The sequence below is a fragment of the Coregonus clupeaformis genome, chromosome 33 (assembly GCF_020615455.1).
Source record: "Coregonus clupeaformis isolate EN_2021a chromosome 33, ASM2061545v1, whole genome shotgun sequence".
Lineage (NCBI taxonomy): Eukaryota > Metazoa > Chordata > Actinopteri > Salmoniformes > Salmonidae > Coregonus > Coregonus clupeaformis.
Window position 1 is genome coordinate 44,374 of NC_059224.1, and position 72,089 is coordinate 116,462.

The 72,089-nt window shown below is 42.2% G+C and overlaps 1 pseudogene; it reads left to right on the top strand.

Moving 5' to 3' along the window:
* Positions 1 to 34,306: 34,306 nt before the first annotated feature.
* LOC123482433 lies at positions 34,307 to 60,233 on the top strand (annotated as a pseudogene).
* Positions 60,234 to 72,089: the final 11,856 nt, after the last annotated feature.

A 72,089-nucleotide genomic window follows, 5' to 3' on the forward strand; every position in this document is an offset into this window, starting at 1 on the left:
ACTCCATACCGGACCGCACCTGCTTACTTTCTCCCCTGGTAAAAACATGAATTTGTGCATGAGGCAGAAATAATGCGGTACAACTCGAATTTCGCCATTAGCTGGAAGACAGTGTCCCTTTTTGGTCAGTGTCAGTTGAGGAAATGTAGAGCGGAGGGAGGTTGAGAGGTGGACACTCAGTCTGCTACTCTCCGCCGCTGAGACTGACCATCAGATGCAGACACCATCAGCCCAGTAAAATAAAAATAAAAAGCAAATTATTTAAATGTATGCTCACTCAGCTGTTTCTCACAAGTAATGCAACAACGGATCTATTACCGTTGTGATCATATAGCCTACCTATAATTTTAAACAATTACTCGAACAACAATGCATTAGCAGGGCAATATAAGCAAAGACAATATGCGGTGGTAATGTATTGGGCCTATAGCTTACTGCAGAAACCTCATTGATACAGTACTATTTATAATTGGTTAATGTTGCATAGGCTTATGTTTTTTAAGTCATGTAAAAGAAAAAATCTGAGTGGTAGATCTGCTTGCATTTAGACTCAGAAAGTGATTTTGACTCAGAAAAGGTCGGTGACCACTGTTCTAGAGCTTTCCCTGTTAACACTATCAACGTTTCCCTTTACTGTGGTAATTGGGATCGAATCAACGCAATATTAGTCACTTTCAATGCAACATACCAAAAAAAAAAAGAACTATGCAAGAGATTTTGTTGTAGGCAGAACGCATCGGAGTGGGATATTATTGCATTGACAAGCACAACTCAGCCCATACTCTACACAGACCATTGCGGCATAAAAAATCTGAGCTGCAGTAGGCCTATATGCAAATAGACCATTGCCATATATGGATCTGTGCCATTTACTTTGAACTGGATTGTGTTTACTGCATGAGTGGTCGTGACTAGATGTGCTTGTTTTGAGATCAAAGCGAGAGCTGCATGTAGCCACATATGCACATTTTATTAATATCCTTTGCTATCTGGTGAGTTATTAGCCCAGTTATAGATTATTTGTAGTCAGCAATTGCTTCCTACAAGAGCACAAAATGTGCACATTTCTAAAAATCTTTGAAAAGCGAGTCAGGTAAAGAGCTTTTTTTTGTCTTAAAGGGGCAGTGTTGTATTTTGAGACAGGCTTGAATAAGCTAAGTAGCCAATAGGCAGATGGTAGCAAATTTGTCTGATTCTCTGTAATAATGGTATTGGAATAATAATGCATTTTATTTTGTAAGCTATCTTTGTTGCAGGTGCATGGTAACAATTGAATAACATGAGAGAAAAAAGAAGAAACCTGCACACTGCTCTTGCTAGTATCACTGCTCTTTATTAACATTTTTTATTTTAGCTTTATTAAGCTTTATGTATTGGCCTCAAGGCCTTCGTCAGAGCTTTTGTGAGTGTTTTGAATTTCCACCTTTATGTAGACATTGCTCCACCCACATCCGTTCAATGCATCGAACGGGGTTGGAGTCGAGGGAAAATAAACGTGTTACCAAATATAACAATGTGCATTTCATAGGTATTCTAAAAAAGTGTGTACATGAAATGTATTAAACACATCTGAAAAACAACAATGAGGACATCGACCTATCAAGTACGTTTTCATAAATCATTGGCTACAGTGCAAGAAAAAATGTCAGAGTAGGCTGAAATGGTGGCACTAGTTCATGTTCACATTTACAATATAACATGCATGGGTATTTCATCATTAAGACCTTTTGGGAATAATGTCTGGAGGGTGAAAATCCAAAAACATTTTGCTCAGAGTATTATTTATGTCACCTCCCCTGTCTGATATCTTGACTTTCTCTATGCCACAAAATCTAAAGGTAGAAATGTCATGTTTTTGGTCTTTAAAATGTACTGCGAATGGATAACCCCTGTCATTTCTCCTGATTGAACTTTAATGTTCATATGGAAAACACAGCCAACTGTATATTATTCGTGTCTTGGTTCAGCCACGACTCAGCGAAACAAAATATATTACAGTTTTTAATGTCCCGTTGGTAGGATAGTCTCGAACGGAGCTCATCCAGTTTATTCTCTAGTGATTGCACGTTGGCCAATAGAACGGATGGTAGAGGCGGGTTACCCACTCCTGTCCTGGAGCAACATTATTATCAATCTTTGTCCAGTTCGAGGTGAGTAATCGCTGTTCTGATATCCAGAAGCTCTTTTCGGTCATAAAACAGTAGCAGCAACATTATGTACAAAATAAGTTACAACAATGCGAAAAAACACAGAAAATAGCACAATTGGTTAGGAGCCTGCAATCCCCTCTGGCGACATTATAATCCCTATAATTGAATACCACACATTAGCTGCTACTGTAGGCTGAATGATAGAACCGCCATTTCCATGTTAAAATGTTATGGGATGCATTTTCTCCATTGTTTTTGATGGTAGGCCACTGTGGTAGGCCTACATTGTGATCAAATAGCCACAGTAGCCTACTTGGCCATTGTTAAAACTGTAACTTAAAGCAGGTACAGCCTCAGTGTTTACAGTAAACGCGCACTGGAAGTTGCACAGAATTTTTACAATGTTCAAGTTTGAGATCAGCAGACCTGAAATTTGCCGAAAAAGATTAGAGGGAACATTGAGTAAGGCTCAATACCAACTACTGAGAAGTGCGTAGGAAAGGCGTATATAGGAGAGGTGAGCATTTCCTAAGTTGGAATTGGCCCCCAAGACACTTAATAGCCATATTTTGTTGCTGTTCGCTTTCTCAGTCAAATGTAACATTAAACTGTTCTTGTGCCTCTGTAATAACACTGTAATTACTTATGGAGCAACATTTTATTAGCATGTTGTTACATAGTACTTTGGTAATTGCTTTTTAGTTGCATTTAGTTTTTGTAACTATTGTACTATTGACTGTTCCTTATCCCACTTGTGTTATAACTCCATTATTATGCTATAATAAATATGTTTCTATACTCCAATGTAACAACATTGTTGCTATTGTATTAATCAAAAAGTGACTACATATGTTTAAGAACTTGATGTCAAGTGTTACAGTATTACCTTACGTCTCACTCATTGTGAAAATGTATTTTTAAGTCATTTTGAAGTGTTCTACTCTAATGTTGAGATGAGTCCATGTCCCTAACAAACTGTTGCCTAGATCTAGCTAAACGCCTGAAAGTGACAGTTCACTCAAATGATTTAACGCATAATGTAAAGAATTTAGAAAAATCAATGTACAACAGTAAAACAAAATCTAAGGGCTCTATTCAATCCGTTTCGCAGTAGTTCAGTTAGTGATTGAAATTTAAATGCAATGTTCCCCCATTAGCAGATACTGCATTCAATGTAAATTCAGCATATGTTGTACACTGTGTATTAATACTAATTAAACTAACTGTAGTAGTTTTTAGTTTGTCATCAAATATTTGGCCAAACTGGTGTGCGTGGCCAAAGAGCTCTATTTTCATGTTATCCAACAAATGTAAACGCCTGGAGTTTGCAAAACAGCATTGGCATTTGGATTGAAACTGGTGCTATGGTCAGATGACATGAAAATAGAGATCTTTGGCCACGCACATAATGAAAGTTACTGTAAGGTGTTCCCTAAAACATGGAAACATTAGCAATTACAGCAGCAATTAACAATGAGTTTACATATCCACACACATGAATGTCTCAGTTAAAACCACATCTACCAGAAGTCTATATTAGCTCAAATGATCTCTTCCGCCTTACGGCATGGGGAGGAGGTAGGTATGCTATGCATTCAGATAACATTTGTGATCACGCTACCCATCAAACCATGGGCCACACCAAGACAAAGACCATGTTGAATGCCTTGGTTGGTATCATCATCCTATTAGGAAACCAAATTCAAGGTAAACATTTTAGTCTTTCATTGTATCCCAATTGTATATAATGTTCAAATTTTACATATGTATTTTTTATGTATTATAAGTAACGAATACACGAACGGCACCATTTTTATATTATTGTTAGGAAATAATATTGTTGTTTATGTAGGCCTTCATGTTTACTGTTAAAAATATTAGATTTGTTTCTTTCTATCTTATAAACTACATACTACATACTTAAACACTACATATGCACACATAAAACACACACACATTCCGACTCAACACAAACACACATACACACACACGTACACACACTTTTACAGTCATAATTTGCTGCTCTGTTCTTTATTTTACTCTTATTATTATCTATACTGATGCCTAGTCACTTTACCCTGACTTCATGTACATACCTACCTCAAATACCTCATACCCCTGCACATTGATCTGGTACTGGTACTCCCTGTATATATACAGCGCATTCAGAAAGTATTCAAACCTCTTGACTTTTTCCACATTTTAAATTGATTAAATTGAGATTTGTCAGTGATCTACACACAATAACCCCATAACTTCGTCAACCATTTTGAAAAGAAGGTTGACGACATCCGATCCTCGTTTGTTAAGTCAAATGACACTGCTGGTCCTGCTCACACTGCCCTACCCTATGCTTTGACTTCTTTCTCCCCTCTCTCTCCAGATAAAATCTTGCGACTTGTGACGGCCGGCCGCCCAACAACCTGCCCGCTTGACCCTATCCCCTCCTCTCTTCTCCAGACGATCTCCGGTGACCTTCTCCCTTACCTCACCTCGCTGATCAACTCATCCTTGACCGCTGGCTATGTCCCTTCCGTCTTCAAGAGAGCGAGAGTTGCACCCCTTCTCAAAAAACCAACACTGATGTCAACAACTACAGACCAGTATCCCTTCTTTCTTTTCTCTCCAAAACTATTGAGCGTGCCGTCTTTAGCCAACACTCTTGCTATCTCTCTCAGAATGACCTTCTTGATCCAAACCAGTCAGGTTTCAAGACTGGTCATTCAACTGAGACTGCTCTTCTCTGTGTCACGGAGGCTCTCCGCACTGCTAAAGCTAACTCTCTCTCCCTCTGCTCTTGTCCTTCTAGACCTGTCTGCTGTCTTTGATACTGTGAACCATCAGATCCTCCTCTCCACCCTCTCCGAGCTGGGCATCTCCGGCGCGGCTCACTCTTGGATTGCGTCCTACCTGACCGGTCGCTCCTAGCAAGTGGCGTGGCGAGAAGCTGTCTCCGCACCACGTGCTCTCACCACTGGTGTCCCCCAGGGCTCAGTTCTAGGCCCTCTCCTATTCTCGCTATACACCAAGTCACTTGGCTCTGTCATATCCTCACATGGCCTCTCCTATCATTGCTACGCAGACAACACACATCTAATCTTCTCTTTTCCCCCTTCTGATAACCAGGTGGCGAATCGCATCTCTGCATGTCTGGCAGACATATCAGTATGGATGACGGATCACCACCTCAAGCTGAACCTTGGGAAGACGGAGCTGCTCTTCCTCCCGGGAAGGACTGCCCGTTCCATGATCTCGCCATCACGGTTGACAACTCCGTTGTGTCCTCCTCCCAGAGTGCGAAGAGCCTTGGCGTGACCCTGGACAACACCCTGTCTTTCTCCGCTAACATCAAGGCAGTGACCCGATCCTGTAGGTTCATGCTCTACAACATTCGGAGAGTACGACCCTGCCTTACACAGGAAGCGGCACAGGTCCTAATCCAGGCACTTGTCATCTCCCGTCTGGATTACTGCAACTCGCTGTTGGTTGGGCTCCCTGCCTGTGCCATTAAACCCCCTACAACTCATCCAGAATGCCGCAGCCCGTCTGGTGTTCAACCTTCCCAAGTTCTCTCACGTCACCCCGCTCCTCCGCACACTACACTGGCTTCCAGTTGAAGCTCGCATCTGCTACAAGACCATGGTGCTTGCCTACGGAGCTGTGAGGGGAACGGCACCTCCGTACCTTCAGGCTCTGATCAGTCCCTACACCCAAACGAGGGCATTGCGGTCATCCACCTCTGGCCTGCTGGCTCCCCTACCTCTGCCAAAGCACAGTTCCCGCTCAGCCCAGTCAAAACTGTTCGCTGCTCTGGCACCCCAATGGTGGAACAAGCTCCCTCACGACGCCAGGACAGCGGAATCACTCACCACCTTCCGGAGACATTTGAAACCCCACATCTTTAAGGAACACCTGGGATAGGATAAAGTAATCCTTCTACCACTGCCCTTACCCCACCCCACCACCCAAAAAAAAAAAAAAATGGTAAAGTGGTTATCCCACTGGCTATAAGGTGAATGCACCAATTTGTAAGTCGCTCTGGATAAGAGCGTCTGCTAAATGACGTAAATGTAAATGTAATAATGTGAAAGTGGAATTTTGTTTGTAGAAATGTTTTATAGTTCATACAAAATGCAAAGCTAAAATGTCTTGAGTCAATAAGTATTCAACCCCTTTGTTATGGCAAGCCCAAATAAGTAAAAATGTGCTTTATTTAACACATCACATAATATGTTGCATGGACTCATTCTGTGTTTAATAACAGTGGTTAACATGATTTTTGAATGACTACCCAATCTCTGTACCCCACACATACAATCTGCATTGTTGGGAAGAGCTCGTAAGCAAGCATTTCACGGAAAAGTCTACACCTGTTGTTTTCGGCGCATGTGACAAATACAATTTGATTTGATTTTCCCTTATCAAAATGTAGCTGATGGTAATGTAAAACGAAGTCTAATGCTTTCGGTAATTTCCTTTGGATTGTTTTATATAAGCAAGAACTAAATCAAATCAAACTTTTAATGAAAGTGCTTGTAGAAAAAACAAGGAAGGGAAGCGCTGCTAAGGTACACAGTTGTAGGTTTTTGTAGACAGAAGGTGCTCTTTAGTAAAAGGGGTAAATTGATCATCAAAACAAAAGGAGGACAAAGGCACTCTTCATATAATTAATTAAAATGCCTTTATTTGTATGGCATGTTTAATGGACACAAATATTAACAACTTTGAAGCATTTTGCCTGCATGGCCTTCATCAGGGAGTACAAAGACATAAAAAAACAATGCCCTCTTTCCAACAGCATTTCCCAATCAACCCTGATTTGAAGAGGGGGTAGTTACAGAATTCATTGGACAACACCTAGTAAGCAATACTATACACATTAAAAAGTGAAATAGATATGCTATCAACATGTAAAGTAAGGCTTGAAGCATCAGAACCCCTAGAAAAGTAGTTACTAAAGTAGTTACTAACCTTGAATATGACTGGGCAAAGAGATAAGAACAGGAGAGCCATCTATTTTATAGTAGTACTTTGTTCCCATTGAACCATACAAATAAATATATTTTAATTAATTATATGAAGAGTGCATTGGTCCTCCTTTGTTTTTTATTTATCTTTCTTTAAAGTCTCACTGCCTCCTTCTCACAAATGATCCCAAAAATATAAAAATTAAATAAAGTTGGTTCAACACAGTGGCGGGTCATTTTGACCCTAGGACAATGGGAGGGTTAAATTGATTTAGTCATATTTTTACTTAGACTTTTGATTGAGATGGAGATCCAACATACTATTTATCAACTTGAAGGTCAAATTTGAAATCAACCAAAGCTTGAAACCCTAGGCCTATATTTATTGTTTATTTTTAGTTTAACCCTGGGTTGACTTGAAACAATAGCTGTTGATTACCTTTCAAATACTATATAGGCCTAAATAGTATCATTGATGATATATGACTTATAAAGTATGGTTACATTTAATTTGCTCTGTTAAATCTACGCTTTGGAATGACTTCGATAGCAACAGTGAATCTATTTAGTAATTAAGAGATCTCTCAACAATCATTCTCACGATAGCACATTGGTAGTAGTCAGTGACAAATATCAAAGCTGGGCTTGGTTTAAAACCCTGGATGGGAGACCAAATGGATAGGAGGTGCTGCCCAGCCCATTGTTATCTTTTTTAGATAGTGGATATAATGTCTGAAATTTTTTCTAAGGTACAAATTCAACTGATTGTATACATGGTTTGCCTATGTTGAAAATTGGTTACAATGATGATATAATCCTGTGGTTGAAATTTCACCCTCAAAAAAACATTTTACTTTGATTACTTTTTTCAAATCCAATGTATTTTCAGTTTTTGCCCAGTGGGTGATGAATATGTACTGTTTAGCAGTTGAGAGAAAACTTGTGGTAGAGCGTGGTGAAGACAATGAGATTAAGCCAAGAGAAGGTACAGTATGACCTTCTCACTCACTATACTTTCTGTATGACCAAATCAATTTTACCTATTGTTATTCATTAAAAAATAATGTACTTTTCAATCTCACTCACTCACTAAAACTGCTGGGGAGATGTTATAACCTATTATCATCACATTTACTTTGCTCTTTATATTGTTATTATTTTAGAAATGCATAACAATGTGGACATCCAACAAATTTCTTAAAACGTTTTTTTTGTATTTTTTGCCTTTTCTAAAGACAAGCTCAGTGTCATCGGGAACATGATGCGCATCGTCTTATTCGTGTCTCTTACTTTGGTTGTCATGGGGTTGTGTGGGCGTTGGGTTATGAAAGCTAAAGGTATGATACCACTCTTCCTACTCCAGCTAAAATAATCTAAACAAACAGAGGACAATATCCATGTTTTACATTTCCTTTTATGTATTGTTATGAAATCATTGTTGGGAGACTTTGGTCTAATCCCAAATGGATTCCTAAACCTTTTGGGATAATTTGATCGCTATAAGCAAAATGATTAAACTTCCACCTAGCCTATCCGAGGGCAAAGTGGAGTTGTTACCATATTGATTACACCTGTCAAATCCTCTCAGATCTCCACAAGTGTATAGTGTGTAGGGTCTAGTGGTCCATTTGGGCCTCTTGTGTTACTGAATGTCATCCATGTGACCTGCAGGAAAAAGCTATCCTGTGTGCATCCCACCACCAGAGGGCAGTACAGTCCAGTGTTCCAATGTAGAATCCCCACAGGCTGGCCCGTCTAACATGGAGATGACCACTATGGCTGTAGCTGCACTCCTGTGAAGAAGATTATGATGACTGTGTGTGATGCTGATCTGAGAAATACTATACAATAATACAATAAGGCTAATATTGTGTAGCTTCCACCAGTACACTTTAAACTGTAGATTAAGCATTAAAAGGGACATTTCACTTTTAGATTAAAGTTTAATGTTTCCAGACCTCAAAGGAGACTAGTAGACTAGTGTTGAGATATGTCAACAAACCCATCAGTTGTGTAGATCCTGCTATAAGCCTCAATCACCAATGAATGGGAAAGATAAGCACCATCTAATTTCCTGGGTTTATTTGGCGCTTATCGTTTCCATTTGTTTGGTGTTGAGGAATATAGCTGGATCTACACAACCAACGGTCTGGGAATAGGATATACTGTATCTGAACTCCAATTACCCTCTTGCAATCTATTGACTTTGATAAACATCTTCATTCTACATGGAGCTGTATTTCTATATTGATACAGTCAACAGGAAATAATTTCCCTCATTCAGGTCTAAGGTCAAGTGTATGAAAATGACCAGTGGGTTCCTGCTAATATGTGCCTGCTTTACTCATGTGCTTTTCTCCATATTAAAGAAGTTTAATTAGATACATTGCCAGTTCAAATCAAATTGTTAAAATGATGGAGCAGAGTTTTGTATAATTTCAGCCAGTAGTTTTGAAAGTAGTGCTCATGAGCCAAAACGGATTCCCGGAAATTGTGCACAATTGTGTACAACGTCAACCATTTCGTATGATATGTTACATCCCGCAAAAAACACTTTTTTTTTTGTAAGTGCTTAAGATCCCATTCAATCTCTTTAATTAATAATAAGACAACAGTAAAGATGTCATCCCCTACGAATGATGCAGTGCCTCCCCTTTGGCCAATTAGTGACAACAATTCAAGCTCAAATGGGACAGGAAATATGCTTGTTCAAAGTTTTGAATTACTAACGTACAAACAGATGGAGACAAAGCAGAGCCATAGTCCTCCCTCCGATTTCTTCATGGGGGAGAATAAAGTGCCAATTACAGACCAGCAAAGAGCAAGAACGATGTGCAAGTTAAATCTAGTCCCTTTTCACTTTTAGTATTTGTCAAAATCCGAACCTACTAGGGAAGAAAGAACCTACTAGAGAATAAACTTACTAGGGAAGACAGAGAAAAAGCAAATGGCCTTATACACAAACTCTGAGCCTCTATCTATTGAAGGGGAAATCTGGGATTAGTACATCCATTTGGGGATTTGACTAGGGTGATTGCTTTGTGTTGTTTGAATCTCAGATTGCCCCTTTAATTCTGTGCTCATATATCAACTATTAATAGGTAGCTATTTCTTCATAAAATTATGATTATTCAATTACATCAGAGGGATTCATTACCTTTTGCTCAGACATCAGGCTGCTTCCAGCAGAGAATACGTACTCAGATAGAAATGATCAAAGAAGACGACATATCCCTTTTTCCAAATGATAGATGGATGAAATACCTAATGATGAAGGTACATTCTCAGCAGACGGGTGCACTCTCCTGTGCTCAGGCATCACACACACACAGGCGCACACACACGCACACACAGATGCATGTCTGTGCACACACGGCTGTGATTTAACAGGCTTCTCCGTCAGACTCCCACTCAGATTGGTCCTAAAAATGGTCCAATTAAATGCCTTTCCCCTTCTCCCCATCATTACCCAGGATGCTTAGAGCCCTCTCTGAGTGGTCATTGACTCAACACAAAGTAGTACACAATAGGACAGGCATCAGAGTATGTACATTCCAAATGGCACCATATTCCTTAGTCTAGTGCACTACTTTTGATCAGAGCGCTATAGGCCCTGGTCACAAGTAGTGCACTAAATATCCATCAATCAATCAAATGTATTTATAAAGCCCTTTTTACATCAGCAGATGTCACAAAGTGCTTATACAGAAACACAGCCTAAAACCCCAAACAGCAAGCAATGCAGATGTAGAACCATAGTGGCTAGGAAAACCTCCCTAGAAATGCAGGAACCTAGGAAGAAACCTAGAGAGGAACCAGGCTCTGAGGGGTGGCCAGTCCTCTTCTGGCTGTGCTGGGTGGAGATTATAAGAGTAAATGGCCATTAAGGTCAGATCGTTCTTCAAGATGTTCAAACGTTCATAGATGACCAGCAGGGTCAAACAATAATCACAGTAGTTGTAGAGGGTGCAATAGGTCAGCACCTCAGGAGTAAATGTCAGTTGGCTTTTCATAGCCAAGCATTCAGAGGTCGAGACAGCAGGTGCGGTAGAGAGAGAGAGAGAGAGAGAGAGAGAGAGAGAGAGAGAGAGAGAGAGAGAGAGAGAGAGAGAGAGAGAGAGAGAGAGAGAGAGAGAGAGAGAGAGAGAGAGAGAGAGAGGGTCACTGTGGCCCTGTCCGACAATACCCCCGGACAGGAACAACCAGACAGGATATAACCCCACCCACTTTGCCAAAGCACAACCCCCACACCACTAGAGGGATTTCTACAGACCACCAACTTACTACCCTGACACAAGGCTGAGTACAGCCCACGAAGATCTCCTCCACCACACGAGCCTGAGGGGGCGCAAAACCGCACAGGAAGATCACGTCAGTGACTCAACCTACTCAAGTCGAGTATAGCAAAAAAAGCCTTGCACGACGTGACGCACCCCTCCTAGGGACGGCATGGGAGAGCACTAGTAAGCCAGTGACTCAGCACCCGTAATAGGGTCAGAGGAAGAGAATCCCAGTGGAGAGAGGGGAGCCGTCTAGGCAGAAACAGCAAGGGTGGTTCGTCACTCCAGTGCCTTGCCGTTCACCTTCACACCCCTGGGCCAGACTACAGTCAATCATAGGACCTACTGAAGAGATGAGTTTTCAGAAAATACTTAAAAATCAAGACAGTCTGCATCTCTCAGATGGATAGACAGACCATTCCATAAAAATATAGATTTATAGCAGAAAGCCCTGCCTCCAGCTGTTTGCTTAGAAATTCTAGGGACAATAAGGAGGCCTTATTAAGGGGGGTGGACGGAAATAGTCTTGATACTGTATGTTCGTCTAAAGAGAGATCAGGGTCCAGTGTAACGCCGAGGTCCTTCCATGTGTTATTTATGATGACTGTACAACCTTCAAGATTAATTGTCAGATCAAACAGCAGATCTCTTTGTTCCTTGCGACCTAGAACTATCATCTCCATTTTGTCCGAGTTTAAAAGTAAAAGATGAGCCACCATCCACATCCTTATGTCTGAAACATAGGCTTCCAGGGTAGGCAATTTTGGGGCATCACCATGTTTCATCAGTTTACATTGTGTTTCTGAATGACATCACCAAGAGTTCAAATATATAGTGAAAACAATAGTGGTCCTAAAACGGAACCTTGAGGAACACCAAAACGTACCATTGATTTGTCAGAGGACAAACCAACCACAGATGGTGTCAAAAGCAGCATTGATGGTGTCAAAAGTGGCACTAAGGTCTAAGAGCACTAGGACAGATGCAGAGCCTTGGTCTGACGGAAGCTTTATTACTGCCACTTTTAGTGAGTTTGGTACACATCCGGAAGATATGGAGACATTTATTATGTTCAACATTGTACGGCCAAGCACAGGAAATAGCTCTTTCAGTAGTTTAGTTGGAATAGGGTCCAGTAGGCAGCTGGAAGGTTTAGAGGCCATTACTATTTCTGTGAATGTGTTAATAGATACAAGGTAGAAAAACTTGAGTGTCCATAATTTTCTTTCTAATGATCATTATCTTTTTGTCAAAGAAGTTCATGAATTCATCACTGTTGAAGTGAAAGCCATCCTCAGTTGGAGAATGCTGATTTGTTGTTAGCTTTGCGACAGTATGCTGATCGAGCAGCAGTGACGGCCCTTCGAAATTGTACGCTACTTTCCAAACTAGTCGGAAGGCTTCCAATTTGGTGGAGCGCCATTTCCGTTCCAATTTTCTGGACACTTGCTTCAGGGCTCAGGTATTTTCTGTATACCAGGGACCTAATTTCTTGTGACAAATGTTTTTCTTTTGTTTTAGAGGTGCGACTGCATCTAGGGTATTATGCAAGGTTAAGTTTAGATCCTCGGAAAGGTGGTTAACGGATTGTTGTACTCCGACTTCCTTAAATAGGTGGAGGGAGTCTGGAAGGGCAACTAGAAATCTTTGGGTTGTCTGAGAATTTATAGTGCGGCTTTTGATAATCCTTGGTTGAGGTCTGAGCAGATTATTGGTTGCGATTGCAAACGTTATAAGATGGTGGTCCGAAAAACATGTAGATCCATAATATTTATTCCATGGGACAAAACTAGATCCAGGGTATGACTGGCAATAAGTAGGTCTGGAGACATGTTGGACAAAACCCACTGAGTCGATAATGGCTCCAAAAGCCTTTTGGAGTGGGTCTTTGGACTTTTCCATGTGAATATTGAAGTCACCAAAAAGTAGGATATTATCTGCCATGACTACGAGGTCCATTAGGAATTCAGGGAACTCAGTAAGGAATGCTGTACACGGCCCAGGAGGCCTGTAAACAGTAGCTATAAAAAAGTGATTGAGCAGGCTGCATAGATTTTCATGACTAGACGCTCAAAAGACGAAAACCTAGTCTTTTTTTTCTTAAATTGAAATTTGCTGTCGGACATGTTAGCAACACCGCCGCCTTTGCGGGATGAGAGGGGGATATGGTCACTAGTAAACCGGGAGGAGAGGCCTCATTTAACGCAGTCAATTCATCAGACTTGAGCCATGCTTCAGTCAGGCCAATCACATTAAAGTTATGATCAGTGATTAGTTCATTGACTATGACTGCCTTAGAAGTGAGGGATCTAACATTAAGTAGTCCTCTTTTGAGTTGTGAGATATTATCACAATCTCTTTCAATAATGACAGGAATGGAGGAGGTCTTTATTCCAGTGAGATTGCTAAAGCGAATACTGACTTGTTCAGTTTTGCCTGACCTACAGCACCAGTCAAAGGTTAGGACACACCTACTCATTCAAGGGTTTTATTTTTACTATTTTCTACACTGTACAATAATAGTGAAAACATCAAACCTATGAAATAACACAAATGGAATCATGTAGTAACCAAAAAAGTGTTTAAAAAATCACTATATATTTTAGATTCTTCAAAGTAGCCACCCTTTGCCTTGATGACAGCTTTGCACACTCTTGAAATTATCTCAACCAACTTCACCTGGAATGCTTTTCCAACAGTCTTGAAGGAGTTCCCACATATGCTGAGCACTCGTTGGCTGCTTTTCCTTCACTCTGCGGTTCAACTCATCCCAAACAGTTTCAAATCTCTGGAAGACTGAAACAGGTTTCCCTCAAGAATGTCCCTGTATTTAGCTCCATCCATCATTCCTTCAATTCTGACCAGTTTCCCAGTCCCTGCCGATTAAAAATATCCCCACAGCATGATGCTGCCACCACCATGCTTCACTGTGGGGATGGTGTTCTTGGGGTGATGAGAGGTGTTGGGTTTGCGCCAGACATAGCGTTTTCCTTGATGGCCAAAAAGCTCAATTTTAGTCTCATCTGACAAGAGTACCTTCTTCCATATGTTTGGGGAGTCTCCGACATGCCTTTTGGCGAACCCCAAACGTGTTTGCTTATTTTTTTCTTGAAGCAATGGCTTTTTTCTGGCCACTCTTCAGTAAAGCCCAGCTCTGTGGAGTGTACGGCTTAAAGTGGTTCTATGGACAGATACTCCAATCGCCGCTGTGGAGCTTTGCAGCTCCTTCAGGGTTATCTTTGGTGTCTTTGTTGCCTCTCTGATTAATGTCCTCCTTGCCTGGTCCGTGAGTTTTGGTGGATGGCCCTCTCTTGGCAGGTTTGTTGTGGTGCCATATTCTTTCCAGTTTTTAATAATGGATTTAATGGTGCTCCGTGGGATGTTCAAAGTTTCAGATATTTTTTTATAACCCAAGCCTGATCTGTACTTCTCCACAACTTTGTCCCTGACCTGTTTGGAGAGCTCCTTAGTCTTCATGGTGCCGCTTGCTTGGTGGTGCCCCTTGCTTAGTGGTGTTGCAGACTCTGGGGCCTTTCAGAACAGGTGTACATATACTGAGATCATGTGAGACAGATCATGTGACACTTAGATTGCACACAGGTGGACTTTATTTAACTAATTATGTGACTTCTGAAGGTAATTGGTTGCACCAGATCGTATTTAGGGGCTTCATAGCAAAGGGGGTGAATACATATGCACGCACCACTTTTCCGTTATTTATTTATTCGAATTTTTTGAAACAAGTTATTTTTTTCATTCCACTTCACCAATTTGGACTATTTTGTATGTCCATTACATGAAATCCAAATAAAAATCAATTTAAATTACAGGTTGGAATGGAACAAAATAGGAACAACGCCAAGGGGGATGAATACTTTAGCAAGGCACTGTATATGCTGCTGTGCTGCAGTTAAGTAACTGCATGGCCCCTCATCCCAAACACCCCTCCCCAACGCCTGCGTATATAGTGACACACATGCACTGCGAGAGCGAGAGAGAGAGAGAGCCCTCAGTCAAAAAGCCCACACCCACACTCCTTACGTGCCAGAAAATCTCTCCCGTCTCCACGCAACAGAGATGCCAGTGAGCTCTCGGTGACTCTACACACGGATCTGCATCTTTCTGCGGACTGTCAGTGGATTGACGTATATGACAGCTCGCCTACAGAACATTTGTATGTCAAAACGACAGGAGTGTAATTTGGGAAATCATTTTTTCACAGAGATACAACTGATACGTATGAAAATAGTTTGAAGAACAGAGAAAAAACATGGCTTTACAAACTTCGAATGACACTTCTTTGTCAACATTTCTGGACTGTCTGCCACGCCTGCAGAGCAACTCATCCATGAATGCATCTGGAAAAATGAGCAAGGAAGTTACCAATATCACCTGTAGCAATGCGTCTGTCATCACAAAAACCCCATCCACGCGGCAAAAAGGTAATACTGAAAGATTCCTAAAGATTATCTATAACTATCTCTGTTCTTTTGAGGTTCTTGAATCATATGCTGTCATTAAATTAATTACATGAGATTAATTCCTCCATTAAATGATGTGATGCATTGCGAACAAAAGAGTGCTTGAATTGGCATCGTTTGTCACAGCAGTATAGGATTTAATTAAGTGAGAAATGCACAATAGGGTAACTTGGGGGAAAACGCCCACCTTAAGGGAAATGTCTATTTTCTGACAGGTATGATTTAGATATGTGCATACTGGCTATCCTTAGGCAAACACATTTTGTAGGGAGATAAGTGGGTAGAATTTTGTTGCAATATGCCCCCTGAAGAGCAGTGTGTTAAAATCCATTTTATACGTTTTATTTAGGCATTTTTGAGTAATTGACTCTTAAAAGCTAAAGTCTAGGTATCTTATTTTAATTAAATTAATCAAATTTCGGAACAAAATCTTTGGGGGGCGTTTAACCACAAGCCACTAAGGCAATGGTTATTTATCAAGGCACTAAAAACATAAAATTCCCCTAATGGGAGAGCATAATATACAAGGAAATTCTCAAAGCTGCTAATGAGAACCTTGACGACCTTGTACCTACCAGTGGGGATTCCGGTGCTGGCAACACTAGCTGCAGTAACCAATGGGGAGGGAGTCACACTCGGACATTCAGAGAGGGGGCATATTATTGTGGCCCTGGTGGCACAATGTAATCAAAAGTCTGACTGCACAGAGATGCTTGGGAAAATGGTCACAACGGGGACCAGCATGTGTGTGTTTCAGGGGAAGGGGGTGTATCTGATCTACATCACCTACGACTTGACAATGGTTAATCAAATCCCCCCATTACTGCCTGTTTTTGCTCAATTTTGCAGTACTTCTCAAACAGCTGCAACTGTATATGCATTCGTAACTCAAGTCCTTTCTTGATTTGGGCTCTGGGATGGAACAACTGTTGAGCATCTGAGTTTATGGTTGTTTGTGGGGGAAAGGGGTTGAGTGTGAATGAGTGTTTGTGTGTGTGTGTGTACACTACCGGTCCAAAGTTTTAGAACACCTACTCATTCAAGGATTTTTCTTTATTTTGACAATTTTCTACATTGTAGAATAATAGTGAAGACATCAAAACTATGAAATAACACATATGGAATCATGTAGTAACCAAAAAAGTGTTAAACAAATCAAAATATATTTTATATTTGAGATTCTTCAAATAGCCAACCTTTGCCTTGATGACAGCTTTGCACACTCTTGGCATTCTCTCAACCAGCTTCACCTAGAATGCTTTTCCAACAGTCTTGAAGGAGTTCCCACATATGCTGAGCACTTGTTGGCTGCTTTTCCTTCACTCTGCGGTCCGACTCATCCCAAACCAACTCAATTGGGTTGAGGTCGGGGGATTGTGGAGGCCAGGTCATCTGATGCAGCACTCCATTACTCTCTTTTTTGGTAAAATAGCCCTTACACAGCCTGGAGGTGTGTTGGGTCATTGTCCTGTTGAAAAACAAATGATAGTCCCACTAAGCCCAAACCAGATGGGATGGCGTATCGCTGCAGAATGCTGTGGTAGCCATGCTGGTTAAGTGTGCCTTGAATTCTAAAAACATCACAGACAGTGTCACCAGCAAAGCACCCCCACACCATAACACCACCTCCTCCATGCTTTACGGTGGGAAATACACATGCGTAGCTCATCCGTTCATCCACACCGCGTCTCACAAAGACACGGCGGTTGTAACCAAAAATCTCAAATTTGGACTCCAGACCAAAGGACAACTTTCCACCAGTCTAATGTCCATTGCTCGTGTTTCATGGCCCAAGCAAGTCTCTTCTTATTATTGGTGTCCTTTAGTAGTGATCTCTTTGTAGCAATTCAACCATGAAGGCCTGATTCACAGTCTCCTCTGGACAGTTGATGTTGAGATGTCTGTTAATTGAACTCTGTGAAGCATTTATTTGGGCTGCAATTTCTGGCTGGTAACTCTAATGAACTTATCCTCTGCAGCAGAGGTAACTCTGGGTCTTCCATTCCTGTGGCGGTCCTCATGATAGCCAGTTTCATCATAGTGCTTGATGGTTTTTGCGAATGCACTTGAAGAAACTTTCAAAGTTCTTGACATTTTTCGTATTGACTGATCTTCATGTCTTAAAGTAATGATGGACTGTCGTTTCTCTTTGCTTATTTGAGCTATTCTTGCCATAATATGGACTTGGTCTTTTACCAAATAGGGCTATCTTCTGAATACCCCCCCCCCCCACCTACCTTGTAACAACACAAGTGATTGGCTCAAACGCATTAAGAAGGAAAGAAATTCCACAAAAATAAATTTTTATAAAGGCACACCTGTTAATTGAAATGCATTCCAGGTGACTACAGTGGCTTGCGAAAGTATTCACCCCCCTTGGCATTTTTCCTATTTTGTTGCCTTACAACCTGGAATTCAAATTGATTTTGGGGGGTTTTGTATCATTTGATTTACACAACATGCCTACCACTTTGAAGATGCAAAATATTTTTTATTCTGAAACAAACAAGAAATAAGACAAAAAAACAGAACTTGAAAAAGCATAACCATTCACCTCCCCAAAGTCAATACTTTGTAGAGCCACCTTTTTGCAGCAATTACAGCTGCAAGTCTCTTGGGGTATGTCTCTATAAGCTTGGCACATCTAGCCACTGGGATTTTTGCCCATTCTTCAAGGCAAAACTGCTCCAGCTCCTTCAAGTTGGGATGGGTTCCGCTGGTGTACAGCAATCTTTAAGTCACTTGAGTGTTGCTTTAGCAGTATGCTTAGGGTCATTGTCCTGCTGGAAGGTGAACCTTCGGCCCAGTCTCAAATCTCTGGAAGACTGAAACAGGTTTCCCTCAAGAATTTCCCTGTATCCATCATTCCTTCAATTCTGACCAGTTTCCCAGTCCCTGCCGATGAAAAACATCCCCACAGCATGATGCTGCCACCACCATGCTTCACTGTGGGGATGGTGTTCTCGGGGTGATGAGAGGTGTTGGGTTTGCGCCAGACATAGCGTTTTCCTTGATGGCCAAAAAGCTCAGTTTTAGTCTCATCTGACCAGAGTACCTTCTTCCATATGTTTGGGGAGTCTCCCACAACACCAAACGTGTTTGCTTATTTTTTTCTTTAAGCAATGGCTTTTTTCTGGCCACTCTTCTGTAAAGCCCAGCTCTGTGGCCTTTACTTTGTCCCTGACCTGTTTGGAGAGCTCCTTGGTCTTCATGGTGCTGCTTGCTTGGTGGTGCCCCTTGCTTAGTGGTGTTGCAGACTCTGGGGCCTTTCAGAACAGGTTTATATATATATATATATATATATATATATACTGAGATCATGTGACAGATCATGTGACACTTAGATTGCACACAGGTGGACTTTATTTAACAAATTATGTGACTTCTGAAGGTAATTGGTTGCACCAGATCGTATTTAGGGGCTTCATAGCAAAGGGGGTGAATACATATGCACGCACCACTTTTCCGTTATTTATTTTTTAGATTTTTTTGAAACAAGTATTTTTTTTTCATTTCACTTCACCAATTTGGACTATTTCGTGTATGTCCATTACATGAAATCCAAATAAAAATCAATTTAAATTACAGGTTGTAATGCAACAAAATATGAAAAATGCCAAGGGGGATGAATACTTTTGCAAGGCACTGTAGCAGTATTATGGCTTGTGGGTAGAAGCTCTTCAATGTCCTGTTGGTTCCAAACTTGGTGCATCGGTACCGCTTGCCGTGCGGCAGAAGAGAGAACAGTCTATGACATGAGTGGCTGGGCCTTCCTCTGACACCGCCTGGTATAGAGGTCCGTGCGCAATACCTTCTGTGGCGCTTTGTTGTCAGATGCCAAGCAGTTGCCATACCAAGCAGTGATTCAGCCAGTCAAGATGCTCTCAATGGTGCAGCTGTATAACTTTTTGAGGATCTGAGGGCCCATGAAGAATCTTTTCAGCCTCCTTATGGGGAAGAGGCATTGTCGTGCCTTCTTCACGACTCTGTTGGTGTGTGTGAACCATGATAATTCCTTAGTGATGTGGACACAGAGTAACTTGAAGCTCTCAACCCGCTCCATTAGAGCCCTGTCGATGTGGATGGGGTCGTGCTCGGTGCTCCATTTCCTGTAGTCCACAATCAGCTCCTTTGTCTTGCTGACGTAGATAGAGAGGTTGTTGTCCTGGCACCACGCTGCCAGGTCACTGACCTGCTCCCTATAGGCTGTCTCATCATCATCGGTAATCAGGCCAACCCCCGCAGTGTAGTCAGCAAACTTAATGATGGTGTTGCAGTCATGCACGGCCACACATTCGTGAGTGAACAGGAAGTACAGGAGGGGACTAAGCACGCATTCCCGAGGGGCCACTGTGTTGAGGGTCAGTGTGGCAGATGTGTTGTTGCCTACCCTCACCACCTGGTGGCAGCCCGTCAGGAAGTCCAGGATCCAGTTGCAGAGGGAGGTGTTCAGTCCCAGGGTCCTGAGCTTAGTGATGAGCTTGAAGGGCGCTATGGTGTTGAACACATAACTATGAATTAACAGCATTCTCACGTAGGTGTTCCTCTTGTCCAGGTGGGAGAGGGCAGTGTGGAGTGCAGTAGAGATTGCATCATCTGTGGATCTGTTGGGGCGGTATGCGAATTGGAGTGGGTCCAGGGTGTCTGTGATGATGGTGTTGATGTGAGCAATGACCAGCCTTTCAAAGCTTTTCATGGCTACTTTTATTATTTATTTATTTATAGGGGACAATGCACATTAATCAACATCAATATTACAATAATGCATCATCCATGTAAATGTGCCGGGGTTAGCCAAAAGCTCATTTGCACCCATAGTCCCAGGGTAGGTAAGGGCAATTGCACAGCCACAATACAAATACTCACCAAAACAATACAAAATACAAATACATTACATCTAATAATATATCATTCTAAAAACAACAACTAATTTGTAATAAAAACACTATCATCAACTGACGTCTAATATATGAGGAACCACAGATAACTCATGTGTACAGGTTTGGATAGATTTTAGCTATGTTTTCAATTTACATTTAAAAGTACAATAATCAGTGCAGCTTCTCAAGTCCATGGACATTGCATTCCAGTATATTGTAGCTCTAACAGAGAAGGCCGATTGACTGAATTTACTGTGTCGAAAAGGGACAACGTAATCCCTTACTGCCCTTGTTATCCTGGTGGTGCTTTCCTTGAGCATGATATGCCAGCATAGGGGTGGAGGGGCCAGACCATGCAGGTTCTTAAAGACAAGGCTTTAATCTACATACTGTTTAAAGCTATCCAGACTGAATAAATTATGTTAGTGAATGATGTGACAATGGTGCTAACTGTTTGGTTTGTTATCAAACATCTTAAGTGTTTGTTTGTATAGTGATTCAATTGGTTTCAGAATAGTAGCTCCTGCTCCTGCTCCAGATGTGAGTGCTGTCAATTAGACAGGTTACCTTGGTGTTCTTGGGCACATGGACTACGGTGGTCTGCTTGAAACATGTAGGGTCAGGGAGAGGCTAAAAATGTCAGTGAAGACACGTGCCAGCTGGTCAACACATGCTCGAAGTACACGTCCTGGTAATCCACCTGGCCCCATGGCCTTGAGAATGTTAACCTGTTTAAAGGTCTTACTCACATCGGCTATGGAGAACGAGATCACACAGTCGCCCGGAACAGCTGGTGCTCTCATGTATGGTTCAGTGTTGCTTGCCTTGAAGCGAGTATAGAAGGAATTTAGCTCGTCTGGTAGGCTTGCGTCACTGGGCAGCTCACGGCTAGGTCCTTTGTAATCCATGATAGTTTGCAAGCCCTACCACATCTGACGAGCATCAGAGTCAACACAGTAGGATTCGATCTTAGTCCTGTATTGCTGTTTTGACTGTTTGATGGTGCTTCCTAGGTTGTAGCGGCATAACTGGTACTTCCTGTTTGAGTTTATGCTTGTAAGCATGAACTCCAACCGACTACACTAAATAGAGGCATGATAGCGTTCAATATTCCCTCAAGCCATAGACCTACCCATTCATCCATATGATTGATATATTGATTTGAAATGTGAAAAGACACATCTTTTGGATCTGATTTTAAAAGTGCATAGATAAATATAAATTCAGTCCTATCTGGCAAGCTATTGTTAATCACTCCCTGTTCCCAGGCACTTTATCCACTGTACTAAGAAGTGCTATGGTGAAACCCCTGCTAAAGAAAAGTATTCTAGATTCTTCAGCTCTAAGCAATTTCCGGCCATTCTTAAGCTAAATCATGGAGAAATTGGTGTTCAAACAGCTAAATTATTGTTTAAGTGCCAACTGTATTTTTGAAAAATTCTAATATGGTTTTCGTGCCCACGACAGCACAGAGACAGCCTTAGTTAAAGTGGTAAATTATCTTAGAGCCAACACAGATGCCAAACAGCTCTCTGTCCTTGTAATCTTAGATTTAAGTGCTGCATTCGACACTGTTGACCATGATGTCCTTCTGGACAGACTGGAGAGGTGGGTTGGCCTCTCTGGTCCAGTTCTAAATTGGTTTAGGACCTATTTAACCGGTCAATAGTTTTTTGTCACCCTTGGTGAGAAAATACATTTCACATGTGGCATTCCACAAGGTTCGATTTTGGGTCTGGTACTGTTCAGTTTATACAGTATATGTTACCCCTTGGCAGCATTATCAGAAAGCACAGCATTGATTTTCATTGCTACGCAGACGATACACAACTTTACATTTCTGTGTCACCAGAGGATTTTAACTCCACAGATAAATTATTAGACTGTATCAGTGATTTAAATAATTGGATGGCTCACAACTTCCAGCTAAATCAAGACAAGACAGAGAGAGAATCTAGCCACACATTTTAATTCACAGGCAATAAAGATAAAACACCAGGTAAAAAACCTAGGTGTTATTTTAGATTCTGAACTAAATTTTGAATCACACATTAGAAATGTGACCAAAATAGCTTTTTACCACCTGAGGAATATTGCCAAGGTGCAGCCATTTCTCTCTCAGGCTAATACAGAGAGACTCATAAAAGCTTTTATTACAAGCAGACTTGACTACTGTAATGCTCTTCTGTCTGGTCTACCCAAGAAAGCCATTGGTCAGCTGCTGTAACGATCCCGGCTGTCTGAGTCGGGTCCTGTCTGGTGACTAGTGTTCCTGTTCGTAATCTCCAGTTTCCCGAGGGTTCGGGAACGCTCCGGGGAGCGCTCTTGTTTTCCGCGCCTGCATCCCATCAGCAATCTGCACACCTGGTCCTGATCATCACCCTTCTTAGGCTCTGGCCGAACATCCAGTTCCTGCCGGATCGTTAGCTATGAACAGTATGTTTGTCAGCGTATCAGCCTCTGAGCCATTAGTGTTAGTTTTGTTGTTTTGCACTTTGTGACTTGCTGTGTACTGACCTCCGTTTTTGTTCTGTCTGCAGTCTCTCACCCGAACCTTCACCCAACCTCTGCCTGATGGTCGGCGGCTGCCCGAGCCAGTACCGGACCAACCACTGCACCCTCAACAACCCATCCACGCCACCCGCTCTGTTCCCTGGATTATTCAGCCTCACTCGGAATCTATTAAATAAACACTCACCTTTCTCTCAACGTACCTTGTCCTGGTCTGCTTCTGGGTTCTGGCATAGTAAACCGTGACAGAACGATCCGGCCAGGAATGAACCCAGCGGACCTGGACTCTGTTCGCCATGCTATTACCCAGCAGGAGAAGATGTTGGGCCATCATAGCATGGTACTACAGGAGATCGCGTTGTCAGTTCGGAACCTTTCTACCGGTCTGACGGAGGTCCAGAACCAACGTAAATGTCCGGTGGAGGATCCACTACCGGTTTCACCCATCTCGCCTGCCGCTTCTGAAGCTGTGTCCATCCGTGAGCCCAAGGTTCCGCGCCGGATAAATATGAGGGGGAGCTGGGAAGATGCCGTTCCTTCCTTATGCAGTGTGGATTAGTGTTCGATCTACAGCCCTACTCTTATGCCACAGACAAGGCTAGGATAGCCTTTGTGATTGAGTTGCTGCGTGGTCGAGCGCTGGAGTGGGCGTCAGCCGTTTGGGAACGACAGGATCCCTGCATGGCTTCATACCAGGGGTTCACGGCCGAGATGAGGAAGCTCTTCGACCATTCCGTCCGAGGGAGGGACGCAGCTAGGCGCCTGTTTTCGATTCGCCAAGGAACTCGGCGTGGCGACTTCGTGATCGAGTTCAAGACGTTGGCTGTGGAGAGTGGGTGGAACGAGGAGTCTCTGCAAGCGGCCTTTTACCGGGGTCTGTCGGAGCAGCTCAAGGATGAGTTGATCTCCTATCCGGAGCCTAGTGACCTGGACAGCTTGGTAGCCTTGTCTATTCGGGTGGATAATCGAGTTCGAGAGCCGAAGGAGGGAGAAGCAATGGGGTCCGTCCAATCGATCAGCTTCTCAGTTCCCAGTCGGGTCGGGTGGTGGACCAGAACACGTCGATCATTCTCCACCACAATGGATTAGTGGAGAGGTTCTCTCTCCCGATTCTGAACCCATGCAAGTGGGGCGGCACGGGTTAACCAAGGAGGAGCGTCAACATAGACGTAAGACCAACTGCTGCCTCTACTGTGGTAGCTCGGGACATTACATCTCCACTTGTTCCCGGCGGTCGTCAAACTGCCCGGCTCGCTAAAGTTGGGAGGACTTTTAGCGAGCCAGTTTCAACCTCTCAGTACCTCTGTCAGACCCCGTTTCCCGGCTACCCTTGTGAACAGGAATCAGAGCTTAGCGCTTAACGCTTTTATCGATTCAGGTGCCGATGGAAGCTTTCTTGATGCCGAGTTGGTGGAACAGCTGGGGCTTTCCAAGGAGCAATTGCCGGAAGCCATTGAAGCGACCACTCTGAACGGCAGTAGTCTGGCACGTATCACGATGAGGACTGAACCGGTTAAGATGCGGTTGTCGGGGGAATCATTCTGAGATGATTTCATTCTTCATTCTGCCGTCTTCCCATGTTCCTCTGGTCCTTGGATACCCCTGGCTGAAGGAACACAATCCCACGTTCGATTGGGTGACGGGCAAGGTAACGAGTTGGAGCCTTGATTGTCATGCTAACTGTCTCAAGACTGCCTGCCCCCATTCGGTTCCCAGTCAGGTGATTGAGGCTAAACCCCCAGATTTGTCCCTGGTTCCCGAGACATATCACGATTTGGGGGAAGTTTTCAGTAAGCAGAAGGCTCTGTCACTCCCTCCCCACCGACCATATGATTGTGCCATCAACCTGGTCCCTGGAGCTGTCTACCCCAAGGGAAGGTTATACAGTATCTCCCGACCTGAACGTGAGGCGTTGGAGACCTACATCAAGGAGTCCCTAGCTGCTGGTCTCGTTCGGTCCCTCGTCATCACCCCTGGGGGCAGGATTCTTCTTTGTGGGTAAGAAGGATGGCTCTCTTCGACCGTGTATTGATTATCGGGGGTTGAATGACATCACGGTCAAGAACAAGTATCCCCTGCCCTTGATGAGTTCTGCCTTCGACTCCTTACAGGGTGCTACGGTGTTCACCAAGCTAGACCTACGCAATGCGTATCACCTGGTCCGGATCAGAGAGGGGACGAGTGGTTGACGGGTTTCAATACACCGATGGGTCACTTCGGTATCAGGTGATGCCGTTTGGACTGACCAATGCTCCAGCGGTATTCCAGAGTATGGTGAACGACGTCCTGAGAGATATGATCGGTCTCTTTGTGTTTGTTTACCTGGATGACATTCTGATCTTCTCGAAGGAACCCTTCCGACCACGTCCAGCATGTCCGGCAGGTTCTGCAGCGATTGTTGGAGAATCGCCTGTTCGTGAAGGCCGAGAAGTGCGAGTTTCACGCCCACACGACATCCTTTCTCGGGTACATCATCTCCAGGGGAGAGATTAGGATGGACCAGGAGAAGGTTAGAGCGGTTCTGGAATGGGCCCAGCCCGGTGCAGATTGCAACTCCAGAGATTTTTGGGGTTTGCGAATTTCTACCGCAGATTCATCCGGGATTACAGCCGTGTGGCCGCTCCGTTAACTGCCTTGACTTCCAGTATCAGGACCTTCAAGTGGAATCCGGAGGCGGATCGAGCGTTTCTGGATTTGAAGAGGCGATTCACCAACGCACCGATTCTCTCTCAACCGGACACGGCCCGTCAGTTCGTCGTTGAAGTGGACGCGTCTGATGTGGGGTTGGCGCCATCCTGTCGCAGCGATGCTCCACGGACAGTAAACTCCATCCCTGCGCCTACTACTCTCGTCGCCTTTCGCCTGCGGAGAGGAATTACGATGTGGGTAACCGGGAGCTTCTCGCGGTGAAACTTGCCTTGGAGGAGTGGCGCCACTGGTTGGAGGGGGCGGAGCAACCGTTTATTGTCTGGACTGACCACAAGAATCTTGCTTACGTGCAATCGGCAAACGTCTCAACTCCCGTCAGGCCAGGTGGGCGTTGTTTTTCGGACGATTCAAGTTTGCCCTGACGTTCGACCTGGATCTAAGAACGGCAAGGCGGACGCCTTGTCCCGGATGTTCTCCAAGACGGAGGAGAGTGGGTCCAAGACCGAGACAATCCTCCCCGGAACTGCGTCGTGGGAGCAGTTATGTGGAAGATTGAGGAGGAGGTGCTGGCGGCCCTTCGGACTCAGCCCGGTCCCGGTAACGGTCCACCCGGTCGGTTGTTTGTGCCTGAGTCGGTTCGTCCTGCTGTCCTCAAATGGTCCCACGCCAGCAAGATGGCTTGTCACCCAGGCGTGGCTCGGACAATGGCGTTTCTTCGCAGACGTTTTTGGTGGCCTGCCATGGCCGAGGATACTCGGGGGTTTTGTTGCTGCCTGTCCAGTGTGTGCGCAGAATAAGAGTACCAATCGGCCCAGCTCTGGACTACTTCACCCCCTTCCTATTCCCCGGCGACCATGGTCGCATCTGGCCCTGGACTTCGTCACTGGGTTGCCCGCTTCTGAGGGGAACACGGTCGTTCTGACTATCGTGGACAGATTCAGCAAGTTCGCCCACTTTGTGCCAATTGCCAAGCTTCCTTCTGCCTCGGAGACGTCCGAGATCCTGGTTAGGGGAGGTTTTTCAGGGTCCACGGTTTGCCCAGTGATATCGTTTCCGACCGTGGCCCTCAGTTTACCTCTGCTGTCTGGAAGTCCTTCTGTTTGGCCATTGGAGCTACAGTCAGTCTCACATCTGGTTTTCACCCCCAATCCAATGGTCAGGCGGAGAGAGCCAACCAGAAGATGGAATCCACGCTACGCTGTCTGGTCTCTTCCAACCCCACCTCCTGGGTCTCTCAGTTGCCTTGGGTTGAGTATGCCCACAATACTCTTCCTACATCTGCCACTGGGATGTCTCCCCTTCCAGTGCCTGTATGGCTACCAACCTCCCCTGTTTCCTTCTCAGGAGAAGGAGCTCTCAGTGCCTTCGGTTCAGGCCCATATTCGTCGTTGCCACCGGACCTGGCATCGGGCCAGAAAGGCACTCCCTTAGAGTGTCGGACCGGTATCAGCTCCAGGCGAATCGTCGCCGGATCCCCGCTCCCACCTATACCATCGGAGATAGGGTTTGGTTGGCCACACGGGATCTTCCGTTACGGACTGAGTCTAGGAGTTGTTACCGAAGTTCATTGGTCCGTTTGTGGTGGAGAAGGTGATCAATCCAGTGGCAGTTCGACTCAAACTACCGAGGACGCTCAGAGTCCATCCCACCTTTCATGTCTCCTGCCTCAAGCCTGTCTTCCTCAGTCCTCTGTTGCCTCCTCCGCCTCCTCCTCCTCCTCCTCGGATGATCGGAGGTGGTCCTGCCTACACGGTGCGGCGCATCATGGATTCCAGACGGCGGGGCCGGGGTTTCCAGTATCTCGTGGACTGGGAGGTATGGCCCTGAGGAGAGGAGTTGGATTCCGCGGCGACAGGTCCTAGATGCGGACCTCATCAGTGACTTCTACCGCCTCCATCCTGGCGCTCCGGGAGTCCGCCCGGTGGCGTTGTCGGAGGGGGGTACTGTAACGATCCCGGCTGTCTGAGTCGGGTCCTGTCTGGTGACTAGTGTTCCTGTTCGTAATCTCCAGTTTCCCGAGGGTTCGGGAGCGCTCCGGGAGCGCTCTTGTTTTCCGCGCCTGCATCCCATCAGCAATCTGCACACCTGGTCCTGATCATCACCCTTCTTAGGCTCTGGCCGAACATCCAGTTCCTGCCGGATGTTAGCTATGAACAGTATGTTTGTCAGCGTATCAGCCTCTGAGCCATTAGTGTTAGTTTTGTTGTTTTGCACTTTGTGACTTGCTGTGTACTGACCTCCGTTTTTGTTCTGTCTGCAGTCTCTCACCCGGAACCTTCACCCAACCTCTGCCTGATGGTCGGCGGCTGCCGAGCCAGTACCGGACCAACCACTGCACCCTCAACAACCCATCCACGCCACCCGCTCTGTTCCCTGGATTATTCAGCCTCACTCGGAATCTATTAAATAAACACTCACCTTTCTCTCAACGTACCTTGTCCTGGTCTGCTTCTGGGTTCTGGCATAGTAAACCGTGACAGCTGCAAAACATACAGAATGTGTAATGTGTGCGCTCCATCTGGTCTTGGTCAGCACGGGTACTGACCAAGACCAGACGGAGAGCACACATTACACCGGTTTTAAGGTCTCTGGCTGCCTGTGAGTTTTAGAATTACTTTTAAGATTCTTCTATTGGTTTTTAAATCAATCCACGATTGTGCACCCCAATACATGTTAGACATGCGTTTAAGTTATGTATCCAGTAGGTCCCTCAGGTCCTCTGGCACTGGCCTTTTAACTATCCCAAAGCCTAGGACCAAGAGGCATGGAGAGGCATCCTTTAGTTATTATGCTACTCGTCATCATTAGGGCACACCATAGCAAAGCGGTAAGCAACAGAAAACGAAAACAAGTGTTTCGTATTGGATAATTATAGGTAGTACATCCCTGTTTCACTCCATTTATTTTGCATTTTCTTTGTTTGGTACCTTCTGAACACTACCCATGTGACAAATATACACAGGTGTGTGCATCAACATGACAGCAGCACAGCGGTATATCTTTAGCCACACTGCTTTGCCTCCATAACCATCAGGTTATCCTGAAAAAGAAAACCTGCAATTGGATGACTGTAATCAGTAATTGACAGTAATTACTAGGTTGTTAGTGATCACAGGTGTGGAAGCTCATTTACGACTGGGAAGAGTATATATATATATATATATATATATATATACAGTTGAAGTCAGAAGTTTACATACACTTAGGTTGGAGTCATTAAAACTCATTTTTCAACCACTCCACAAATGTCTTGTTAACAAACTATAGTTTGGGCAAGTCGGTTAGGACATCTACTTTGTGCATGACAAAAGTAATTTTTCCAACAATTGTTTACAGACAGATTATTTCACTTATAATTCACTGTATCACAATTCCAGTGGGTCAGAAATGTACATACACTAAGTTGACTGTGCCTTTAAACAGCCTGGAAAATTCCAGAAAATGATGTCATTGCTTTAGAAGCTTCTGATAGGCTAATTTACATAATTTGAGTCAATTGGAGGTGTACCTGTGGATGTATTTCAAGGCCTACCTTGAAACTCAGTGCCTCTTTGCTTGACATAATGGGAAAATCAAAAGAAATCAGCCAAGACCTCAGAAAGAAAATTGTAGACCTCCACAAGTCTGGTTAATCCTTGGGAGTAATTTCCAAACGCCTGAAGGTACCACGTTCATCTGTACAAACAATAGTATGCATGTATAAACACCATGGGACCACGCAGCCATCAGACCGCTCAGGAAGGAGACGCGTTCTGTCTCCTAGAGATGAATGTACTTTGGTGCGAAAAGTGCAAATCAATCCCAGAACAACAGCAAAGGACCTTGTGAAGATGCTGGAGGAAACAGGTACAAAAGTATCTATATCCACAGTAAAACTGGTCCTATATCGACATAACCTGAAAGGCTGCTCAGCAAGGAAGAAGCCACTGCTCCAAAACCGCCATAAAAAAAGCCAGACTACGGTTTGCAACTGCACAAAGATCATACTTTTTGGAGAAATGTCCTCTGGTCTAATGAAACAAAAATAGAAATGTTTGGCCATAATGACCATCGTTATGTTTGGAGGAAAAAGGGGCAGCTTGCAAGCCAAAGAACACCATCCCAACCGTGAAGCCTGGGGGTAGGAGCATCATGCTGTGGGGGTGCTTTGCTGCAGGAGGGACTGGTGCACTTCACAAAATAGATAGCATCATGAGGAAGGAAAATTATGTGGATATATTGAAGCAACATCTCCAGACATCAGTCAGGAAGTTAAAGCTTGGTCGCAAATGGGTCTTCCAAATGGACAATGACCCCAAGCATACTTCCAAAGTTGTGGCAAAATGGCTTAAGGACAACAGGTCAAGGTATTGAAGTGGCTATCACAAAGCCCTGACCTCAATACTATAGAAAGTTTGTGGGCAGAACTGAAAAAGCGTGTGCAAGCAAGGAGGCCTACAATCCTGACTCAATTACACCAGCTCTGTCAGGAGGAATGGGCCAAAATTCACCCAACTTATTGTGGGAAGCTTGTGGAAGGCTACCCAAAACGTTTGACCCAAGTTAAACAATTTAAAGGCAATGCTACTAAATACTAATTGAGTGTATGTATGTAAACTTCTGACCCACTGGGAATATGATGAAAGAAATAAAAGCTGAAATAAATCATTCTCTCTACTATTATTCTGACATTTCACATTCTTAACCCTCCCGTTGTCCTAGGGTCAAAATGACCCGCCACTGTGTTGAACCAACTTTATTTAATTTTTATATTTTTTGGATCATTTGTGAGAAGGAGGCAGTAATACTTTCTTTAAAGTCTCACTGACTCCTTCTCACAAATGATCCCAAAAATATAAAAATGTAATAAAGTTGGTTCAACACAGTGGCGGGTCATTGTGACCCTAGGACAACGGGAGGGTAAAATAAAGTGGTGTTACTAACTGACCTAAAACAGGGAATTTTTACTAGGATTACATGTCAGGAATTGTGAAAAACTGAGTTTAAATGTATTTGGATAAGTTGTATGTAAACTTCCGACTTCAACTGTATATCTTTTTTAAATGTTAGTCATTGTGACATGTCATCGTAGTGGCGTGGATTACCCAACCTATCACTTATTACAATTGTGTGACAGGTCCAATCAAGCAAACTGACAGTTTATACATAGGGCAAATCCTAATGTCTCCCATTGACGTCAATGCATAACGAAGTGAAAGCTTGACCTAAAGGTCCAATGCAGACGTTTTATCTCAATATCAAATCATTTCTGGGTAACAATTAAGTACCTTACTGTGATTGTGTTAACTTAAAATGGCCCCAGAAATAATAGTTTCTTAGCAAAAATGCAATTTCTCAAGCAACATTGTTTTTGACTGCACTGCCCCTTTAAGTGGAAGTCAGGATTTGTCCCATACAGAATATTAAATAACCATTATCTGTTTACACTACAAATATACAGTGTATTTAGACCCCTTGACTTTTTCCACATTTTGTTACATTACAGCCCTAAATAAAAAATCTTCATCAATCTACACATACAGTTGAAGTCGGAAGTTTACATACACCTTAGCCAAATACATTTAAACTCAGTTTTTCACAATTCCTGACATTTAATGCTAGTAAAAAATTCCCTGTCTTAGGTCAGTTAAAATCACCACTTTATTTTAAGAATGTGAAATGTCAGAATAATAGTAGAGAGAATGATTTATTTCAGCTTTTATTTCTTTCATCATATTCCCAGTGGGTCAGAAGTTTACATACACTCAATTAGTATTTGGTAGCATTGCCTTTAAATTGTTTAACTTGGGTCAAACGTTTCAGGTAGCCTTCCACAAGCTTCCCACAATAAGTTGGGTGAATTTTGGCCCATTCCTCCTGACAGAGCTGGTGTAACTGAATAAGGTTTGTAGGCCTCCTTGCTCGCGCACGCTTTTTCAGTTCTGCCCACAAATGTTCTATAGGATTGAGGTCAGGGCTTTGTGATAGCCACTTAAAAATCCTTGACTTTGTTGTCCTTAAGCCATTTTTCCACAACTTTGGAAGTATGTTTGGGGTCATTGTCCATTTGGAAGACCCATTTGCGACCAAGTTTTAACTTCCTGACTCATGTCTTGAGATGTTGCTTCAATATATCCACATACATTTCCTTCCTCATGATGCCATCTATTTTGTGAAGTGCACCAGTCCCTCCTGCAGCAAAAGCACCCCCACAGCATGATGCTGCCACCCCGTGCTTCACGGTTGGGATGGTGTTCTTTGGCTTGCAAGTACCCCCTTTTTCCTCCAAACATAACGATGGTCATTATGGCCAAACAGTTCTATTTTTGTTTCATCAGACCAGAGGACATTTATCCAAAAAGTAAGATCTTTGTCCCCATGTGCAGTTGCAAACTGTAGTCTGTATTTTTATGGCGGTTTTGGAGCAGTGGCTTCTTCCTTGCTGAGTGGTCTTTCAGGTTATGTCGATATAGGACTCGTTTTACTGTGGATATAGATACTTTTGTACCTGTTTCCTCCAGCATCTTTACAAGGTCCTTTGCTGTTGTTCTGGGATTGATTTGCACTTTTCGCACCAAAGTACGTTCATCTCTAGGAGACAAAATGCGTCTCCTTCCTGAGCGGTTTGACGGCTGCGTGGTCCCATGGTGTTTATACTTGCGTACTATTGTTTGTACAGATGAACGTGGTACCTTCAGGCGTTTGGAAAATGCTCCCAAGGATGAATCAGACTTGTGGAGGTCTACAATTTATCTTCTGAGGTCTTGGCTGATTTCTTTAGATTTTCCCATGATGTCAAGCAAAGAGGCACTGAGTTTGAAGGTAGGCCTTGAAATACATCCACAGGTACACCTCCAATTGACTCAAATGATGTCAATTAGCCCATCAGAAGCTTCTAAAGCCATGACATCATTTTCTGGAATTTTCCAAGCTGTTTTAAAAGGCACAGTCAACTTAGTGTATGTAAACTTCTGACCCACTGGAATTATGATACAGTGAATTATAAGTGAATTAATCTGTCTGTAATCAATTGTTGGAAAAATTACTTGTGTCATGCACAAAGTAGATGTCCTAACCGACTTGCCAAAACTATAGTTTGTTAACAAGAAACTTGTGTAGTGGTTGAAAAACAAGTTTTAATGACTCCAACATAAGTGTATGTAAACTTCCGACTTCAACTGTAATACCCCATAATGACAAAGCAAATACAGGTTTTTAGTAATTTTTGCAAATGTATTAAAAATAAAAACAGAAATAATATATTGACATAAGTATTCAGACCCTTTACTCAGTACTTTGTTGAAGCACCTTTGTCAGCAATGACAGCCTCAAGTCTTCTTGGGTATGACGCTACAGGCTTGGCACACCTGTATTTGGGGAGTTTCTCCCATTCTTCTCTGCAGATCCTCTCAAGCTCTGTCAGGTTGAATGGGGAGCGTCGCTGCACAGCTATTTTCAGGTCTCTCCAGAGATGTTCGATCGGGTTCAAGTCCGGGCTCTGGCTGGGCTACTCAAGGACATGCACTGTCAACTGTGGGACCTTATATAGACAGGTGTGTGCCTTTCCAAATCATGTCCAAGCAATTGAATTTACCACAGGTGGAATCCAATCAAGTTGTAGAAACATCATGGGTAATCACTGGAAACAAGATGCACCTGAGCTCAATTTCGACTCTCATAGTAAAGGGTCTAAATACTTATGTAAATAAGTTATTTATGTTGTTGTTTTTTTCAAAAAATTTGCAGAAATGTAAAAAAAACTGTTTTCTCTTTGTCATTATGGGTTATTGGGTGTAGATTGATGAGAAAAAATTCTAATTTAATACATTTTAGAATAAGGCTGTAACATAACAAAATGTGGAAAAAGTCTGAATACTTTCCGAATGCACTGTAAAGGTTGACTGCACAATCTGCTTCCTGCTGACTAGAAAGAGACAAGGTCTGTTTCTGTAAAAAACTATACATCTTTGACGTATGCACTTCATATGAGTATGCATCCTGCAGACTTTAACCCTTGACTTTGGGGGTGACATTACTCTTTTTATCACCCCGCTCAGCAGATAGCAAATGGTGACCTTGTCCCGTCACATGCTGTCAACTTCAAGCACAGGGTCCGTGACAGTGCAATGACTAGCATCGACTTCATGGCATCCTTGGAGCTCTCCTGTCCCTGCAGTCATAATGCTTAGTTGCAGACCAGCAATATTGTCTAGAATGTTGAATATATTCCAACTATGGTGTGTTGTGATTATGCTCCGTATGATATGTTATAATACTGATATTTTTTAATATCTGATCATTGTCATCTGTCTCTCTCTCTCTCTCTCTCTCTCTCTCTCTCTCTCTCTCTCTCTCTCTCTCTCTCTCTCTCTCTCTCTCTCTCTCTCTCTCTCTCTCTCTCTCTCAGAGATGGACTCGGTGCGGATCCTGCTCTACTCTCTCATCTTCCCTGCTCAGTGTCTTTGGCAACCTTCTGATCATTGTGGTCCTGACAGTCAACAAGCGCATGCGCACGGTCACCAACTCCTTCCTGCTGTCGCTGGCGGTCAGTGACCTGATGATGGCCGTCTTCTGCATGCCCTTCACGCTCATCCCCAACATGCTGCAGGACTTCATCTTCGAGCCGCCATGTGTAAACGGGTCACCTACTTCATGGGTAAGATTGTGGCCGCGTTCCAGACCGTCTGCAAAGCAGTCGCACTGCACACATTTCCCAATGATTGAATACCATGTAATCTACATTGCAGTCGAGCATCAGATTACAATATCATATTGGTGTAGGTACTGACATAGGCAACACTTATGCTAGGCATTATGAGATTTGGTGCATGACAGCTTTGTAGACAGGCTGGATGTTACTGGTCTGGAACTGTCACATAGATCTGAAAGCAATGCATTACATAATTTCAGTATTCTTACTAGATATCAGAGCATCATAATTAGGACCTGGAGTCAAAAATCATTAAACAGTGGTTTGAGAGGTCTCTTCCTAGTGACATCCTGTTTTGGAGTCGTAACAATAGCCAAAGGGGAGTGAACTGTAGCTCATTTATGCTGAGGTCAGGGCGGACACAACTCATCATGCCACAGCCAGTTGGACTGTCATACGTCTGCAGGAGTGTGACTTACTGATGTGCTGGCCCTTCATCAGGCTGGGCCCCTCATCCCAAACACCCCTCCCCAATGCGTGTGTATGGAGAGAGAGAGAGAGAGAGAGAGAGAGAGAGAGAGAGAGAGAGAGAGAGAGAGAGAGAGAGAGAGAGAGAGAGAGAGAGAGAGAGAGAGAGAGAGAGAGAGAGAGAGAGAGAGAGAGAGAGAGAGAGAGAGAGAGTTTTAAGTTTCACATTTTATTTGTCGTATATACTGGATACACAGCAGTGGTGATTTTAGCATGTCAATCTTGGTGGGGAAAAAAATAAAATAAGTGGGATGCATGCCAGCAAAGCCACTACACAACACTAAACAATACATTCATTGCACTATAACGGTGACAAACGGTGCCCACAAACTGTTAGGGCCTACATAAAGCTGTCCCAACATCTTACCACTGCTACACCTGGCTATCAGCGGAGCCTTGTCTGGCAGCGAAACAGTTAATTCAGCCTCATTTACTGCCTTTAAAAAAACATAGCTGAGATGGCTGACTTGCTTAAACAAATGTGGTTTCTAATGACAATTGAGATGTACAAACTATGGCATAAGGGGACGACAAATGGATAAGAGGCAATCTGTAATTTTTACTGCCGTCATGACTCGTGACCGCCAGTGTGGCGATAATATGGTCACCGTAACAGCCCAAATCAGAAGTTTACACATAGGCTGTCAATTAGGTTGGTCACGTCATGTGAAACTGCATATCTATCTTCTCTATTTGTGTTATCTCTCTTGTGATCTGATTACCTATAATTGATATCATGCTGTCAGCAACATCACTCTGAAGCAGACAAGAAAAAGCCATGGGCGAAAGTTTCATCAGCCAAAAGCAATCAATGCACAGGGCCATTATGACTTTCTTTCTTCAGACATTGATTTTGTGCCTAGGCACAGCCAATTCGGCCATTAATGCCTGCACAAAAAGAGACATACCATCAGTCCCAATGACTGGCTAAAGGTAGATGATGTACACTATATAGATTTCCTGTATATATTGATAAAGTGTGTCGTTAACCTTTTGATGCATAAGTTCTAAATATGAATAACGGCCCTTACAATGTGAGTTATTTTTGCACGCGATACCAGAATTCTATGTTGCATTTTGCCATTATTCTCTGCACCCCTCACTGCATCAAGACCGCATCTTGTGCTTCATATTAGGCATTATAAAACTGACATTTTTAACTGCTCAATCTCTTATCCTTTCTGCCTATGGTAGTAGCAGTGAGTATCTATAATATTATTGATAATTCTGTCATTATCATCTATATTACATGTGTTATTACAGTGAGGGAAAAAAGTATTTGATCCCATGCTGATTTTGTAGGTTTGCCCACTGACAAAGAAATGATCAGTCTATAATTTTAATGGTAGGTTTATTTGAACAGTGAGAGACAGAATAACAACAACAAAAATCCAGAAAAACGCATGTCAAAAATTTTATAAATTGATTTGCATTTTAATGAGGGAAATAAGTATTTGACCCCCTCTCAATCAGAATGATTTCTGGCTCCCTTGTGTCTTTTATACAGGTAACGAGCTGAGATTAGGAGCACACTCTTAAAGGGAGTACTCCTAATCTCAGTTTGTTACCTGTATAAAAGAGACCTGTCCACAGAAGCAATCAATCAATCAGATTCACCATGGCCAAGACCAAAGAGCTCTCCAAGGATGTCAGGTACAAGATTGTAGACCTACACAAGGCTGGAATGGGCTACAAGACCATCTCCAAGCAGCTTGGTGAGAAGGTGACAACAGTTGGTGCGATTATTCGCAAATGGAAGAAACACAAAATAACTGTCAATCTCCCTGGGCCTGGGGCTCCATGCAAGATCTCACCTCGTGGAGTTGCAATAATCATGAGAACGGTGAGGAATCAGCCCAGAACTACAAGGGAGGATCTTGTCAATGATCTCAAGGCAGCTGGGACCATAGTCACCAAGAAAACAATTGGTAACACACTACGCCGTGAAGGACTGAAATCCTGCAGCGCCCGCAGGTCCCCTGCTCATGAAAGGCACATATACAGGGCCGTCTGAGTTTGCCAATGAACATCTGAATGATTCAGAGGAGAACTGGGTGAAAGTGTTGTGGTCAGATGAGACCAAAATGGAGCTCTTTGGCATCAACTCAACTCGCCGTGTTTGGAGGGGAGGAGGAATGCTGCCTATGACCCCAAGAACACCATCCCCACCGTCAAACATGGAGGTGGAAACATTGCTTTTGGGGGTGTTTTTTCTGCTAAGGGGACAGGACAACTTCACCGCATCAAAGGGACGATGAACGGGGCCATGTACCGTCAAATCTTGGGTGAGAACCTCCTTCCCCTCAGCCAGGGCATTGAAAATGGGTCGTGGATGGGTATTCCAGCATGACAATGACCCAAAACACACGGCCAAGGCAACAAAGGAGTGGCTCAAGAAGAAGCACATTAAGGTCCTGGAGTGGCCTAGCCAGTCTCCAGACCTTAATCGCATAGAAATTCTGTGGAGGGAGCTGAAGGTTCGAGTTGCCAAACGTCAGCCTCGAAACCGTAATGACTTGGAGAAGATCTGCAAAGAGGAGTGGAACAAAATCCCTCCTGAGATGTGTGCAAACCTGGTGGCCAACTACAAGAAACGTCTGACCTCTGTGATTGCCAACAAGGGTTTTTCCACCAAGTACTAAGTCATGTTTTGCAGAGGGGTCAAATACTTATTTCCCTCATTAAAATGCAAGTCAATTTATAACATTTTTGACATGCATTTTTCTGGATTTTGTTGTTGTTATTCTGTCTCTCACTGTTCAAATAAACCTACCATTAAAATTATAGACTGATCATGTCTTTGTCAGTGGGCAAACGTACAAAATCAGCAGGGGATCAAATACTTTTTTCCCTCACTGTATCTGAAAGAGGCTTTGGTATTAGCCTGTCTGAGTGGCTGCTCATGTGAGACGGGCGGGACACCTGAGTTGCTAAGTCCTGTGTGTTTGATGCAATAGTGGCGAACAAACAAAGTGAGAGCGGGGTATGAGCATATATTACATATTCCAAGAATGGCTAAGGGAAACACTGGCATCCTAAATATTTTTTGTTAATTTTGTAAATTAATTTAATTTATTCTCCCCTGGAAAAACTAGGCTACAGCGATGGCTACATTTTATCATCATGTCAACGAATTATCACCACTGGACATGTAGCCTACAAATGCCTGCCTCGTCGCCAAGCGAAGAAGATATTTCGCAATCCTCAAATGCAGTGAGTATTATGGTTTGGATAGATTTTAGCCTGGTCGGGACAGAGGAGAGTGAGAACAGGGTGGCTCAAGTCATGTGAGCAACAAAGTGAGGTAGTTTGTGTGGATTATCAGATTGAATGGTGTGTGCGTGTAATCAGCTATACAGTGCATTCGGAGAGTATTCAGACCCCTTCACTTTTTCCACATGATGTTACGTTACAGCCTTATTCTAAAATTGATTAAATAGTTTTTTTCCCTCATCAATCTACACACAAAACCCAATAATGACAAAGCAAAAACAGTTTTTTTCAGGTCTCTCCAGAGATGTTTGATCGGGTTCAAGTCCGGGCTCTGGCTGGGACATTCAGAGACTTGTCCCGAAGCCACTCCTGCTTTGTCTTGGCTGTGTGCTTAGGGTCGTTGTCCTGTAGGAAGGTGAACCTTCGCCCCAGTCTGAGGCCCTGAGCGCTCTGGAGAAGGTTTTCAACAAGTATCTTTCCCTCGATCCTGGCTAGTGTCCCAGTCCCTGCTGCTGAAAAACATCCCCCCAGCATGATGCTGCTACCACCATGCTTCACCGTAGGGATGGTACTAGGTTTCCTCCAGATGTGACGCTTAGCATTCAGGCCAAAGAGTTCAATCTTGGTTTCGTCAGACCAGAGAATCTTGTTTCTCATGGTCTGAGAGTCTTTAGGTGCCTTTTGGCAAACTCCAAGCGGGCTGTCATGTACCTTTTACTGAGTAGTGGCTTCCGTCTGGCCACTCTACCAAGTTTGGTGGTTCCAAACTTCTTCCATTTAAAAATGATGGAGGCCACTGTGTTCTTGGGGTCCTTCAATGCTGCAGAATGTTTTTTGTACCCTTGCCCATATCTGTGCCACAATGCAATCCTGTCTCTGAGCTCTACAGACAATTCCTTCGACCTCATGGCTTAGTTTTTGCTCTGACATGCACTGTCAACATGTGTGTGCCTTTCCAAATCATGTCCAATCAATTGAATTTACATCAGGTGGACTCCAATCAAGTTGTAGAAACATCTCAAGGATGATCAATGGAAACAGGACGCACCTCAATTTCGAGTCTCATAGCAAAGGGTCTGAATACTTATGTAAATAAGGTTCTCTGGTATTGTGTGTAGATTGATGAGGAAAACATTAAATTTAATCAATTTTAGAATAAGGCTGCAACGTAACAAAATGTGGAAAATGTCAAGGGATCTGAATACTTTCCGAATGCACTGTATTATGTGCAGAGACCGTGGCATGAGTGAGGCGAGGTTGTAGATATAATGAGTTATCATAAAATATGGAGCTAGACAGGATTATCTAGGTTTATACAGTGGGGGGAAAAAGTATTTAGTCAGCCACCAATTGTGCATGTTCTCCCACTTAAAAAGATGAGAGAGGCCTGTAATTTTCATCATAGGTACACGTCAACTATGACAGACAAATTGAGAAATGTTTTTCCAGAAAATCACATTGCATGATTTTTAATGAATTTATTAGCAAATTATGGTGGAAAATAAGTATTTGGTCACCTACAAACAAGCAAGATTTCTGGCTCTCACAGACCTGTAACTTCTTCTTTAAGAGGCTCCTCTGTCCTTCACTCCTTACCTGTATTAATGGCACCTGTTTGAACTTGTTATCAGTATAAAAGACACCTGTCCACAACCTCAAACAGTCACACTCCAAACTCCACTATGGCCAAGACCAAAGAGCTGTCAAAGGACACCAGAAACAAAATTGTAGACCTGCACCAGGCTGGGAAGACTGAATCTGCAATAGGTAAGCAGCTTGGTTTGAAGAAATCAACTGCGGGAGCAATTATTAGGAAAATGGAAGAATACAAGACCACTGATAATCTCCCTCGATCTGGGGCTCCACGCAAGATCTCACCCCGTGGGGTCAAAATGATCACAAGAACGGTGAGCAAAAATCCCAGAACCACACGGGGGGACCTAGTGAATGGCCTGCAGAGAGCTGGGACCAGAAGTAACAAACCCTACCATCAGTAACACACTACGCCGCCAGGGACCCAAATCCTGCAGTGCCAGATGTGTCCCCTGCTTAAGCCAGTACATGTCCAGGCCCGTCTGAAGTTTGCTAGAGGCATTTGGATGATCCAGAAGAGGATTGGGGAGAATGTCATATGAAGTCAGATGAAACCAAAATATAACTTTTTGGTAAAAACTCAACTAGTCGTGTTTGGAGGACAAAGAATGCTGAGTTGCATCCAAAGAACACCATACCTACTGTGAAGCATGGGGGTAGAAACATCATTGCTTTGGGGCTGTTTACTTTTTCTGCAAAGGGACCAGGATGACTGATCCGTGTAAAGGAAAGAATGAATGGGGCCATGTTCGTGAGATTTTGAGTGAAAACCTCCTTCCATCAGCAAGGGCATTGAAAGATGAAACGTGGCTGGGTCTTTCAGCATGACAATGATCCCAAACACACCGCCCGGAAACCTTGAAGGAGTGGCCGTGAAGGCATTTTCAAGGTCCTGGAGTGGCCCTAGCCAGTCTCCAGATCTCAACCCCATAGAAAATCTTTGGAGGGGAGTTGAAAGTCCGTGTTGCCCAGCGAAAGCCCCAAAACATCACTGCTCTAGAGGAGATCTGCATGGGAGGAATGGTCCAAAAATACCAGCAACAGTGTGTAATGTGAAAACCTTGTAGAAGACTTACAGAAAACGTTTGACCTGTGTCATTGCCAACAAAGGGTATATAACAAAGTATTGAGAAACTTTGTTATTGACTAAAATACTTATTTTCCACCATAATTTGCAAATAAATTCATTAAAACATTTTTTTCTCATTTTGTCTGTCATAGTTGACGTGTACCTATGATGAAAAATTACAGGCCTCTCATCTTTTTAAGTGGGAGAACTTGCACAATTGGTGGCTGACTAAATACTTTTTTTCCCCACTGTACTTTGGCGTCATCTACTGGCTGAATGTTATGTGGGTGGACCAGTTATCGATCTCCTTCCAAAACTTGGTGACGTTTGTATAAACTTTAAGTATTACCAACTGCAAACCCAACCCCCCTAAAATGGTTTCACTCGAATCTGGCAACCCTGTTTAGCTTTCGCACACCGGCTATGCTTGTATTTGAGGTGATAATCTCTGAGGTGAAAACATTTTATTTGCTTTGTGATTTTTTCAAAAACTGTAAACGACTTGTCAAGTCATGTGCCCCGGTTCTTATATACACTGTATCAAGCACATCGAAGATTTGTAATATCCTGAAAAGTGGCCAAACTAAGTTGATCTTATTCGGGCAATGGGCACAGCCATCTTTGACTTTCACTTTGTTTATTTGCATCTTATAGTCAATGGGATTAGGGAGTTTTCGCTTGTCAAACATAAACAAACATGGCTGCAATCATAAAGATTTTAGCCACTGTTAGCTTAGCTGACACGTACCTCTATAATATTAAATTTCTCCCTTGTGCTCACCAGAGATGTGGTACATTGTAAACACAATGTCGCTCTGGATAAGAGCATCTGCTAAATCACTAAAATGTAAAAGGTTAAAGGTCCAATGCAGCCATTTTTATCAAATCATTTCTCGGTAAAATGAAGAAGTATCTTACTGTAATTGTTCCCAATTAAAATGGGCGAAAATTTACAAAAATAGCTTCTTAGCAAAGAGCAGTTTCTCAAGAAATAATTTCGCTAGGACTGTCTGGGAGTGGTCTGAGTGGTGAGGGGAAAACGGAATGCCATGGCTGCGAATACAGAGTTACTGCCACCTCCCACCCCTCCGGAAACCTTTTAATCAAAGCTAAGGATCCGGATCACGTTCTGCGCATGTTTTATTTTACATACACACGTAGCTGCTGCTCACACTACCCATCTCTTATGTTTCTCTCTTTACTCCCCCTTTTCTGTAGCCTATGTCTGTCTCATATTCCTGAAGAGCGAATAAAAAATAACCTTCTCTGTCTGTTGTAATGGATATTGCAGTTGCACAAGCAGGACACAGTCCCTAAACGCATCGACAAGAAAAACAATCACTGTTTTGTGTGATGATGGAAGCAATCTTTATATTTTCTGCCATATCGAAGCCGCTTCCTTCAGCCAGAGTTCCCAAAAAAAGAACACACTACTTTGACTGTCTGTCTTCCTCCTGCTTATCCAATGTTTGGAATGATGATGAAAAAAGAACATTAAATCGCTAATTAGACTGTGTGTCTGTCTTGCTTGTGTTTGATATGCTACCTAGTGTAGAGGAGCGTTGAATTAACACATGCACAGCTAGACATCAACCACAATGAGAAAAACACAAAGACCTATCTTGCTTTGGACAGCAACCAGCCACACGGTTAAGTATTGAATTTATGAATTCGAACCAATTCAAGGCCACCCCGAAAGGGGTCCTTGCAAGAATTCTACTTTGGACTACTGAAATCCTTTGTTTTGGAGAGTTCCTTGAAGACTGTTGGTTCCAGACATGATATACAGTTGAAGTCGGGAAGTTTGCATACACCTTTAGCCAAATACATTTAAACTCAGTTGTTCACAATTCCTGACATTTAATCCTAGTAAATATTCCCTGTTTTAGGTCAGTTAGGATCACCACTTTTATTTTAAGAATGTGAAATGTCAGAATAATAGTAGAGAGAATTATTTATTTCAGCTTTTATTTCTTTCATCACATTCCCAGTGGGCCAGAAGTTTACATACACTCAATTAGTATTTGGTAGCATTGCCTTTTAAATTGTTTAACTTGGGTGAAACGTTTTTGGTAGTCTTCCACAAGCTTCCAAGATAAGTTGGGTGAATTTTGGCCCATTCCTCCTGACAGAGCTGGTGTAACTGAGTTAGGATTGTAGGCCTCCTTGCTCAAGGCAAGACCTTTTTTCAGTTGTGCCCACAAATTATCTATAGGATTGAGGTCAAGGCTTTGTGATAGGCCATCTCCAATACCTTGATTTTGTTGTCCTTAAGCCATTTTGAACCTAACTTTGGAAGAAGGCTTGGGGTCATTTTCCATTTGAAGACCCATTTGCGACCAAGCTTTAACTTTCTGACTGATCTCTTGAGATGTTGCTTCAATATAGCCACATAATTTTACTTCCTCTAATGCCATCTATTTTGTAAAGTGCACCAGTCCCTCCTGCAGCAAAAGCACCCCACACCATGATGCTGCCACCCTGTGCTTACGGTTGGGATGGTGTTCTTCGAGCTTGAAAGCCCACCCCTTTTTCCTCCAAACATAACGTTGGTCATTATGGCCAAACAGTTCTTTTTGTTTAATCAGACCAGAGGACATTTCTCTAAAAAGTACGATCTTTGTCCCCATGTGCAGTTGCAAACTGTAGTCTGGCTTTTTAATGGTGGTTTTGGAGCAGTGGCTTCTTCCTTGCTGAGCGGCCTTTCAGGTTATGTCGATATAGGACTCATTTTCCACTGTGGATATAGATATATTTGGCACCTGGTTCCTCCAGCATCTTCACAAGGTCCTTTTGCTGTTGTTCTGGGATTGATTTGCGCTTTCCGCAGACCAAAGTACGTTCATCTGTAGGAGACAGAACGCGTCTCCTTCCTGAGCGGTATGACGGCTGCATGGTCCCATGGTGTTTATACTTGCGTACTAGTTGTTTGTACAGATGAACGTGGTATTTGCCTTCAGGCATTTGGAAATTGCTCCCAAGGATGAACCAGACTTGTGGAGGTCTGCGGACAATTTCTCTGAGGTCTTGGCTGATTTCTTTGATTTCGCATGATGTCAAGCAAAGAGGCACTGAGTTTGAAGGTAGACTGGAAATACATCCACAGGTACACCTCCAATTGATTCAAATGATGTCAATTAGCCTATCAGAAGCTTCTAAAGCCATGACATCATTTTCTGGAATATTCCAAGCTGTTTAAAGGCACAGTCAACTTAGTGTATGTAAACGTCTGACCCACTGGAATTGTGATACAGTGAATTATACGTGAAATAATCTGTCTGCAAACAATTGTTAGAAAAATTACTTTTGTCATGCACAAAGTAGATGTCCTAACCGACTTGCCAAAACTATAGTTTGTTAACAAGAAATTTGTGGAGTGGTTGAAAAATGAGTTTTAATGACTCCAACCTAAGTGTATGTAAACTTCCGACTTCAACTGTACGTAAGAGTATCCATCTCGGTCTCACCTATCTTTACCCTGATTTGAATGTGAGCGTGTAATCTGTATCTGCTGCTTTATTATTACTATCTACACTGAACAAAAATATAAACACAACATATAAAGTGTTTCATGAGCTGAAATAAAAGATCCCAGAAATGTTCCAAATGCACAAAAAGCTTATTTATCTAAAACGTTGTGCACAAATTCATTTACATCTCTGTTAGTGAGTATTTCTCCTTTGCCAAGATAATCCATCCACCTGACAGGTGTGGCATATCAAGAAGCTGATTAAAGCGCGTGATCATTACACAGGTGCACCTTGTGCTGGAGACAATAAAAGGCCACTCTAAAATGTGCAGTATTGTCACGCAACACAATGCCACAGATGTCTAACGTTTTGCGGGAGGATGCAATTTGCATGCTGACTGCAGGAATGTCCGCCAGAGCTGTTGGTAGAGAATGTTATGTTAATGTCTCTACCATAAGCCTGCTCCAACATCATTTTAGAGAATTTGGCAGTACGTCCATCCGGCCTCACAACCGCAGACCATGTGTATGGTGTCGTGTGGTCAAGCGGTTTGCTGATGTCAACATTGTGCAGTGGGGTTATGTTATGGGCAGGCATAAACTACGGACAACGAACACAATTGCATTTTATTTTATGAAAAATACCTCAACGAGATTCTGAGGCCCATTGTGAGTCAATTTTTTAAAAAGGTATCTGCAACCAACAGATGCATATCTGTATTCCCAGTCATGTGAAAGCCATAGATTAGGGCCTAATGCATTTTTTTCAATTGACTGATTTCCTCATATGAACGTTAACTTAGTAAAATCGTTGAAGTTGTTGCATGTTTCGTTAATATTTTTATTCAGTATATATTTATCCTATAATCTCTGCCTGTTTCCGTTCTGAAATATGAAGAATAACTGTTTGTTTGATTTTAGGCCCTCTAATCCCCATTCCCTGTTTATGACTTTGATTCTGTAGCCTATCATATTAGTTCATAATTTTGCCTAAATCTTCATTAATCATTCATCCTGTAAACTCGTTACTTTACCCTGGTTATTTCTAAATAAATATTTTGTTTTATAAAATATCTACTGTCTCGAAGAATGCCTTGCCTTGTCATTTTAAGAACTTAATTGCCTTCAGAATAATACGTTAACCGTAGTTATAATTGTAACTATTTTATAGTTTCTTGCTGACTTAGAGCAAGTGGTGCCCCGTTAATAATTTTATATTAATAAGTGTACACACTTGCTTAGATTTTGGTGGCCCGCCTCCTGAGTTGCTGCTGTGATCTCCCGCCTCCTAAAAAGCTGCTGTATGCGTGACTGTACTCTCCTCACTATCCCCTGTAATTCATAGGCCATTGCAATTCTATTGCATTAGAATGGCAAGCTCTGGATTTGGGCATAATATATTATTTTGATAATTGAAACAATAGTGGACGTGAATACAATCATTAAGATCAAGGCGTGCTTGAAGTTGATGTTTTAATTATGTTTATTGAGCCTTCTTTTTCTGCTAACTATGGTGTTTTCTGCATCAAAGAGTTGGTTGAGTGTTTAATGTTACCACCCAAAAATGTGCATGAATGTAATCCTCATAACTAGTGGCTATATTTCTCCTAAAACTTCATACTTTGTTTTATTTTAGGATTATTAGAATAATCGCTTGCATATATCCTTAGTTTAGCCCAGTTGAATATATCCCCTCCTCCCTGATTAGGTGTCCAGTCGGCCGTCATGCATGATTCATACTCTAGTCCTTAATCCGTTCCACAATTCCGATTCCGACCCAAGTAAACCGTGCGCAAATGCAACGTAATTCCCTTTTTATGCAGTTTTCTCTCTATGCGTATTCTGCTGTTGAACTTCAGCATGAGAATAGCATGATATTCAGCCGCTATTCATTTGGGGTGGAGATCGAATAAATGAAGGCGTGGCGGAGGTGTGTCTACAGATACGCCCTATTCTAGCCTTGACTTAATTTCATCATAATTTCACCACATTTACACGTGAGGAAACCATGAATAAGGTCAAGCGAACATGTTAGTTCCATGCCATTGTTATGAACGTTCTCAAGCCGCCCTCTATCGGTGGCGCCATAGTTGTGCCCTAAAGTCGTAATAATCCCAGTCATTCTGGACGAAGGCTAATGAATGATTAATCTAAATTACACTATAGTGCCTGGAAATATGATGACATTGCTAAAGTAGTCAAATGTTTAATAGGAAATAACTTTACCAGCATTATCATGTCGTCAAATTGATCCCTAGTGGTCTGAATATTGACTTTGATCTCAGGCCCTTCTAATGACCAATTATATTTTCTGTGAACAGGTTTTGTAAATGAATGTATTCTTTCTACAGCTGATCAGCGTACACCCAATATGTTCCCCCTGTTGATGATACTTATTATGCATTATGGTTGAACCAAAAGATGACATGTAACAAAAACATTTAATTAAATTGGAAATATTTGAATATATCATTCTGATCAACCTAGCAATTATGACACACCCCTCACTATTGTCATTGGTTGCACTAATTGCACTGTTTGTCTACATAACCTGGTTCAAGCATTCATGACATTACCCTGAAGAAGGCACAGTGATGCCGCAACGTTGGTGGAATTTTAGACAATAAATTACTGGGAGGTTATACATATGGAGTGTGCGACTCTCTTTGTTTTTATAGATCAAATGTACTTTAGACAGATGGCAATGTTGTCATTAGCTGGCAAAGTTAGTCAAAAATAGCTAGCAATGCTAACGGTAGCAAGCTAAACTCCAATGTCCTCCCCTCAATCTTAGCTAACTAGCTAACGTTATACTGCATCTAATGTCAATCTGGCGACATCAAAATGATGACAAAAGGTTTTCCTACATATTCTTTGCCTCCTTTTGAATGGCATTGTATTTCCAAGCCACTGTAATGCACTTTTGATGAAATCTTCATCAATGCTCATTGACGATGCATTGAGTAGAATGCTCAGTTGGGCATCAGTCCAAAACGAACATTCAAAACAATATTGTGACGAAACATGCAACCCATGAATTGATAAGAGCTAGGTAAATTAGTCATCTGTTTGGATAAGGGAATTGTAACTATAAATCACACATGTTTTAGATATATTTGACCTTATAATTGCTGGAGACAAATGTGAAACCAGACATGACAGCAAACTGAAGCATATCAACTGTGCGGCCTTTTAACTTGCAGAGATGGGCACTCTTGAATGTCTTAATTATAGGCGGTTGACAAAATTCTAACTAAAAGGTACACCGTATTTAAAGGGATGGCTTAAGATAAATGTACTGAAAACCCTATTGAAAGAAAACTCAGCAAGAAAAACTGTTGGCCAGCAAGTGGGAGGGTTTTCAGCGGTTGAATGCAATTTATTCAGAGCGCGCAAGGTAGCCACACTTGCAGAACGCAAATACTGAGAAGTGTGTAGGAAAGGTGTGTGTAGGAAAGGCGCAAGTTCCTAAGTCTGAATCGGTCCCATTGTGAATAAGCCTGCTTCTGGTACAGAGTTTTTGAAATTTCCTTGCTTTGATTTCAACTAATTTGGGCCGTAACTCAGTTGCCATCCGGACTGAGGTTCAATTGTGTAAATGCATGGTCGGGTAGAGATAGCTGGGTCATAATAGCGCATTTCTACCGACAAATTGTGTGAATGGTCATGTAGAAAAACACTGGGTCATAATTGCCTAATATAGAGCTTTCCAACAGAAAAACAGGTTATTGTTTTGAGTTGTATGCCAAGCTTTAACCAGTAACCTATCAGCCAATGGTAGACTACAATTATTTCGGGGAAAAAGTGTCAATTTGCAAGCAACTTACGATTTCGTTCTGCTTAGCACGTGTTCTAATTAGACCTGTGTCTAAGAGCTGATTTCAATAATATCAACTCATAATTCTTGGTTTATGAGCCGCCTAAAACCCTCTTTGTGAAATTCCTCTCCTGGCACCTCCCCAAGGTGCTGAAAATTGCGTTTGACTTGATATAACTGCAGAAGTTATTAAAACTGATGGTGTTCATGCACTAAGCCGACACGTTTGAACTTTTCAATTTTCTTTCGAGTTGTTAAAAGAGCGAGATGGTAAGAGCTCAAACGCTCTTCTCTCCCCGTCTCAGCCACTGACCTCCTACCAGAGTGTAGGCACATTACATTTTCCTTGTGACGTGTTTTAAGGTTTTAGCATACACTCTTAGAATTGGTGGTGACTCGAGGAACCCTGGAGATCCTCACGGAACCATTGCCAATCAATTGTTCATATTCGTTTAGATGAGAGGTTCTTGGAGGAACCTTTAATGTTTCAATGTAGCAAAAGGACCCTGGAGGAACCCTGTACTGGAGGCTTGTCTTAGTAGCGGCGTGGCTTTCAGATATATATTTTTTAATCCTCCTTTGGGAGTGAATGTCATTCCTGTTCTGTTGTATTGTCATCACATGTAAGGATGAGCACAGACATTTGTAGCGTCAATGAGGATTACAGAGGTGTATGAGTTCCTCAAGAACCTATGCAAATCACAAAGTTGGAATAGTTAGCACTTTATTACTATATGTAATCATCAATGTTAATATTATTAAAATTATATTAGAATATGCATAAATATTCAGTGTACAAACTTAACATGATGAACAGGAATGACATTTACTCTAACGGGTGGCCAAAAATAACTATCTGAAAGCCAAGCCTCCAATAAGCCAAGCCTCCAATAAGCCATGCCTCCAATATTCTGATAGGCTGCCACCTCTACAATATATTATTAAAAAGGTTCAAAATTGAAGCCCTCCCATCTCAAAAAGGTTCCGGTTTGAACTTCTACACAGGGGTTCCTCGAAGACCCCTTTACACAGGGGTTCCCAGAGGAACCTTTTTGAACCGGAAAGTGTGGGACTTTTTAGAACCCAAAAAGGTTACTTCTAAGAGTGTAGAAGTTTCTCATCCCTGATCCGTTTTATGTGTGCAAGTTTTATAAGCTTTGGATTTGTCTTGCTATAACGAACAAAATCGTCACTTTGGTATTCACATTTTGTCTAAGTTTAAATGTTGTGATTCACATTTTAAGCTGAATAGACTGTGTCTGGTAATTAACCATTTGTGGTCAAATTTGCCATTCGTGGTTTGATTTGTCCCTTGTGGTGTGATATTACTGATAACAATGTTTAAGTTCTCCTTGCTAAGTGGAACAGGTTGAGAGCTTCAAGTTCCTTGGTGTCCACATCACCAACAAACTATCATGGTCCAAACACACCAAGACAGTCGTGAAGAGGGCACGACAAAGCCTATTCCACCTCAGGAGACTGAAAAGATTTGGCATGGGTTCTCAGATCCTCAAAAAATTCTACAGCTGCACCATCGAGAGCATCCTGACTGGTTGCATCACCGCCTGGTATGGCAACTGCTCGGCCTCCGACCGCAAGGCACGACAGAGGGTAGTGCGTACGGCCCAGTACATCACTGGGGCCAAGCTTTCTGCCATCCAGGACCTCTATACCAGGCGGTGTCAGAGGAAGGCCCTCAAAATTGCCAAAGACTCCAGCCACCCTAGTCATAGACTGTTCTCTCTGCTATTGCACGGCAAGCAGTACTGGAGCGCCATTCTAGGTCCAAAAGGCTTCTTAACAGCTTCTACCTCCAAGCCATAAGACTCCTGAACAGCTAATCATGGCTACCCGGACTATTTGCATTGCTCTGTCTATTATCTATGCATAGTCACTTTAACTCTACCCACATGTACATATTAACTCAATTACCTCGACTAACCGGTGCCCCCGCACATTGACTCTGTACCGGTACCCCCTGTATATTGCCTCCCTACTATTATTTTATTTTACTGCTGCTCTTTAATTATTTGCTATTTTTATTTTTTACATATCTATTTTTTACTTTTTCTTAAAACTGCATTGTTGGTTAAGGGCTTGTAAGTAAGCATTTCACTGTTGTACTCGGCAAATACAATTTGATTTGATTTCATGATTTGATAAGTGAATGAAATATTCCCTCGCTGAGAGTACAGCAGACTTTGAGTCATAATTTTTTGGTGGACCCTTGAATTAGGTGATAACCTATGTCTTTTGGTACCCTTCACTTTGAATTAGGTGTACAATTTTGTTTTACCCAGGTAATATTCAGTGTCTTCTGGTATTGCTAATGGTTTTCTGCTAGTAAATGAGGCTGCTCAACCTCCATTGCCCATACTAGTGTAACTTCACCTTGAGCCATCTCTTTGCTTTTGATACGTTAGGTGACAACCTATAACTATTGTGTCTGAAAGTGCCCCTGCTCTTTGAGTTAGACGTACTGTTTTTGTTGCGTGACGACATTAGCATCGCTAGTGATCAAAGCCTATGCATGACAGGGTACACAACCTCCACTCGTTCACAACCAAATTACCTCCTGGAGGTGAGGGGGGGAAATGGAAGAGGAACCTCTTTCCCTGTCATGCACCCGGTCATCAAAGCTCACCTGGTTAATAACCCTGTCTCTTTCTTTTCCCAGTCTGTATGTGTACACTTTTACTAAACACGAATCTCTACGCATACCATATCAGTATGTCTTTGTTATTAACAAACATTGATCTCATTTCCCTTTTTGATTTCAGCCATCTAACTGATTGAAACTCACTTAAAGTGATTTCTTACAGCCACCCAATATAGTGATGGCAGCGTATGAATGACGCGACAATGGACCTCAGGATCTCGTCATGGTATCTCTATGCGCAAACTCACAGTTTCATCAGCTGTCCGGGTGTCTGGTCTCAGACCATCGCATAGGTAAAGAAGCCGGATGTGGAGGTCCTGGGCTGGCGTGATTACACCTGGTCTGCGGTTGTGAGGCCAATTGGATGTACTGCCAAATTCTCTAAAATGACATAGAAGGCTTATTGTAGAGAAATGGACATTCAATTCTCTGGCAACAGCTCTGTTGGACATTCCTGAAGTCAGCATGCCAATTGCACGCTCCCCTCAAAACTTGAGGCATCTGTGGCATTGTGTTGTGTGACAAAACAGCACATTTTAGAGTGGCCTTTAATTGTCCCCAGGAAAAGGTGCACCTGTGTTATGACCATGCTGTTGAATCAGCTCTTGATATGCCACAACTGTCAGGTGGATGGATTATCTTGGCAAATGAGAAATGCTCATTAACAGGGATGTAAACACATTTGTGCGCAAAATTTGAGAGAAATAAGGGATCTTTTATTTCAGCTCATGAAACATTGGACCAACACTTTACATGTTGCGATTGTACAGTATTTATGTTCAGTGTATTTAAGGTCCCGTTTGGGGATGTTCTAATTAGTTCACTTTTGGGTAACTCAAGGGGAAGCTTTATCTGTGCCTGGTAGACCCCACCTGTGCTTTATTGGTTGAGACAGGTTTTGCCTAATGAGAGACTTTTTCTTTTGAATGCTGACATTTTGAATTCAGAACTTGTGTATATATATATAACACCTACTCATTCAAGGGTTTTTCTTTATTTTTTACTATTTTCTACATTGTAGCATAATAGTGAAGTTATCAAAACTATGAAATAACACATTTGGAATCATGTAGTAAACAAAAAAGTGTTAAACAAATCAAAATATATTTTATAATTCAGTTTCTTCAGAGTAGCCACCCTTTGCCTTGATGACAGCTTTGCACACTCTTGGCATTCTCTCAACCAGCTTAATGAGGTAGTCACATGGAATGCATTTCAATGAACAGGTGTGCCATCTTAAAAGTTAATTTGTGGAATTTCTTTCCTTCTTAATGCATTTGAGCCAATCAGTTGCGTTGTGACAAGGTAGGGGGGAGGGGGGGTATACGGAAGATAGCCCTATTTGGTAAAAGACCAAGTCCATATTATGGCAAGAACAGCTCAAATAAGCAAAGAGATATGACAGTCGTTCATTACTTTAGGACATGAAGGTCAGTCAATACAGAACATTTCAAGAACTTTGAAAGTCGCAAAAACCATCAAGCGCAATGATGAAACTGCCTCTCATGAGGACCGCCACAGGAATGTAAGACCCAAAGTTAGCTCTGCTGCAGTAGCTCTGCAAGTTAATTAGAGTTACCAGCCTCAGAAATTGCAGCCCAAATAAATGCTTCACAGAGTTCAAGTCACAGACACATCTCAACATCAACTGTTCAGAGGGGACTGTGTGAATCAAGCCTCCATGGTCAAATTGCTGCAAAGAAACTAATACTAAAGGACAGCAATACAAAGAAGAGACCTGCTTGGGCCAAGAAACACGAGCAATGGACATTAGACTGGTGGAAATGTATCCTTTGGTCTGGAGTCCAAATTTGAGATTTTTGGTTCCAACCACCTTGTCTTTGTGGGTGAATGGATGATCTCTGCATGTGTAGTTCCCACCGTAAAGCATGGAGGAGGAGGTGTTATGGTGTGGGGGTGCTTTGCTGGTGACACTGTCTGTGATGTATTTAGAATTCAAGGCACACAATTCAGCATGGCTACCACAGCATTCTGCAGCGATACGCCATCCCATCTGTTTTTCAACATGACAATGACCCAACACACCTCCAGGCTGTGTAAGGGCTATTTTACCAAGAAGGAGAGTGATGGAGTGCTGCATCAGATGACCTGGCCTCCACAATCCCCCGATCTCAACCCAATTGAGATGGTTTGGGATGAGTCGGATGGCAGAGTGAAGGAAACGCAGCCAAAAAGTGCTCAGCATATGTGGGAACTCCTTCAAGACTGTTGGAAAAGCATTCCAAGTGAAGCTGGTTGAGAGAATGCCAAGAGTGTGCAAAGCTGCCATCAAGGCAAAGGGTGGCTATTTGAAGAATCTCAAATATAAAATATATTTTGATTTGTTTAACACTTTTTTGGTTACTACCTGATTCCATATGTGTTATTTCATAGTTTTGATGTCTTCACTATTATTCTACAATGTAGAAAATAGTAAAAATAAAGAAAAACCCTTGAATGAGTAGGTGTGTCCAAACTTTTGACTGGTACTGTATATTTGTAAATATCACCGTCATCTTTGAAACACCAGTGCTGTGTAAATGAATCGAACACTCATTTGTACCTCTACCTGCCTGCCTCCTGCTGAATCTTTGTCCTTACGACTGCTAGAAGGCAGTCCTTACGACTGCTAGCTAGATGGCAAGCTAGGCACTGGTATCCTAATGTCAACACTTTTTCGGTTAATAAAAGTTGCTAAATCAACATAGCACTTATGAAACATTTAGTTTACAATGTTATTTCACTATTTTTGACACTTACATTGCACTTTTGCACATTACAAACCTTTAAAAACACGACAAATTAAGAGGCAGAAATAGCATATGGCTTCCATTTTGGCTGCAGGGAGTGAGAGGTGAGATTTCAGTTTGATGTCACCTTCTGTCTTCTTATTTTTAGCTAGCTTTACCACCACCCTGTGTTAGTATGTTTTAATAACTAAAACAATTATTGCTTTGAGTCTGAAATGGGGAATTGAATTTGAATGGTTTGAATATGAATCTTTGTCAAATCCATTAAAGAAAAAGTCAAACTGAAAAAATGTTCTCCTGTCTCCTTATTTCTCCAGGTTAGCCTACTGTCTGTAAAGGTTGTTACATTGTAACTACAAAGTAATTAAATGTCACTTAATTTTACATTAAGTTGCTTGCTCCTGGGTAAGTAAATTTTAAATATATGTATGTCCCTTGAAACAACAGAATTGGTTGTTAGAAGATTGTTACATTGTACAATGTAACTAAAAGGGTTAAACCTAATGTTCTCCTGTCTCCTAATTTCTCCTGGTTAGCCTATTGTCTCCAAAGGTAGTTACATTGTAACTATAGTACATAGTACTTATAAAGGTTATACCCTACTGGGTTTCACTTTACATTAAGTTGCTTGCTCCTGGTAGGTACATGATATCATTGAAAAGACTCAATCATGGACACTCTTACTGACACTTGTGGCTGCTTCGCGTGATGTTTTATTGTCTCTACCTTTTTGCTCTTTGTGCTGTTGGCTGTGCCCAACAATGTTTGTAACATGTTTGTGCTGCTACCGTGTTGTGCTAATGCCATGTTGTGATGCTACCGTGTTGTTCTCATGTTGTGTTGCTACCATACTGTGTTGTCATGTGTTGCTGCCATGCTGTGTTGTTGTCTTAGGTCACTCTTTATGTAGTGTTGTGGTGTCTCTCGTCATGATGTGTGTTTTGTCCTACATTTTTATTTTTAATCCCAGCCCCCATCCCCGCAGGAGGCCTTTTGGCTCTTGGTAGGACGTCATTGTAAAAAAGTATTTGTTCTTAACTGACTCGCCTAGTTAAATAAAGGTTAAATAAAAAAAATAGTTCCCAGTAAGAGATTAAAGCGATACTATTGTACTGTATGCTGATTTAAGATGTTATTTGAGCACAGAGCACATAGCTTTACAATCTTCACTTCAGAGGGGTAGAGTAGAGTTCTATTATCTTAGCATGGAGTGCACGTTGCCTATAGTGCTTAGGAAAATATACTGCCGAGTGCTCAGTATAAAGCTGGGGTTTCCAAACCTCAAGCGGGTCATATTTGCTGTTCTGTGTGTCTGTGTGTGTGTGTGTGTGTGTGTGTGTGTGCAAAAAAATAAAAAAATAAATGTTGCTTATGAAATGATTGCCTCAGTGGATGCAGCCTTCTGCTAATCAGAGAAATGTAGTGCGAAAACAAAGCATTTCTGTGATTGTGAAATAGTGTATGAGTACTAACGGTGGGTCTTGGATTGAAGTTGTGGATCTTTCTGAGGGAGGATTAGTGGATGGAATATATTAGAGGGAGTCTCAGGGTGTGGGTAATGGCTTCCGGTTTAGTGCAGGTACAGTATGCCTTTATTAATGCTATTTGTCTTCACTGCCGACTCCTTGTCTGACTGCGGACGGATTGAGCGCACTCCCTCAGTGCAGCTTCATGAATATTCATGTAGGCAAACACAGTTTGGGCTGGAGATTTTCACTAAAGGCTTTTCACTCAAGTTTGAACCAAATTGCAAGGGTGTCCTTGGGTATTATAATGCACTTTAGAGATCTAACGTTGAGCAGGAGCAGCACAACAATGGTGTGATTCCAACAGTGTGAGCCTATTTGTCTGGAATGTAATGCACTTCATGTCTTGACTTAATGATAAGGTAAAGATACTTCATCATTTGTCTTTACTTTTGTGGTGGGCTACGGGCATCTCTGTGATGTGGCAAGCCTGCTCAAATACATAGAACGTGTGTATCACTATTAGACCTGTTAATATAGTATTTGTTTTCTTTCAAATATGTTTTCCATGCTTAATTGAACTTGCCTTCCGCAATGGAGACATTGGAATTGTCCCAAAAGTGAAAACCCCGTCCATCTGGCACTCTAGACAGAAAGAAAGAAAACAAGTAGTATTTGAACCCATGTCTGACCACTGTTGATACTGTCATTGCAATCCCTCTCTTATTGTCCCCTCCCCTTCCTGCGTTTCCATAGGCTCTCCGTCAGCATCTCCACCTTCAGCCTGGTCGCCATAGCGATCGAGAGGTACAGCGCCATCTGCAACCCGCTGAAGTCGCGGGCGTGGCAGACTCGTTCCCACGCCTACCGGGTCGTCGCCGCCATCTGGGTGTTGTCGTTAGTCATCATGGTGCCCTACCCAGTGTTTAGCCACCTCAAGTCGTTCCCCAAACCCGACCGAACCACAGGACACATGTGCCGCCTGGAATGGCCAAGTGGTGGGGTGGAACAGACATGGTGAGTGAGTTTCTGACTGGAGAACTCTAGTGCAGTGGTCAGAACTGGTCCCCTAGATAGTTTCCTGACACTAATTAAGTCAGTTCTCGAGTGGTAGTTTCAAAGTAAGCAGTCATCAAAGGAGGTAACATAGATTGCCAGTCCCTTGTTCAAAAAAGTATATTGGGTTTGTTCGGTTTGTTTTTATGTCTGATTCGTTTTTAATGAATATATTTGTTTAAAAATAAATAGTTACTTTTTTTCCATTTCTGCTCAGGGAAGCAATGAAGCATTTTATGCTATTTTCATTATATTTCCACTGATATTAAATTTGCCCTAAAGTAATGTCCTCCCTCTTCCCCCTGCTAGACTGGGAACAGAATCGTCATAGCTGGACATTTAGGAGCACCACAGCAACATCTAAGGCAAAGCAATTATATTTGTAGGCGGATTAGTTTGCATTGCTTCAGGGCTAGAGAAGCAGTTTTAGAAGGTAATTCCACTCTAAAGACCAACAGTTTATTAAACACTGGTCTAAGATTAGTAATATAGCTTGAATAAAGCTCCACTGCCCAAGTATCTGCAGTTCAAGGCAAGGCTTTTCTGTAGGAAACTGTTGCTGTTAAGTTTGGGCACAGAGGACATCAATTTGCCCATTAAACAAACGGAGAGGCTGTAGAGCAGAGCAATTAAAGAAAGATTGAGATTCTCCAGGGTTCTCCCCAGCCTAATACAGCTCTCTCAGTCTCTCTCCTCCAGACTGTACTTCTTATCTTTTACACTAAATAATCTCATTAAATGGTGCTGGGGGTACGGTGTCCATATTAGGACAGCCTCAGTCTCTTATTTTCTTTCACACTACTATTCTCTCTATCTGCAAACGTCTCTGATTGTGGTCTTGTCTTGCACTGTCTGTCAAAAACCCTGCGAGAGAGAGAGAGAGAGAGAGAGAGAGAGAGAGAGAGAGAGAGAGAGAGAGAGAGAGAGAGAGAGAGAGAGAGAGAGAGAGAGAGAGAGAGAGAATTCTTATGTCCCTCTTGAGAGGTGGAGAAGTCTGTCTGAGTTCTCCAGCTAATTGTGAAATCCAGGTAGCTGCTAATCTTGCTGAGATTTGATTTCCAGGCATACCTTGAAACCGTAAGAGTCCTTTGGGGATATATCTCTTAACAGTGGCAGGCACAATCCTTTTCATTGGATTGACATTATAATGTTGAATTGATATGCAGAAAATGATCAAAGCAGCGATGACAGTAGATGTCATCAACAAGCACACAAAATATAATACGTATCATTTTTGAATTACTACAATATACTTCAGAAAATATGCTATTGAAACATAACTTGTGACCTTGGTGCTTTTGTACTTTTGGTGACCTCTTTGAGTCCGAACCTCTTGGTGTAATGGCTAAGGTGTTGGACTGACAGTCACAGGGACTATTTGAATCCATTACGGGCTACTCCCCAAATTGGCTAATGATACAGGGGTGTAATTATGATTATGCCTACTAATGGTGCCGGCCATGAAGAATCCTCAAAATGTGACCGACTGGCTCGATTCGGTCTTATGTAGCAAAATTTGAAATTGTGATTTTTACATGGATTCTCTACAATGGTATATCACACACTACAGTTGAGGATCAATGGGAAAGTAATTCTGCTTTGAAAGTTGCCAAACTAGTAACCTCACCTTTGAGAAAATGACCTTTGAATGTTTTGATACACCCACTGGAGAGCTCTACTTTGTCTACACACATTCAGCATCGTTCACAACCTCTTAAGCTATAGCCCCGACCGTAACTCAGAGCGTTGTCAGATTGTCTGTTTGTAAATTCAGAGCGTTCGCTCTCGGAGCGTCAGAGCACACACTGGACGCACTGGCCGAGGAGTAGGGTTGATCAGAGCGTTCTGTCTAACAACAGCAGTCAAGCACCCAAGCTAATGTTGGCTAGCTTGCTAGTTACTTCCAGGCACAAATGAGAGAACAGCTCACTCTGACCATTTTACTCGCCCTAGTAGAGCTGGTTAGGCTGTTTTTATGTTATTCAGAGCGTTGGTGACTGCAACTGTGCTGCTGGCAACAATTTAATTTAATCGATCTCTCGGCATGTCCAGCTCCACTCATTATCTCAGCCAATCATGGCTAGCGGGAAGGTTGCTTTCTTTTCTATGGCTAAACCAACTAGGCTTGTAATTTAACAATTGTATTCATATTTACAGATGGGATAAAAGTTTGTTATTAAGGCACATGAAAGTTCACGCCCAGAAGGCATTTCTGCCAAAAAATGCATTTTGATAAAAATGAAAAAGTTTACTTTCAAATGACTCTCCTGTGAAGTAGTGACAGGCGACATACGCCTAGTTACCTGAAACGAGTCACAAATCATGTGAAACTGAAATATTAGTGTAGCACCTGTTCCTCGCCCCCTTCCATGTTCTTCTCTGACGATAGAGGATCAGGATCAAAGACTAAACAAAAAGATTAACCGAAACCTCTAACCTCTATTCTCGCTTGTATGTCCCTCCTTCTGGTCACCTTTTGTCCACCCACCCCTGATGTGTGACCCACTATCAAACAGAGTACTGATGAAAAGCTTTGAGTATCAGAGGCTGCGTTAATGAATGAATGAGAACCTGCTGCAAAGGCTGATGGGGAGATGAAAAAGGAACCATCCAAGGAGGATGTTCAGAGGAAAACACCCACGCACCCATTAGAATTTCACACAACACAAAAATAAGGGCTATACTAATTCTCAAAGTGTGTGGAAGGAACAATAGTGGATTTGTACTTTTTTGTATACGGCCAAATTGATAGTATCCGGATTGATGAAAAGATAATTGGAAAAAATGTTAATGACCACCATTGAAATATAATTCTGTTTTCTGTTGTGACCGTAATGATCAAAGTCACTTTTTTTCATCCTGTCTGGCTTCCTGTCCCTCTCTCTCCCTCTTTCTCTACCTCTTTCTCTACCTCCATATTTCTCTCCTTTTACCTCTTTTTCTTTCTCCATCTTTCCCTCTCTCGTTCTCAGGTACATGCTGTTGCTTTTAATCTTGTTCGTCATTCCTGGGGTGGTGATGATCATTGCCTATGGACTCATCTCCAGAGAGCTGTACCGGGGGATGAAGTTTGAGCTGGACCAAAACAGAGAGAGCAGTGGTGAGACTCCTACACCACATGTATCTCCTGCCATGGATTTGATTGAACATCTCATTTGTTTGTTACAAATTGAAAGTTATATAAGTGGAAGTGAGGTTTGGGTTAGGGATTGGGGTTTTGAAATAGGGTTGTGCTGGGCAGAAGCAATGAGGGCAAGGACTGGGATTAGGGTTTTTAAAAACAGGCAACGATGAGGCTGGGGCCAGGGTAAGGGTTTTGCATTCATACAGTAACTATTTTCTTATAAGGCCTATTTGTTTGTGAATGCATGTTCCACACTGTGCAGGCTTATGTTACCAACTCTTTCATCATGCTATTATTAGTTATGTACGCAACCTACGACTTACACTCACCTACACACTTACACCCAATTTAGACACACTTACACACTTCCATGTACATTCCACAGCACTGAAGAAGGAAACACCACCGTGACCACCTGCAACAACGACACAGACGATGATGGCTGCTACATCCAGATGCCGAAGAAGCTACCATCCATGGAGCTGTCCACCTCACCACCCTATCCCGGCCCCTCCCAAACCCAGAGCGTCCGACGAGCACCCTCGTAGCAATACCTCGGAGGCTAAACTCTTGGCCAAGAAGCGTGTGATCCACATGCTCGTCGTCACTGCCGTCCTCTTCTTTGTCTGCTGGATGCCCCTGTACACGGCCAACACGTGGAAGGCTTTCCACATCAGCTCAGCCCACCGGCTCCTCTCGGGGGCACCCATCTCGTTCATCCACCTGTTGAGCTACACATCGGCGTGCGTCAACCCCATTATCTATTGTTTTATGAATACACGCTTCCGCAAGGCGTTGCTCACCACCTTCGCCCAGTGCCGCCCGCCCTGCTGTCGGCGCCGCCGGGGGAGGCGGGATGATGAGATGACAGTGACGGGGACTATGGGTCCTTCATCCATGTCCAAGTTCAGCTATACCACAGTGAGCACGCGGGACCTATGATATTTTTATATGGGGAGTACGGTGTCCATATTAGGACAGCCTCAGTCTCATCAGGACTTCTTCCTAACATGGACCCTGTATAGGGGGAACACAGGGGGCTGTAGCAGTGGGTACACAGGTAGTTGTGACCAAGGTGACCAAGGATGGCAACTGACAGAATGCTTGTGCATTTCTTTGCTTGTTCGCTCCTATATGAGTAGCTGCAGGTGTTTATGCTCTTTGTGGAATACTTTATTGACTATCAAGGCCTGTGGTCTACAGTGGGCATCATAAATATTCACCCCCTTGGATTTCTTCACATTTTATTGTGTTACATAGTGGGATTAAAATGGATTTAATTGAAAAAAAAATGTCAACGATCTACACAAAACACTCTATAATGTCAAAGTGGAAGAAAATGTCTAAACTTTTTAAAAGATGAATGAAAAATAAAAGACTAATACACCTTGATTTGATAAGTATTGACTGAGGGGCCTTACAGATATTGTATGTATGGGGGACAGAGGAATGTCAACCCCTATTATTTCACAAAGAGTTAGTCCATATAACTGTCACGAGAATTTATATCTCTAATTAATCAAACTTAATGCTCTGAATAATTCCCAGAGGGTGTAAATTATCTGGTTTAATCATGAATTAAACAAAGGTCCGTAACCAGCAAGAATGATCTGTATTTTTATTCATGGAGAGCTCTAGCGCCAAAAAATACATACACAGCCTTTATACCCCCTGACACACAAAGGCACTTTGCTCCGCCCACCTTTACACAGCTTCTCAGTCCCCTTCACCCTGGAATGCTTTCTCAGCAGTTACTAACTCCTCCCCCTCTGTAGTGGGTTGAAACTACATTATAACTCTTAACACCGTTCACACATTTATACTGTATTTGGGGTGAAATCATTTAGTCATTATTCTTAAAATACAAATTAATCTATCAATCACATTCAGGATAAATGTATTTTACAAGCATGATTAATCTCAGAGATTACGTCAGAACTAATAAACATTTCTGTTATGATTTAACTGGATAAGAAACCCAAATGCAGACAAGTACACCAAGCCAGAGAAGTTTTAACAGGTTTATTTACAATGTTCAAAGTCCAGGTTTCCAAATATATGGGAAGAGCAAGTCCAGGTACAGGAGGGTAACAGATCCAGATCAGGGCAGGTGTGGTACCGTAATGTCCTAGTGTCCGTGGTGAGTCCAAAGAGGTCCGTAATGGAGAGCAGGATGGTGGTGGCAGGAGTGAAGCGGAGGCAGGAGTCAGGTTCCAAATATCCTGTGGCACAGGAGAAAAAGTAAATAGAACAGACCAAAAAAACACAAAGAGCAAAAATAACCAGGTTGAGTCGGCAGCGAGACTAACATGGTCGTCTTGACTATGATCTGACGATGAGTGGTAAGCTTGACCGGTCTTAAAGGCTGAGGTGATATGGTGAATGAGCTGCAGCTGGAACCCTGACTCCGCACACCAGACTTCACTCCTGCAATCAAGGACAGACAGAGGGGGGAGGGAGAGAGCAGAGAGAGCTACCTATCAGCAGCAGGCCTAACAATTTCATCCAATGGCGGTCTTTCAGGGTCAAAATACAAGTCATCCACCAAGCCTGGAGGATCGTTTACATTCCCCTGGTCAGAGTCGGAGTCGGTCCATCTCTCATCATTGTTGAGATACTGCATTTCACCAACGCCATACTCACCAATCCTCGGACACAGGGAACAAGACAACAACCACATAATACAAGAATACCCATACAAACACTGACCGCCCCTAAGATGGTGGCTGCTATGGTTTTCCATTTACCAAACATTTCATCAAACCACCCTATCCACGATGTACTAACTTCGAGTTCTCAGTTCATTCTTCACTTAGTGCAGTTAATTCTGCAAGAGCTCTGGTGACTGTCCCATCCAGTGTGGTGTTGTTAGGGATACATGTGCAACAATGGCTTATCATTCTATAGACATTGGCCCTTTCTGCCTGATCTAGAGCCAACCTCTTTTACTAAGTCATGAGTGGGATGGCGGATAATTGCTCGGAGATCCCCTTTACTGCATCTCTAGTCTGGTTAATAAATGGTTGTTGGTTGTAATAGATATAATTTATCCAATCCACATTCTTGTTTATTGTCACCCACCAGAAAAGTTTTGTGGTAAAACCCTCCCATATTTGATTCATAGCTTTGTATTCGTCTGGAACACCCCTGGGGATGCCTATACCATCTATCCAAATTGGGTTATTTCCTTCCTGACCTATATTTCTTCTCCTCCTGATTATTCTTCCTGTCACTGGTCTTTGATGACTAATTCTTACAGGTTTGGACCAACAATACTGGGGCACAAGTACCCACCCATCCTTCTGGTAATGTCTATCGAATGGTCCCTTTGTTAGTACATGCCCACCACACATCAGTCAGAGGGATGGTAAGGTTCATAATTGTTTTCACCCTCCCTATCTAAATCAGTCACATTAATTATCTCCTTACAGCCATCAAAATCACCCAAGTTACGGGTGCCATTTCTATGTCTGTAACACTGGTGATTACGCCAGAGTTAAAGTGAACCTAGGTGGGCTAGCCGAGTAAGTCAACTTTGCTAGCCCAATTCCTGTGCAATTGTGCTGTTTTTGATTGGACCCCCGGTCTAATACACAGGTAAACATTTCCTTTGGCACTGGGGCGGTCAACATTGCTCGGTCGCCCAATGGAGCATGCATAATAATTGGTCTCCCCAAGGCCCAGCAGTGTACTTCATCCACTTTAACCAGAGATTTTCATCCGGGACTCCCTCTACTTCCCCTTGGTTCCATTCTTGTAGGAGAAAATATTTTATCGTGGACGGGTGTCATGTGAATTTCTATCTCTAATTCAACCTAAGCTTGAATCATTACCAGAGGTTGTAAGGCTCTGGTTTTAATCATCAATGATTCAAGGTCCACAACCACGAAGAAGGATTTTTTGTATGTTTATTCATGGAGAGCTCTCCCGCCAAAGACACAAACAGACGATTTTATACCTCTGGACTTGACTCCTCCCACCTTTAGGTGACTTTCCTAAACAGTTTCCGCCTTCCCCCTTGAATGTTTAGTACCGCCCTCTGTTAGTGGGTTGACACTACATGATAATTCTAACATTTATACTGTGTTTGGGGTGAAATCCTTTAGTCATTATTCTTAAAATCCAAATTAATCTAACAACGGGTTAGTTGAATTGACTCCGTCATCCTTTGACTGATTTACTCGGTCAATCGCTATTAATGGATTAATGACAGGACCTGGGCCCTCCATCTCTTTCGACTCACCAAATGTAATCGTAGACAGGTATCGCTCCGTATTCGTCCGCGCAAGCCGCAGTAAGTTCTTTTCATGTCCTCTTTAGTGACCTTTACTGTTGTTACTACCATCTCCGTGGGGATGTCGTTATACCTTCTTATCCTCCATCTGGACGTCCAGCCCCCCGTCTCATATCTCCATCCCCCAGTATGTCTAAACACCTGAGCCCAGGAACAATCTGCCGAGGGAGCTGAACATAAAATACAATGGGATTCTATAATCCCATGTTGCTTAAGCTTATTGACATGTACCCCACCAATTGGCTACGTCCCTAACCCTTATTCTGAATCCGACAGTCTGCCCTTCTCTGACCTCCCATTTTGTAGGCCACTCGTCCTTGACGGTCAGTATGTCGGGTCGCTTCTCTTCTCTTTTACTTCTTAACAATGGTAAGGGCATAGCGTAATTGGTGGTGGATCTTGACATATCAAGACCATTGCCGAGACTATGATGCAGCTCAAGTTACCCCTATTCCCAAAAAACCGCCAACCCTCTCCTGTCCTCAGTCTTTCTGCTTGGTATCACCCCATACTCACACCTGAGAACACACTACAGTGATGATAGGTCGGGATAGGAGATCTTCGTTAACAGAGGTGATCCCCAGACCCTATGGGCCAGTTCATCTCTCTAACTCTGCGTGTGTTCAGTGGTGCTTGTATGTGTTCTTACCTTTTTGCAATGGGTAACGTGGACTCAGGTTGCTCTTTCTGCTATTCTAATGGCAAAGGCAGTGACCAATATCACCTGATAGGGCCCTTCCCAACAGGCCTGCTTCCCAGTCTTTCTTCTTTAGGGACTGGATGCTCACCAGTCACCTGGTTAGATAGAGTGGGTCACCTTCTCCTTTAGTTCACCTGTGGTGCACAATACCTCTGACATACCGCCCACATCTGTATTCTCTTTCTAGACTGTATCTAAAAAAAAGGTTTTTTTTTAAAAAAGTATTTTGTCCTCTCCTTCGTATTTGATTTAATCCTACCACTAGCCTCTTCCCCTCTTGACTCATAGTTCTGCTCATGTGTCAATATTACCACCTACCTAAACAATCACTTAGGTAATATTGGTAATTTATCATCCAATTTATTTTTGAGACTGTCCCTTGCTTCTTTATTGCTCCTCCCACTTCCCTTTGTCTTTTATGGCAGCTAAATTTGACTTTCATTCAGTTCCAGAATCAATAGTAATCCAATCAATCAATCTCTTATCTTGTAAAAACACTCATGTTTAGTTCAAGCTCTGTTCTACCCCGGCTCTCCCGGGCTTGACCTGAAGACTGATGGTTTGACATGACAGGTCCATACTCATATCTTTCAAACCTAACACAAACCCCCCTTCATGCTGTAATCAATCAAGAAGATAGCAAAGGAGAGACAGGTTTTAGCCTGAACTCTGCTTAACCCTGGTGCCGCTCCCTTCACAATGTTTGAAGAGAGACAAAAGACAGCCATGGATTGAAGTAAGAGCAAGCACTTCGACCCTAGGTCACCTAAGTCTTCTGCCTAGCAACAAAGAATAAAAAAACTATATGTTCGTGAATAACCCAGTTATATCTAATAGCCCACCAAAAAAACTCCTCATCACCATCTTTAAATCACGACCAATGTCACTTATCCCTCTTTACTCTCTACCATTTGTGTAAAATCCCTGTTATATGTAGGAAAAGCTAAGACTGTTTGGGAAGTGAGCAACTTTTTCCTATTCATAAATTGTTCTTCCTCCTCAGAGTTCCAAATGATTTTACCATGGGCTGCCATTGCCTTCCCATAGATAAGATCACTTAATTTACCAGTATGCAGTACATAATGGAGTACCCAAGCTTTACAGCAGTCTATCATTCCCAAAAAGCTCATCATTTGTTTCTTGTTTAACGGTTTTGGCGCTCCAAGTATAGCAGTTTTTCTGGATGAGTTTAACATTCACCCCTCCTGAGTTATGGTATGTCCTAAGTAAATCACCTTGCTCTGCCAGAGTTTAAGTTTCCTTTTGCTCACTTTGTGTCCCTGTTCTGCCAGGAAGGTTAACAATTGGATTGTATCCCTCTTACATCCCTCCTGAGTGGGATTAGCTAATAGGATATCATCTACATAAACTAACATTTGGTCCTTCCTGAGGTTCAAACTTTCCCAAATTCCTAGTTATAGCCTGGGCAAAGATTGTATGACTTTCCGAGTAGCCTTGTGGCATCCTAGCGTAAATCCATTTCCTTCCCTGAAATGTGAAGCCAAACCACCCCTGACTATCTGGAGGAACTGGGGTACTAAAGAAAGCTTTAGCTAAATCAATCACCGTAAAATAGGAGTTCTCTGGTTTTAATTGGTTCAGCAATGTATGTGGATCTAGTACACATGGAGCTCTGGGAATTATATTTCTATTAACCCCTGCAAGTCCATGGCCATCCTCCAGTCGGCGCTAGGTGCCGCCTTTTTAACAGGAAATACTGGAGAGTTGCATTGTGCCTCATCTCCAGGAATTATCACCCCTCCCTTAAGTAAATGCTCAAATGTAGGTGTTATCCTTTTATTGCTTCTGGTTTCATAGGATATTACTTTTGGTATGGTCTGTGATCGGATCGAGAACCACTTGTACTTGAGCTACCCACTTAATTAGTCCCACATCGGCTGGTCCTTGTGACCATAATTAGAAACGGAATTGCTGCTACCTCATCCTCCTGTTCCTGAGTTAAGAAAATATCTTCCTGTCATTCGTTAAAACTTGTCTCCAGGTGGACCCCGGGCTGGGTTTTGCTCTCCAATTCAACTTTCTTCTGTATCTTCCAGTGTAGTGGCTATACTGATCCCCATTTGGTGTATTCATTTTTTACCCATTTACCTTGTGATAACAATTCCTCTGAAGGTTCTTTCACTAGGGAAACATGGGGGCTCCACCTTTCTCTGTACAGTCTCTGGCTCTGTGGTCCCAACTCCACCTCTATAGCTGCACGTTTTTTATCATAGTGAACCCATTTTAACCCAATTGTTCTTTCTGTGGTTTTTAACAATTCTTCCTCATAATCTGGGTTAGGGCCGGGTGCTCATTACACAATAATGTACAGTGTAAGTCATCTACTGTCATCTTGGTTGATCCAATCACTAAATAATTTGCTAGGTCTATTAGTGATTTCGGTATGTGTAAGTCCCTCTTAGCAGATCCTGGCTATTCCAATAGCATGGTTCTCCCTCCCCGCTCACTACCATATTATCCCTTACTACATATGCCTTCATACCCCGTGAGTCGGTTTCACAGCTACGTTCAACTGAGTCATGGCATCCCTTCCTAGTAAATCTGACTGGACACAGGCTTGATACAAGTACAGGTATGCATACCTCCCCCCTGAATCTTCATGTTGTAAAGCCACAGGGGCCGATAATTGCTCTATAAATTGATGGCCGGAGGCCGAGCGTACCATGATCTTTTCCCCATTAATTCTAATTCCCTTGGGCATGTCGGCTGCACAGATCGCTGTGCGACATGCCCCTGTGTCACACAATAATTTAATATTTTTCCCCAGTATGTCAAGGTGAGGTATGGTTTCTGTTCTTGCTGCAGAGCCAATTCAATCGTTGCCAATTCAAATACTTCACACCCCGTATCAATGGGTTCCTCTGACCCCTCTCCTCCACTATCTATACTACTATCTTCCCCTTTGTTCTAGTCATGCGTTATCCTCCTCTTCCGCCTTACCAGAACTGGGCAATGGGTATCTGTAGGTCTTTTCTTCTTCTTACCCCAATTATCTCGCTTTACTCTTTCTTTTATGTCTGCAATCGCGATGGTTATGGCCTGTCTTTTTACAGTATTTACACAGGGCCTTACACTCTCTGGCAAAGTGCCCTTCCTTGTTACAGTTAAAGCACTTACTTCCTCTCCCATAGGACAGGGAAAGAGTGAGGCCTTTCTCCCCTCTCTTCTGGAGTTCTACCTCTACCAGCTATTTCCCTAGAGTGGTCATTAAATACTCTGTGTTCTGTAAGTTTTTTCTGTAAAACTTCCCCCCTCTTTTTTCTCTTTACTGGCCTCCCTTCTGCCCTCTGCCGATGTGCCCCCGAGCAAGGCACCCCACCCCAATTGCTCCTGCAAGACGCTCTGGACAAGAGCGTCTGCTAAATGACCAAAAATGCAAATGTGAATATTCTCTACTTTCTCACCCATGACGACGTCTACGTTTGGGTGAGAAAGTTCATACGTATATATCGTTAGAAATGTATAGGTACCTCTCAAATAATCGCTTTGTGGTGTTTTTAGCCAATTCTCAATCGACACAAATCACTTCTTCAAATTTTTTCCTGTGGAACCAAAAAATAGACTGCCCTTTCCCTTAGCTCTGCAGTCGCGATGGTTATGACCTGTTTTGTTACAGTATTTACACGGGGCCTTACACTCTCTAGCAAAATTCTCTAGTCTTTCCTGACTCTCCAAAGCCATACTCTCGCTGTGTCTAGCCCCACCCCTCGCTGTTTCTTCAAATCCGTTCCACAGTTTAGCCTCTAATTTCTCCACATCGAGATGCCCAATAAATCCATACCTCTTCTCCCAAATGGATCCATAAAACATAGTTCTTCGATCCCCTTAACATAATGCTATATCTTTCATCCCCGTTAATTCTAGGACCTCTTTAGAATATTTATTTCCCATGGTGGAAAAATAAGAAATCCCCCCCGTTTAGTAATAATTCAATCCAGAAATATTTCCTGGGACTTATTATTTGGTGCGACTCTTGAGCCAATGTTTATGATCTGCTTTTGTAATTAACCATTTAAATTATCCAACCCGTAACCCAGAGTTTTTTTAAAACACCAGTTTCATGAAACGGATGAGACAACCATTTTTTTTCTCACGCTACCTATTTTAGTCCCTTCCTTGGAAACAATTACACAATGATAATTATCTCCCTTCCTGTTTATATTGTAAACACTGTACCCCGTACAATCTCAATATTAACTAGTTTATTTTGGTGATGGCCATTCACCTTGAGTCATTTCAGACCCCCTTCCTCCCTTTTAATTCTCTTATGAGATTTTGGCAACTATTCTCTGCCCTCTAGATTTTGGTAACTATTCTTACCCCAAAATTCATGAATAAAAATTACTGATCCTTCTCCTTGCAGTTCGAATTTAAATGCTTTTTCAAACTCGTTAACGTCTTTATCGTTCATAAGATTCATCACCCGCCTGTTTATAACCTTAACATCGAAGGCCAGGTCTATTCTAAACAGATGCTATCATCCGCCCGTGCACGGTTTCGGTGTCCTTAGAACGACAAAGACGTATTTTGAGATCCGCTCGAAGGACCATTTGTCACGAGAATTTCTATCTCTAATTAATCAAACTTACTGCTCTGAATAATTACCAGAGGGTGTAAATTATCTGGTTAATCATGGATTAAACAAAGGTCCGTAACCAGCAAGAATGATCTGTATTTTTATTCATGGAGCTCTGGCGCCAAAAAATACATACACAGCCTTTATACCCCCTGACACACAAAGGCACTTTGCTCCGCCCCACCTTTACACAGCTTCTCAGTCCCCTTCACCCTGGAATGCTTTCTCAGCAGTTTCTAACCCTCCCCTCTGTTAGTGGGTTGAAACTACATTATAACTCTAACACCGTTCACACATTTATACTGTATTTGGGGTGAAATCCTTTAGTCATTATTCTTAAAATACAAATTAATCTATCAATAACTTATTATGTGATTTGTTAAGCCACATTTACTGGTGAACTAATTTAGGTTTTCCTAAACAAAGGGGGTGAATACTTATGCAGTGACTATATTTTAGTTATTTACTTTTTATTAATTTGTACACATTTGTAGAATTCTCTTTTCACTTTGACATTATGGAGTATTTTGTGTAGATCAATGACAAAAATTATACATGATGAGTTTCTAGGGTACTGTTGTACACCAGTTGCACCCAGTGCTTTACAGAAACGTCTTCAACGCCTCTGATATTCATTTACAGCCGGTTCATAGGTTGTTTCTTTTATTTAGGTTCACACCATTCTAGGCCAAATTATCCCTGCTATGCATCAAGACACCATCTGTATTTACCTCACTAAAAGACAAAACATAACAGTTTAATTGATTTCATTTCTAATCCAAGAAATCCATATAAGCATTTACTATATGACAAATTATCATGTTTACCAATTATTCTTAATACCAATTTCTAATATACTCCCCAATGTCTATTAACATCGCTCTGTGTAGTGTGTCCTTCTTGCATCTTACCACTAGGGAAGTTGAGATTCACTGCAAAAACACACAGACACAAACACAAAAGCAATGCTCCACAGTGGCGATTCCATCTTCCTCCTCTGAGATATAATAGTCTTACAGTGGGACACATAGATCTAGGAATCTGTCTCTGCTACTTTCCCCTCCATCGAGGTAGCCAGCAACACCTATTACTGACCTCTCCACCTAGATTCTGTCCAGCTCTTATTTCTGTAATCCTCTACTGCCACAAAGCCTCCAAGTCACATACAATGTTAGATTCTCCTGTTAGGTTGGCAGAGTTGCCTTCACCCTTTGAAGAAAGTCTTCAGAACATTGTTAATTGAGACACAGTATGCTACTTTACCTTGTATACTTATCCAGTCAGGATAAGCCTTGAGATTAGGAAGTGCACAGGCTTGCAGCTTGTTATAGTCCACTCTTTCCATAGACATACCCCCTCTACATCCTGCCTTATACCACAAATACATTTTCACCTAAAACATATAATCTAACCCATAACACATTAATTAATACTGCTCATATTCTTCCTACAATATGCAAATTCACCAATAAATCCACATGCCATCAGTACTTCCCCTTCGTACACATGACTCTCATCGTGATTCATGTGTTCAAAACAAAACAACATTCTTTGTTAAACCAAAATAAAATGACATTAAAATGACAACTTTTGATAATACCTTAACTTAATTGTTTCACCTAAAGTAATTCAAGACTAGTAAAATTGACTAGTGACAGGTATCCCTCATTCAGCTCTCTCACTCTTACCTTATTATGGTCTTAATCATATATATGAGTATTGCCAAATTATAAACTTCTTCATAATTATCAGTGTTATAAATTACCCTCAACCTGTAAAATATACTACCTTAAATTCCTTATCCCATGCCTCTAGGATTTCCAGTGTGGGTGATCAATTCACACTAGAAAGTCAGGACAGAGTTCAGAGGTCAGTTGAAATCCTTCAACGAAGTGTTCCATTCTATAGTAGACTAATCATTAACAACAGTGAAAACATTTCATACATTTCATACATTAAGTTCTCATGACATTTCTTCTCAAAATAAATCACGTATTTACCCAAAACTTACTCATAAAATAAAATAAAACTTAATAAAGCTCCAAATGTGTGTTCCTTTAAGACATATCAACTTTGACCTGTTAAAAAAACTAAAATCAAAAACAACCCTATATAAACATCATACTAGGTGGGTTGTGTGTGTTTATTTGAAAAACCCAATTGGAAAACAACAAACAAAAATGGCCAGGCCTTATTTAATTTGTTAGCTCCTTTTACGACCTAATACTGCCGAATTTTACTAAACTGCTCCCCAGTCCTGGGCAACATTCCAATGAGATAAGGGGAAATCCCTTTCTCCTGGAAGAGAAAGTATACATTTCGTTAACATTAAATTACAATCAGTAATCCAAAATAGTAATTACACACAAAACACGATGCATATATACACTGTCCTATCTCACCAATTATCGTTTGTATCAATCCAATTCCTCATAATTCCTCCATAAGAAGATGATATAAAATCTCTCAAAATTAAAACCACTCAAAGGTCTTTGAGTTTATAATGAGTATTTTTAATTGAGTACTCTTCAGACTTCATCCTCTGTAATTCTTACAATGATTATCAAAAGGCTAAAAAATGCTCCATTCTATCCCATATCAAATTATCCTAGTATCGTTACTTGATCAACAGCATAGGAAATATCTGTTACCCCTTATATTGTTCCTGTCACCCCTGTAAATGTCATATTTAATTCATTTGCCAGTATAATCAATTACTCCGTGTAATGAAGACGTGATATTTCATCCCAGGCATCTATTAAAAAAGGTTGTTTGAGACCTTGTCTCCTAGTTTTTCTTAACATATACTTTAAGTGACTTCCATCAATCCTGGAAAAAAAACTCCCACCCAAAACACATCAGATTACACCACGTTTCATTAAGTTCACTACACCTTCTAATATAAACCTATAACCCTGGTTGGCAATGTAATCATCTCCACTTGTTGTATTGATGTTTTAAAAAATATAAACCTATTGTTTAATAAATCCAGAACCTACAAAAATGTTTTTACTTCTTCATCAGCCTAATAGTAAAAAACAACCTCCCATTGTTCAACGTACCATAAACAGATTATCATTTTAGAATTAATGAATTTTCTGCGTAACTCATTGGTGTCTAAACAAACGACATAATTTAAGAATAATTATAAAAAATTGTCAAAGAACGTTCCATATTCAACTATCTAGATATGTGCTTCACATCACC